The sequence below is a fragment of the Papaver somniferum genome, chromosome 1 (genome assembly GCF_003573695.1).
Source record: "Papaver somniferum cultivar HN1 chromosome 1, ASM357369v1, whole genome shotgun sequence".
Classification (NCBI taxonomy): Eukaryota; Viridiplantae; Streptophyta; class Magnoliopsida; order Ranunculales; family Papaveraceae; genus Papaver; species Papaver somniferum.
In genome coordinates, this window is record NC_039358.1 from 94,767,577 (window position 1) to 94,839,665 (window position 72,089).

The window sequence follows — 72,089 nt, forward strand, 5'->3', positions numbered from 1 at the left end:
CAGAAGTCAGCTTCAACATCATACCTATATTTAAGTTTTTGAGTTAAATCATTAATTATATTGGTATTATTCTGATTGACAACTGAAGAAAGGTCAGGATGATGCTCAATGTCCACAATCTGAGAAGTTATATTTTCGAAATGCAGATAATTCCAATTCCTAAGGGCATGCTTTGTGTTCTTTAGACAATAGGTTAACTGGAAAGCAGCAGAGCCATTAGTTTTGTTATTCCACTCATTTTTGATGAGGTCAGAGCAAGTAGAGTCTTTAAACCAAGATCTATTGACTCAAAAAGGTTTCTTAGTATTGTTTCCTATTTTGCTAGTAAGCAGCATTATAGGACAGTGATCACTACCAAGAGCAGTTAAGTGATATAAAATCGCATTAGGGTAACTGTTACTCCAATCTAAAGAAACCATTGCTCTATCAAGCCTTTCTAAAATCAAATCCTGACCATTTCTTCTATTTGTTCAAGTGAAAGGGTTCCCTATATAGTTCATGCTAGATAAATTGTTGCTACTCAAAAGATAGTTATTAGCATCTAAAACTGATTGGCTAGGATTGTTACCACCTTCCTTTTCATCACTATGCAGAATGAAGTTTATGTCTCCTATCACAATCCATGGTCTATTATGAGCTAATATAATGTCTCTCATGTGATTCCATTGCATAGATCTATCAGCATCATTTAAAGCCCCATAAAGACAAGTTAACAGAGAACTATCATTCTGGCTATATAGTTTTACTAGATAATTTATCATGTTCAACTGTTTATCTATGATTTGAAGATCTATATTATCCTTCCATAGGAGAACTAAACCACCTGAGTGACCAATAGGGTTCAAGAAAGTAACATTTGGAAATTTGTATCTTGCTAACAAGAATTGCACTCTTTTCTGTTGGTTTTTGGTTTCTGACAAAACAATAATATCTGGATTTTGTGACTTGATCAACATGTGGAGGTGATTCCTGGTATCTTTGTTTCCAAAACCACACACATTCCATGACATGATTTTCATTTTTGGAAAGAAATTTAAAGGATTATTGTACCTAAAAGCAAAACTATCTTTAAAGCAATCCCTATATAAATAACTAAAGAGATTTAAAGAAAAATGTAAACTTGACAGTTGAGTTTTGATATGTACCTTAATCTCCCCTTTTGTGTTGTGAGATTGTTTCTCCCCTAGTGTGATTCTGTCTGTAGCTTGAGTGTTCATTTGTTTCCCTTCATGAGAGTGACTTTGAGCAACTTTAATTGTGGTAGAGCTTTCAGTATTCTCTTGAGTCTCAGTAAGTCTTTTCCCCCCTTTAGATGCTTCAGTACCTTCTTCTTCTTGAGCTTTACTTGGTATAATAAGATAACCATCTTTTGGAGGGATAAATGGAGTGTTCTTCATTTCTTTCTTCTTCTACATTGTAGGAATAGCAGGAGTACCTTTACTTTCAATGGACTTTTGCCTTCCAAGAACATTTGACACACCAAAGGGATAAGGCTTATTGTGAGCTTTTTCCAGAAATGTTGTTGCTGCTTCACACACTTTTCCTTTAGAGTGCTTAATGATAAAACAACTAGGGAAAATGTTGTGAGGCTGTTTTTCATAAAAGAATTTGATCCACCTTGTATATCCAACATTAGTTTTTGCGAAAACACCCCTCCTTAATGGATTGCTAATATCAATTGATACACAAACTTTGACACCTTCTTTGTCAATTGGAATTGCATCTTTTGGATCAATTGCTATTAATTCTCCCATCAGCTTTCCTATTTTTGTTACTGAGATCACATTTATATGCTCTGGCAGAAGTTTTTTTAGTTGTATCCAAAAACACTGATGATTCTAATCAAGCTCTTGGTAGATTACTAAAGAGTTGTAATCATGCAATATAACTAGATTTTTGTTGATACTCCAGGGTCTAGTTGAGAAAAACATCTTCTTCACCTCTTCCACTTTGAATTTGAAAAACATGATGTTCTTGTCTATTTCTACCACTTTGACCTCTCCTTCAGGGATAAAGTACCATGTGAATCTGATATGATGTTCCACAGCTTTTAAACCCATTGATCCTTCCTCAAGTATGATCTTTCCAATAAGACAATGTTCCCATTATCCCACCACCTCTTGTATTTCTTCTTCAGAAAGTGGAATCGGTAGTTCAGAGTCATCATCTAAATCCAGTGATGCTTGTTTAAACTTTTCAGCCAAATCAATAACTTGATCTTCATTTTTGTCTGCCATGAGATTTTTCTTTTTTGATATGTGTTTTGAGAAATCTGCAACCAGTTCTTCTTTTCTAATATAATTGAGATGCCTATAGAATTGAAGATTTTGTTTACCAAACGTGGAAGATTTCATCCGATAATCTTGCAATTCGTATATTTGGTTGTTATGGCAAGATAATCCTTTGACAGATAAATATGGTATGAGCATAAATCCATAGAGTAACAGAAGGAATTTGTCACCAAACTTATAACTGCAATTTTGAAATTTGAAACGCCTAAATTTCCTCTCTTTTGTGATTTGACTTTTCCTTTGATTGATTGTGAATCGGAATCACATGTGTTGGTAGTTCTCATGGGTTGAAACGATGAACACTCTTTGGATTCAAAAAGCACTTCAGCTAACAGAGCAAACACTTTAATATATAAATAAGGCAAACACCATTGAGGAGTAAACAATCTGTAAACACATTAGAGGAGAAAGAGATTTAGTTAGCAAAACATTTTATTGAAAATTTATGAATTTGAAAATTAAGGGTTTCTGGAAAACAAGAACTTTTTTGAATTTTATACAAACATAAATAGATTTGGATGAAAGAAACTAAATCAGGATAAAAAAAGGATTAAAAAACCAATCAAAATTATGGACTGTGAGATTTGAATTGAGATAGAGGAAGAGAGATAGGAATTATTTTTTACTGAGTCGCATCGCCGATTCGCCAATCCTAATTTGTTCCGTCTCAGAGGGTGGAGGTTTTTCCATCACACCTTGACTTCATCACAGAATGACATTTTTCTTAATCTAAGTCTCCACTTTAATTGGAGAAATCTTCTGATCACTTATCCCACCGTTATGGCATATGAAACTCTGATATCTAAATTAAATCAATAAATAGACATTTATCTTGGAAAATTACCTCGTTTGAATGTAGGTATCTCCCTATCAACCAGGCACATTAATTGCCCAGCCATTACGGTATTGCTTTGGAACATTTATTGCCATTCGCTCCATTGTCCTATGTAAGATATTGCCAGAACTATTTGATTTTGCATGACAATTCATTTCTTTGGTTTTTCTCTTTGATAAAAAAAATGCTCCAATTTATTAAACCAGTTTATATCTCACTCGAATGCAGGTTGCTCCCGTAACTTGTTAGATACATTGATTGCCTATATGCTCCCGTACTGGCCTAGAATTTGTCAACTCAACGTTCTTGTGTCTGCGAATAATGAATCTATGAAAATCTCTGGTGTACAGGTTGACTGTCATTAAAAAAATTTCATACATTTTATTTCTTTCGCTCCAGTGGTAGGTTCGGAAACCTACAATAAAATACTGCAAGTGCACAGTGTCTCACTAGTATAACAATGGCAAGTACAGGTCGTTCCCACGAGGAGTGTGAAAATACTACTTCTAACTAATACCAAGACCAAATAATCCAATATATAATGTTTAATGTGTTTTCAGAAATTTGAAACAAAATGAAACAATAAATAATTTTAACAAAAAATAGAATGATAGAAGGTTGTTAGGATTTTCGGTTTCCACCAATTAATTATGCAAACTCTACTAATCTTTAAAAATCTATTCCATACATTTTCAAATATTGTTTCTCCGCTCTAGTTTTCTTCGCTTCATGAGTAGTGATTCTAAAGCATTACCTATCTATCCTTGCATACCACGTCTAGGGATTTAACCAAAGCATAAAATATCAATTCAAAAGCATAAATAATCAAGAAAATCACATGAACAATAAAATACCAAGCTATATGAAGAAAAGCTACTAGTCATTTAAATCATTATTGAGCATATAAATGTAGATTTTACACAATTAAATTGGTTTCTACCCAAACCCTAACATAACTCTAGCTAGACATGGCTTTCTCAAAAACCATAAACATATTAAAATCAAACATTAGCTAAAGAAAAACGAAGAATCGAAAACAAAACTCCAAAATCCTTCTCCTGTTTCTCTTCCATCTCTGTGGCCGGGCTCCCCCTAGTATATATTTTGAAACAACACATAAATATAGCTCACAAATGAATTCACGTTTTTCTTCTTCGTCGCCACATCACCTCCCAATAAAAGTATGCCACATGTCATGAAAATATAAATTCACCCAATGATGTTGTGTCACATGTCATAATATGACGAGACATTGTAAAGTATCACCGAATCTCCACTTTCCATAGTATATGAATTTCATTTAGAAAGCATGATATTTTCTTGCATGTGTTGGGTCCCACCTTAACTGTATTTTCAAAATAACGTCAGTTGGCTTCAAATAATCCTTCAGATTCTTTGTATAAATATAACAAGAGAACTTATGTAAGGACAAGATATATTAATCTTTCCTTTTTCTTCATTTGCACGTGGTCATGGAGGTGATATTCTTCCATTCTTATGCTAACAATAATAAAGTCACCCTTGACCAATCTTAGGTGGCATTAGTGTGCTGACATCGACTCGCTTCACCATTAAGTCTCACATTTTGATGTTTATTCGCTGGATGATCGAATTCACTTGTACTTTCTGCAAAAGCACTAAAATAGTGTCATTAGTCAAAATATTGAGTCCTAGCTAATATAAATATGGGTATAAAATGTAGCACTTTCGTGCTTATCAACACCCCCACACTTATATTTTGCTAGTCCTCGAGCAAAACAAAGAATTGACCCGCTACAACTGGTCATATGAATATAGAGACCCGCTACACAGCTGGTCATATCATTTTTTTCTTGTTTTTTTAGACCCGCTACACAGCTGGTCAAATAATAAGATAAAGAGAGAGGACCCGCTACACAGCTGGTCATAGAAAATACCATACAAAAGACCCGCTACACAGCTGGTCATGACCCTAAAAACCATAACGATAATATATTTTTTTTAAGACCCGCTACACAGCTGATCTTTTTTTTTAGACCCGCTAACATGGTCATAATTTTTTTTAAATCCTAACCAAAGTGCCACTCCCCCACACTTAAATATTACATTGTCCTCAATGTAATTGAGTCATCCAACGTAGAAATCAAGGTGGGAAATTATAAATTGCAAAAAAAAAAAACAAAAAAAAAAAGATAGAGAAAAGGGAACATATCTGATGGGTTGACTCCCACGAAGCGAAATGTATTGTTTCTCTGCTTTCAATAGCACATAATCTCAAACAAAATGAGGTTGATACCCCAAAGTAAGCTGCCAATCATATATATAGAGTCTGAAAAGTTGGGGATCAACCCAACCAATCCAGCCAGCTGAAAATATGCACCTGCAAAAACTATAATCATCCAAAGATATATGTGAATCCATTCCCCATAAATAAAAATCCTTAGTAACCAATCAATGCATTTTCAGGATATGTAAATCATTCACACAAAGAGGTATAAATTTTTCAATAGCTTGTAGTTGAGGTGCACGCCCTAAATCAGGTTCTAAATCAGTGGAAATAAATTTTATGGCTGATATTGGTTCCAGTTGAGAAAAATAGGGCACACTAACATATGTTGGCTCAAATGGAGCAATAATATCATGACTCATAGACCCGTTATCGTCTAAAACGGTTTCATTATCAATATCATCAAGACGAAAAATTCTGAACTTAATGGCTTAAAGGTCATGGTCGAAACTTTCTCCACTGATGGAACTAGTCGAGACTCGAACAAAACTAGAGGTTCTAGTTTGGATTTCCATTTATTAGTGTCTAACAGCGGTGTGGAGTCTAACAAGGCATTGACTTCACAAATAAAACTATCGTCATCAAAATTATACCCAAAATGAGCTAAGCAAACCTCTAATGGATCTCCCAAGTGGCTCTTGCAAATATCTTGCGAGTGCATACTTTCTTTTCGCCCGCACTTCAGACTAAATTACCTAAAAAAATATCAAACAAACTATGTAAAAAGAACTAAAAGAACAATCAAAATAAATTATTTACAAAAATTAAAAATAAGCTATATACAATGATATCAACTAGCGAGTATTTTGCTACCACTCCCCGGAAACGGCGCCAAAAACTTGGTAGGTTCGGAAACCTACAATAAAATACTGCAAGTGCACAGTGTCTCACTAGTAGAACAATGGCAAGTACAGGTCGTTCCCACAAGGAGTCTGAAAATACTACTTCTAACTAATACGAAGACCAAATAATCCAATAGATAATGTTTAGTGAGTTTTCAGAAATTTGAAACAAAATGAAATAATAAATAATTTTAATGAAAAATAGAATGATAGAAGGTTGTTAGGATTTTCGGTTTCCACCAATTAATTATGCAAACTCTACTAATATTTAAAAATCTATTCCATGCATTTTCAAATATTGTTTCTCCGCTCTAGTTTTCTTCGCTTCATGAGTAGTGATTCTAAAGCATTACCTATCTATCCTTGCATACCACGTCTAGGGATTTAACCGAAGCACGAAATATCAATTCAAAAGCATAAATAATCAAGTAAATCACACGAACAATAAAATATCAAGCTATATGAATGAAAAGCTACTAGTCATTTAAATCATTATTGAGCATATAAATGTAGATTTTACACAATTAAATTGGTTTCTACCCAAACCCTAACATAACTCTAGCTAGACATGGCTTTCTCAAAAACCTTAAACATATTAAAATCAAACTTTAGCTAAAGAAAAACGAAGAATTGAAAACAAAACTCCAAAATCCTTCTCATGTTTCTCTTCCAGCTCTGTGGCCGGGCTCCCCCTAGTATATTTTGAAACAACACATAAATATAACTCACAAACGAATTCACGTTTTTCTTCTTCGTCGCCACATCACCTCCCAATAAAAGTATGCCACATGTCATGAAAATATAAATTCACCCAATGTTGTTGTGCCGCGTGCCATAATATGACGAGACATTGTAAAGTATCATTGAATCTCCACTTTCCATAGTATATGAATTTCATTTAGAAATCATGATATTTTCTTGCATGTGCTGGGCCCCACCTTAACTGTATTTGCAAAATGACGTCAGTTGGCTTCAAATATTCCTTCAGATTCTTTATATAAATATAGCAAGAGAACTTATGTAAGGACAAGATATATTAATCTTTCCTTTTTCTTCATTTGCACGTGGTCATGGAGGTGATATTCTTTCATTCTTATGCTAACAATAATAAAGTCACCCGTGACCAATCTTAGGTGGCATTAGTGTGCTGACATCGACTCGCTTCACCATTAAGTCTCACATTTTGATGTTTATTCGCTGGATGATCGAATTCACTTGTATTTTCTGCAAAAGCACTAAAATAGTGTCATTAGTCAAAATATTGAGTCCTAGCTAATATAAATATGGGTATAAAATGTAGCACTTTCGTGCTTATCAACACCCCCACACTTATATTTTGCTAGTCCTCGAGCAAAACAAAGAATTGGCCCGCTACACAGCTGGTCATATGAATATAGAGACCCGCTACACAGCTGGTCATATCATTTTTTTCTTGTTTTTTTAGACCCGCTACACAGCTGGTCAAATAATAAGATAAAGAGAGAGAGACCCGCTACACAGCTGGTCATAGAAAATACCATACAAAAGACCCACTACACAGCTGGTCATGACCCTAAAAACCATAACGATAATAATATTTTTTTAAGACCCGCTACACAGCTGATTTTTTTTTTTTAGACTCGCTACACATCTGGTCATAAGTTTTTTTTAAATCCTAACCAAAGTACCACTCCCCCACACTTAAATATTACATGTCCTCAATGTAATTGAGTCATCCAACGTAGAAATCAAGGTGGGAAATTATAAATTGCAAAAAAAAAAAAAAAAAAAAAAAGATAGAGAAAAGAGAACAAATCTGATGGGTTGACTCCCACGAAGCGAAATGTATTGTTTCTCTGCTTTCAATAGCACATAATCTCAAACAAAATGAGGTTGATACCCCAAAGTAAGCTGCCAACCATATATATAGAGTCTGAAAAGTTGGGGATCAACCCAACCAATCCGGCCAACTGAAAATATGCACCTGCAAAAACTATAATCATCCAAAGATATATGTGAATCCATTCCCCATAAATAACAATCCTTAGTAATCAATCAATGCATTGTCAGGATATGTAAATCATTCACACAAAGAGGTATAAATTTTTCAATAGCTTGTAGTTGAGGTGCACGCCCTAAATCAGGTTCTAAATCAGCGGAAATAAATTTTATGGCTGATATTGGTTCCAGTTGAGCAAAATAGGGCACACTAACATATGTTGGCTCAAATGGAGCAATAATATCATGACTCATAGACCCGTTATCGTCTAAAACGGTTTCATTATCATTATCATCAAGACAAAAAAATTCTGAACTTAATGGCTTAAAGGTCATGGTCGAAACTTTCTCGACTGATGGAACTAGTCGAGACTCGAACAAAACTAGAGGTTCTAGTTAGGATTTCCATTTATTAGTGTCTAACAACGGTGTGGAGTCTAACAAGGCATTGACTTCACAAATAACACTATCGTCATCAAAATCATACCCAAAATGAGCTAAGCAAACCTCTAATGGATCTCCCAAGTGGATTTTGCAAATATCTTGCGAGTGCTTACTTTCTTTTCGCCCGTACTTCAGACTAAAGTACCTGAAAAAAAATCAAACAAACTGCATAAAAAGAACTAAAAGAACAATAAAAATAAATTATTTACAAAAATTAAAAATAAGATATATACAATGATATCAACTAGCGAGTATTTTGCTACCACTCCCCGGCAGCGGCGCCAAAAACTTGGTAGGTTCGGAAACCTACAATAAAATACTGCAAGTGCACAGTGTCTCACTAGTAGAACAATGGCAAGTACAGGTCGTTCCCACGAGGAGTGTGAAAATACTACTTCTAACTAATACCAAGACCAAATAATCCAATAGATAATGTTTAATGAGTTTTTCAGAAATTTGAAACAAAATGAAACAATAAGTAATTTTAACGAAAAACAGAATGATAGAAGGTTGTTAGGATTTTCGGTTTCCACCAATTAATTATGCAAACTCTACTAATATTTAAAAATCTATTCCATGCATTTTCAAATATTGTTTCTCCGCTCTAGTTTTCTTCGCTTCATGAGTAGTGATTCTAAAGCATTACCTATCTATCCTTGCATACCACGTCTAGGGATTTAACCGAAGCACGAAATATCAATTCAAAAGCATAAATAATCAAGTAAATCACACGAACAATAAAATATCAAGCTATATGAATGAAAAGCTACTAGTCATTTTAAATCATTATTGAGCATATAAATGTAGAGTTTACACAATTAAATTGGTTTCTACCCAAACCCTAACATAACTCTAGCTAGACATGGCTTTCTCAAAAACCCTAAACATATTAAAATCAAACTTTAGCTAAAGAAAAACGAAGAATCGAAAACCAAACTCCAAAATCCTTCTCTTGTTTCTCTTCCAGCTCTGTGGCCGAGCGCCCCCTAGTATATTTTGAAACAACACATAAATATAGCTCACAAATGAATTCACGTTTTTCTTCTTCGTCGCCACATCACCTCCCAATATAAGTATGCCACATGTCATGAAAATATAAATTCAACCAATGATGTTGTGCCGCGTGTCATAATATGACGAGACATTATAAAGTATCATCGAATCTCCACTTTCCATAGTATATGAATTTCATTTAGAAAGCATGATATTTTCTTGCATGTGCTGGGTCCCACCTTAACTGTATTTGCAAAATGACGTCAGTTGGCTTCAAATATTCCTTCAGATTCTTTATATAAATATAGCAAGAGAACTTATGTAGGGACAAGATATATTAATCTTTCCTTTTTCTTCATTTGCACGTGGTCATGGAGGTGATATTCTTCCATTCTTATGCTAACAATAATAAAGTCACTCTTGACCAATCTTAGGTGGCATTAGTGTGCTGACATCGACTCGCTTCACCATTAAGTCTCACATTTTGATGTTTATTCGCTGGATGATCGAATTCACTTGTACTTTCTGCAAAAGCACTAAAATAGTGTCATTAGTCAAAATATTGAGTCCTAGCTAATATAAATATGGGTATAAAATGTAGCGCTTTCGTGCTTATCATCCAGCTTCTTTACCAAATGCTTTTCGTTTTTACCCTTTTGTTTCATCTTTTATTGAAACATTTCACTCTTGTTCTTGAAGTACTTTTATCAAAAAACTTCGCTTTTGTTTTTTCTCTTTCTAGAAAAACATTACAACTACTTTCTTGATAAGCAAAACACTTCGTTTTTGTGTTTCTCTATATTAGAAAAACATTCCATGTATTTCCTCCATATGTGTTCTTTAATATTTTTTCTTTGTTCCTTTCGCTCAATTTTAGCTTCAGCTTAATTATGTTGTAACACCTTGTTTTCGCCTCTCTCTTTATTAGAAAGACATCGCAACAATTTCCTTTATAATCAAATATTTCGTCTGCCTTTCTCTTTATTAGAAATACATTGCACGTATTTCTTTAATAAATACATGCAAAAAGTGTTCTCATTTGTGATTGTAAATTCGATTTATAATACTATTGAGGACTTACCTCCCCTGGTGTTTGTTTCTTCCATCTTAGTCGTCGCCAATACTTCCAATGATATTGAAAAGGATGCGTCTTATTGTTTGACTTCCTTAACCATCTTGGTTTTAATTGCATGCTAGGCGTCACTTTAGCTGCCTCCAATATTTGTAGAGATATTCCCAAATAGAAAAGATGCCCCCATGTGAAGCAGGAACTAGATATGTTATATCTGATCCTAACTTGCTATATGGATCTGGGCTTATGGTATTGTTTATGGGTGAAAACTATTCCTGCCGAATTTGGTAATTTTGGGTGAGTGGATGAGGAATGAATCTAAACCCTAAACAAATGCACTGCAAGGGAGTGCTTTGTGATTCGAGAAATCAATCTGTACAATTCTGGCCTAAACCAAGAAATGGCCGTTCCAGACTTGCTTCGGTCACAAAGTGAAGGAGATGGGGTTGGCTATGTACGACTTGTATCAGAAAGCTGAACTGGCTTGCAGAATGTAAGCTATCAGTTCCGGTTTTTGAATACGGTTGTATCAACACTTGGTTTCTGTTATCTTGTCTTGTCGAAATAGGGAGGAGAACCTATTTATACAAGTCATTGAGCCTTACTCAGGTATCTCGTGGGAAGTGGAGTGATGGAGTAGTGGAGTTGCGGGTGTTAGTGTTACACGATCAGTCTTGCCCACTTCTCCCATCATCACTAACCGTCCATGACTTCCTGACACGTTCTTGTGATGGCGCGTTGTGTGTTGCACGTTGTAAACCGCCAAACCAATACCCCAGTATGTATCCCCCAGTTTGTGACATGATTGATGTCTTGAGTGTGTGGATCGTGGGACCCACAGAAGGTAGCATGTAATGCTAGGTTAAATAACTAAGTTATTTGGAATTTGATACTTGTAAAATATCACGTGAATTCTATGCATGGTTGAGTGGTTGAGATCAATTAGCAACAGAAATCCGGTGCTGCAAAAGCCGCGCGTCATGCAAACTTTGGGCACGTTTCGAGACGACCAAGCTTGGTCGGTCTTCGCCGATTTGTCTGGTATACCGACGGCGGGCTGGTGTACACGTCCATACCTTAATACCCCATAGAAACGTGATCTAAGCCACTCAATTTGTCCGGCAAAGTTGAGTGGTCGAGATTAGTTTTCAATTGGGAGGTGTGATCATGCCTAGTTTGGGCGTGCGAATCGAGGCAACCAGGCATGATATGCCTTGGACGATCGGGTGTGGAGATAGATGGGCCCACGGTGATCATGTTGATGCGCACCGGACCTGCCTAGTCTATTCCTGGACCCTTCATTCGTGCAGGATAAAATGGACGCTCGTGATGTTCAAACCCTAATTAGGGTTTCAGCGGCCGTGCGTCATGCCTTGTTTGGGCGCACGAACTGGAACGATCAACTATAGTTGGTCCTGATCGATCGGTCATGTGTGTAGGCGGGCCCACGGTGATTATGTTGACATGATCTGGGCCCTTTGAATCTACATCTACACCCTCCATCTATGCCTGCGAAGATGGATGGTTGAGACTGATTTGCGACACATGTAATGTGCTGCAAACCCTAATTTAGGGTTTCTCGTCCACGCTGCTTTGGTTGGACGAATTGGCAAGCCATGCAACCCTTTTGGGGAGGCCGAACATGCGGGGCCTGCATTGGGTCGGTGGTGAATACTCCAATACCTTCCTGGGGGTTATGGATCCGATCTAAGCCATCCAATCATGCTGGTGAAGTTGGATGGTCGTGATTGTTTCTGAGACTGATATGGACAGTCCAGATGCTCAATCGGGATAGTATAACACACCGAGAGATGTATGCTTAATCGGGATAGTATAACACACCGAGAGCGGCAGACTGTACGGCTATTTCGTATATGCTTCATTATTACCTCTTGGAGATTCGTGTTGCTCTGCAGAGAGCAACATTCAGTTGTCATGCCGCACCAATAATGAGAGTTCAGCGGGAAATACAAGGATAATCGTGTATTGATTGAGAATGTTATAAATTCACAGGGTATATGGGATTGTTGCTACATGCTCCAACCTGGATGAATTAGTAAAGTGAATAAGTATTCATCACTTATCAGTGGCTCTATCCTTTGCAGGATGTCAGCGCATAATTTTGGCTTTTACAATTTTAGACCTGAACTAAAATCCACCATCAACATTAAGTCCTCTGCCTAGCGCATAATGGTTGCATTATTGTGGGGTAGGCATGAGATGGTGACAGTTAAAGACAAAACTTATGAGACAAAGTTAGATGTTACCAGGAGAGACGGGTCGTCTTGTCCTTGAAGCATGTCACGTTCAAGAGGCGTCCAGGCGAGCGTTCCCCTAGCATGATGTCGGTCTTGCCTGCTTCTATCGACCTTGCTATGCCTTCTTCGGTCGAGGGGCTATTGTGCCTGCTTGATCGAACGTAGGCTTGATGTGTCTAACCGACGGACTGCTGCGCCTGCTTCGTTCGTGGGAGTACACCAGGTGTGACGACGACCTTGGTGGGACCAGTTTCCTCCTTCATATATTTGAGCCAAGAAGGGAATAGAACTTGTATGCTCCTCTTCCCATAGACAACCGTGCATGTAACCCTGAACGGATGTGGACCCTACCATGTATATGCTTCGACCAAACGTTACCCTGTTGCACCTGTTTGATAGGCATGTGGGCCCGCCTACTTCGCTCAACTGTGGGACTCATCATGCGTCTGCTTGATCGAACGTGGGCTTGTTGTGCCTGCTTCGGTTAAACGTGGGTCCATTGTGTACCTGCTTTGGTCGAACGTGGGACCCTATGTAAGCATTCTTGCTTCGAACATGGGCAGATGTGCATGCTTCAATTAAACACGGGTCCACCGTGTACATGCTTCAAACGTCGGCCCTGTGCTTCGACTGAAAACCGGCCCTGCTGTGTGCGCCTATTTCATTCGAATACCAGCCTTATGACCTTGATAAACTCTGGCTTCCTGGACTCGACCAACACCGGCCTTGTTTGCTGACGTGGCCCAATACCAACCTTACTTGCTGACGTGGCCCAATTCCAGCCTTGTGACCTTGATCGTCCTTGACCAATACCGGCTTGACGTGACCCCAGCCTACTTGCGTGACGTGATATCATTCTTGCTTGTGTGATGGGATATTAGCCTTGCGATCTCGACCAATACCAGCTTCGCGGACATGGGCAACACTGGTCTCGTTTGCTGACGTGGCTCAATACCATCCTTGCTTGCTTTGCCCGAACGTGGGACCCGCAGCGTGCCTGCTTTGCTTGGGGCCGGCTGTTTCCTCACCCAACACCAGACTTGATCTTTGACCAACACCGGCCTTGCCTTGACGAACACCGGCCTTGCTGACGGACATCGCTGCCTAGACCGACACCGGCCTTGCTGTCTTGTTTCGTTCGAACACCGGACTTGTCCCGTATACCAGCTTTGTTACTTCTACCAACATCGGCCTTGCTTCTGTGACCAACACCGGTCTTGCTGACTAACACCGGTCTTCCATTTGCTCGAACGTGGCACCCAGGCGTGCTTGCTTTTCCCAAACGTCAACCTTGTATGTTCGAACGTGGTGTGGGTCCCGCTGAGAGCGTTGAAGAAGCTTCTGGAGCGAGCAGGTCCTGGAGAGCATTGAAGCAGCTTCTAGTGGAGGGAGCGTTGAAGCGACTTCTGCTGGAGAGAGTGTTGAAGCGGCTTCTGCTGGAGAGAGTGTTGAAGCAAGATTCTTGTGGAAGAGCGGTGAAGCAGCTTCCTCTTCAGTTTGATTTACACTTGCGAATTACATGCTTTTTGATTGACCGTGTTGAAGAAGTCCCTGACTGACGGTCAAGGAACTTCATGCTGAGCCTCAGTACCTAAGCGTGATTTACATGGTTCTATCTTGTATGGTCGGTGGGTTTACTATAATAAAGATATCTCCATCTCTCCTCCGTGACTCTACTACTTCTCTGTGGGAAAATAATATATGCAGAAGTTCGGATTATCTATGTCCGTAGTGGTTGTTGCTACAGTGAAGCTTGAACAATGGTTCTCAACCGCAGCTGCGATCAGAAGAGACTGGGAGAAAGATGGCGCGAACTTGGCGGTCTTCATATAGTGGTAGAGATCGTCTCGTTATTAGAGGGAGAAGCTAATGATGGAACCGATGGCTTCTTGATGTTGCCTCATGGAATGAAGAAGAGGGGGACAGTCCCCTGCCCACGAGTATCCATCGAGCCTTCGACTTGATAGATGTTACCACGCTGGGTTCATGAGACCGTATTTACGCCTGCATTGCGCTTCACAGACGTCCAGGAATATCACCGGCCTTTGACAATACTTCTGCACTCTTGAGTATATATTCGTCTTTGGACATCTTGGAACGATAGCGTTCTTGCATCTCTCTAAATTCACCATCTTTGAGATGGGCAGTGCTTTATGTCATACTGCTTTGCCATTATCATCTTCGGATAGTGTCTTTGAGGAGTAGGAAAGTCCCTTCATGCGAATGAATTAACTAATGATGAAGCTATTGACATGGAGAATCTGTATGTACCTCTTAAGTCCCAGGTGCAATCTCCTTTGGTAACGCAACTACTTCTATGGGAGACGAAATTCTGAAAGCGTCTCTCATTGATGTTGCTGCCGTCGATCCAGACATGGAATATCTTGGACGTTGTTTCATCATTGGTGGCGGTCGTGCATGTGCTATTTGAGTTGGAGTTGGCGATCTTGGACGCGCATGATGTTGTATCTCGGTGGTTTTCCTCTTACTGCTTCAGCGGAACTTCTTACAAATGCTGAAGATTGTATTTCCCGTTGGTGAAATATATGTTTCCACGAACATTGTGAGGCTCTTCATTACTGGCAGGCTTGTTGTTTCCAGCAGAGCAGGTGCTGTCGTAATTGCACCATGCTCATACATCCTTATCTGGTTGTAGCCGCTACATCCATCCATGGAGGAGAACATGCCGTGTTCGCTGGTAGCATCTATCAAAATGTCGATGTTAGGTAGAGGAAACCGTCATTAGGGAAGCATTCGTTCAAGTCTCTGGAATCCATGTAACACCTGATCTCGCGCCTGAATTGCCTCAGAGATTTTTTGACCGTCTTGGATCGGAGATTGTATGAATGCTTCCACAAGGTCGAGCTGATTGAGATGGGCCTAGGAGATTCCTCATCGTCGAGCTCATCAGTTGTGGAGTTGGTACCATCTTGCAGCTGTCGTGGAGCATCCAGCACCTCTTCTTGTGGATCGTTGTTGTTGTAGCATTCCGTTGGGCGGATAAATTGGGTAATAGTCTCCTCTGTTGATTGCTAAAAGAGGCGTCGGTATACAGTTTTTCCTTTCTGGTCACGGCTTGCCACGAAACATGGGTTGTGGTTTCACCGGATGAAGAGGAATGCCTTTTCAGCAAAGGTGCGTCGTGGGGAATTGCCCTCAATGATGCAAGTCGGTCCTCCTCCTGGATTGACGCCCACGTTGAGAGTGGGATGCAATGGACTTTGTCCGATCCTTCCCGCGGAGCTTCCCTCAGTTCGAACAGTTCTACTCTGCATATTGGTGCGTAAGGAGACAATGTTGCAGGAATACGAACGACTTCTTTATCCAGCATAGTCTTCAGGCATTGGTGATATGTTGAAGGTACGATCCTGTATGTGTTGGTCTGGTTTCCTTCAAAGTATGTCATTGTGGTAGGATGTCATACGATCTTGCCTGAGTGAACCTTGGCCATCCTGAGGGTCTTGAGAGTAATCACATTCGAAGACGCTCCCATGTCGTTGAGGGCCCTCTTGAACTCTGAATCCTTGATGCGTGTAGTAACGTGTAGGGCCCGGTTGTGACCTTTTTCTGGTTGATTGCATCAAAACGTCTTTGCCCGTTGATTCTTCGAGAGGTGTAAAAGTTCGCATAAACTTTCCACTAGAGAAACCGCTTCCTGATCCACCGGCCTCCGGCTCATAGTGAGACTATTGACTTGAGGAGGATCGTTGTGAGGATTAGTCCCCAGTGTAGGAATCTCCATGACAGGACCGTTCATATCTGATGTCGCTTATTTGATCAGGTCCTCCTCTTTCTCCTCCAGCTCCTCGTTCTAATAAAGGGGTGAAATTTGTTGCTCTAGTGACCGCCGGAGGCGTTATACTTGAAGAGATGTCGGGATTCGCGGCTGTTCTGGCTCTGGTGATGGGAGGCGTTACACTTACTAGAACATCTCCTGCTCCGCTGGCGTTGGTGGTAGAAGTGACGGCTCCAAGAGATGTATTGACCACAGTAGCTCCATTGACACGTACATCAATACCGATAGTGTTATCCACACTAGCTCCATCAGAATTGATTGTTGATCCGGACCTGAGTTCTACCATCTTGAAATGGATTGATGATTGAATTGGTCCTAAGATCTACCCTTTTCGAAATTGATAAAGTTCAATCGGATTTTGAAGAAATTGACTTTACGACCAAGAGATTAACCTCCCACTGTGGTCGCCAATTGTTTATGGGTGAAAACTATTCCTGCCGAATTTGGTAATTTGGGGTGTGTGGATGAGGAATGAATCTAAACCCTAAACAAATGCACTGCACGGGAGTGCTTTGTGATTCGAGAAATCAATCTGTACAATTCTGGCCTAAACCAAGAAATGGTCGTTCCAGACTTGCTTCGGTCACAAAGTGAAGGAGATGGGGTTGATCTTAGGGAGGGAAGTGAAGAAGGTGTTGAGATTGTGAAGGTGTTGGCTATGTACGACTTGTATCAGAAAGCTGAACTGTCTTGTAGAATGTAAGCTATCAATTCCGGTGTTTGAATACGGTTGTATCAACACTTGGTTTCAGTTGTCTTGTCTTGTCGAAATAGGGAGGAGAAACTATGTATACAAGTCATTGAGCCTTAATCAGGTATCTCGTGGGAAGTGGAGAAAGTGGAGTGATGGAGTAGTGGAGTTGCGGGTGTTAGTGTTACACGATCATTCTTTACCACTTCTCCCATCATCACTAACCGTCCATGACTTCCTGACACGTTCTTGTGATGGCACGTTGTGTGCTGCACGCTGTAAACATCCAGAACAATACCCCAATATGTATCCCCCAGTTTGTGACATGATTGATGTCTCAAGTGTGTGGATCGTGGGACCCACAGAAGGTAGCATGTAATGCTAGGTTAAATAACTAAGTTATTTGGAATTTGATACTTGTAAAATATCACGTGAATTCTATGCATGTAATGCATGTAATGCATCGAATATATTCAGCATGTATGAAGCATCGCTGTTTTAAGGCTTAATGGAGTAAGTCACGATTAAGCGTCTTAAAATAGATGCGTGTCTAGCCATCTTCAAGTGATCGTTTGTGGATGTACAAGTAAGTCTTGACTTCACCGATCACTTGGTGTGGTAGAGTGACGGATGGTTATCACCACAACACCTCATTGACCAGTTAACTCCTGACCAGGGTTGTATAACCAAGCAGGTAAAGTTGAACGGACGAGAAGATATTTGAGACACTCATCTGCGACCGTTAGTGGAATTAGGGTTTATGAAGAGGTGCGCAAGCATCACTCTTCATCTTGGTCGAAAACAAGCTTGGGACGCAATTTTGGCCGGGCCTATCATGCATGCGTGTAGACGGCATTCCGGTGTAGGCGCCCATACCTCATTGTCTCGTGAAAGTGTGATCTAAGCCACTCAATTTGTCCGGCGAAGTTGAGTGGTTGAGATCAATTTGCGACAGAAATCCGGTGCTGCAAAAGGCGCGCGTCATGCCAACTTTGGGCGCGCGTTTCGAGACGACCAAGCTTGGTCGGTCTTGGATGATTAGTCTGGTATACATATGGCGGGATGGTGTACACGTCCATACCTTAATACCCCATAGAAACGTGATCTAAGCCACTCAATTTGTCCGGCAAAGTTGAGTGGTCGAGATTAGTTTGCAATTGGGAGGTGTGACCACGCCTAGTTTGGGCGTGCGAATCGAGACGACCAGGCATGATATGCCTTGTCCGATCGGGTGTGGAGATAGGTGGGCCCACGGTGATCGTGTTGATACTCAATGGACCTGCTTAATCGACTCCTAGACCCTTCGTTCGATCAGGTAAAAATGGACGCTCGTGATCGAAAACCCTAATTAGGGTTTTTCCATCCGTGCGTCATGCCTTGTTTGGGCGCACGAATTGGGAAGACCATTCATGTTTGGTCCTGACCGATCGGTCATGTATGTAGGCGGGCCCACAGTATTTTTGTTGACATGCTCTGGGCCCTTTGAATCTACATCTACACCCTCTATCTGTGCCTGCGAAGATGGATGATTGAGACTTATTGCGACACATGTAATGTGCTTCAAACCTTAATTTAGGGTTTCTCGTCCACGCTTCTTTGGATGGACGAATTGGCAAGCCATGCAACCCTTTTGGGGAGATGTATGCTCAATCGGGATAGTATAACACACTGAGCGCGGCAGCCTATACGGGTATTTCGTATATGCTTCATTATTAACGCTTGGAGATTCGTGTTGCTCTACTGAGAGCAACACTCAGTCGTCATGCCGCACCAATAATGAGAGTTCAGCGGGAAATACAAGGCTAATCGTGTATTGATTGAGAATGTTATAAATTCACATGGTATATGGGATTGTTGCCACATGCTCCAACCTGGATGAATTAGTAAAGTGAAGAAGTATTCATCACTTATCAGTGGCTCTATCCTTTGCAGGATATCAGCGCATAATTTTGGCTTTTACAATTTTAGACCTGAACTAAAATCCACCATCAACATTAAGTCCTCTGCCTAGCGCATAATGGTTGCATTATTGTGGGGTATGCATGAGATGGTGACAGTTAAAGAAAAAACTTATGAGACAAAGTTAGATGTTACCAGGAGAGACGGGTCGTCTTGTCCTTGGAGCATGTAATGTTCAAGAGGTGTCCAGGCGAGCTTTCCCCTAGCATGATGTCGGTCTTGCCTGCTTCGATCGACCTTGCTATGCCTGCTTCGGTCGAGGGGCTATTGCGCCTGCTTGATCGAACGTGGGATTGATGTTCCTAATCGACGGACTGCTACGCCTGCTTTGTTCGTGGGAGTACACCAGGTGTGACGACGACCTTGGTGGGACCAGTTTCCTCCTTCAGATATTTGAGCCAAGAAGGGAATAGAACTTGTATGCTCTTCTTCCCATAGACAACCGTGCATGTAACCCTGAACGGATGTGGACCCCACCATGTATATGCTTCGACCAAACGTTACCTTGTTGCACCTGTTTGATAGGCATGTGGGCCCGCCTACTTCGCTCAACCGTGGGACTCTTCATGCGTCTGCTTGATCGAACGTGGGCTTGTTGTGCCTGCTTCGGTTAAACGTGGGTCCATTGTGCGCCTGCTTTGGTCGAACGTGGGACCCGATGTAAGCATTCTTGCTTCGAACATGGGCAGATGTGCATGCTTCAATTAAACACGGGTCCACCGTGTACATGCTTCAAACGTCGACCCTGTGCTTCGACTGAAAACCGGCCCTGCTGTGTGCGCCTATTTCATTTGAATACCAGCCTTATGACCTTGATCAACTCCGGCTTCGTGGACTCGACCAACACCGGCCTTGTTTGCTGACGTGGCCCAATACCAGCCTTACTTGCTGACGTGGCCCAATACCAGCCTTGTGACCTTGATCGGCCTTGACCAATACCGTCCTGACGTGACCCCAGCCTACTTGCGTGACGTGATATCAGTCTTGCTTGCGTGACGGGATATTAGCCTTGCGATCTTGACCAATACCAGCTTCGCGGACTTGGGCAACACCGGCCTCATTTGTTGACGTGGCTCAATACCAGCCTTTCTTGTTTTGCCCGAAAGGGGACCCGCCGCGTGCCTTCTTTGCTTGGGGCCGGCTGTTGCCTCACCCAACACCAGAATTGCTCCTTGACCAACACCAGCCTTTTCTTGACGAACAACGGCCTTGCTGACGGATATCGCTGCCTCGACCGACACCGGCCTTGCTGTCTTGTTTCGTTCGAACACCGGACTTGTCCCGTATACCAGCTTTGTTACTTCTACCAACAACGGCCTTGCTGTTGTGACCAACACCGGTCATGCTGACTAACACCGGCCTTCCATTTGCTCGAACGTGGCACCCAGGCGTGCTTTCTTTGCCCAAACGTGAACCTTGTATATTCGAACGTGGTGCGGGTCCCGCTGAGAGCGTTGAAGCAGCTTCTGGAGCGAGAAGGTCCTGGAGAGCGTTGAAGCAGCTTCTGGTGGAGAGAGCATTGAAGCGGCTTCTGCTGGAGAGAGTGTTGAAGCGGCTTCTGCTGGAGAGAGTGTTGAAGAAAGCTTCTTGTGGAAGAGCGGTGAAGCAGCTTCCTCTTCAGTTTGATTTACACTTGCGAATTACATGCTTCTTGATTGACCGTGTTGAAGAAGTCCCTGACTGACGGTCAAGGAACTTCATCTTGAGCCTCAGTCCCCAAGCGTGATTTACATGGTTCTATCTTGTATGGTCGGTGGGTTTACCATAATAAAGATATCGCCATCTCTCCTCCGTGAATCTAATACTTCTTCGTGGGAAAATAATATATGCAGAAGTTCAGATTACCTCTGTCTGTAGTGGTTATTTCTACGGTGAAGCTTGGACAACGGTTCTCAACCGCAACTGCGATCAGAAGAGACTGGGAGGAAGATGGCGCGAACTTGGAGGTCTTCATATAGTGGTAGAGCTCGTCTCGTTATTAGATGGAGAAGATAATGATGGAACCGATGGCTTCTTGATGTTTCCTGATGGAATGAAGAAGAGGGGGACAGTCCCCTGCCCACGAGTATCCATTGATCCTTCGACTTGATAGATGTTGCCACACTGGGTTCATGAGACCGTATTTACGCCTGCATTGCGCTTCACAGACGTCCAGGAATATCACCGGCCTTTGACAATACTTCTGCACTCTTGAGTATATATTCGTCTTTGGAAATCTTGGAACGATAGCATTCTTGCATCTCTCTAAATTCACCATCTTTGAGATGGGCAGTGCTAAGTGTCATACTCCTTTGCCATTATCATCTTCGGATAGTGTCTTTGAGGAGTAGGGAAGTCCCTTCATGAGAATGACTTAACTAATGATGAAGCTCTTGACATGGAGAATCTGTATGTACCTCTTAAGACCCAGGTGCAATCTCCTTTGGTAACGTAGCTACTAATTCTACGAGAGACGAAATTCTGAAAGCGTCTCTCATTGATGTTGGTGCCGTCGATCCAGACATGGAATATCTTGGACGTTGTTTCATCATTGTGGCGGTCATGCATGTGCTATTGGAGTTGGAGTTGGCGATCTTGGACGCGCAGGATGTTGTATCTCGGTGGTTTTCCTCTTACTGCTTCAGCGGAACTTCTTACAAAGGCTGAAGATTGTATTGCCCGTTGGTGAAATATATGTTTCCACGAACATTGTGAGGCTCTTCATTACTGGCAGGCTTGCTGTTTTTAGCAGAGCAGGTGCTGTCGTTATTGCACCATGCTCATACATCCTTATCTGGTTGTAGCCGCTACATCCATCCATGGAGGAGAACATGCCGTGTTCGCTGGTAGCATCTACCAACATGTCGATGTTAGGTAGAGGAAATCGTCTTTGGGGCAGCATTCGTTCAAGTCTTTGGAATCCATGTAACACCTGATCTCGCGCCTGAATTGCCTCGGAGATTGTTTGACCGGCTTGGATCGGAGATTGTATGAATGTTTACACAAGGTCGAGCTGATGGAGATAAGCCTAGAAGATTCCTTATCGTCGAGCTCATCAATTGTGGAGTTGGTACCATCTTGCAGCTGTCGTGGAGCATCCAGCACCTCTTCCTGTGGATCGTTGTTGTTGTAGCATTCCGTTGGGCGGAGAGACTGGGTAATAGTCTCCCCTGTTGATTTCTAACAGAGGCTTCGGTATACAGTTTTCCCTTTCTGGTCACGGCTTTCCACGAAACATGGGTTGTGGCTTCACCGGATGAAGAGGAATGCCTTGTCAGCAGAGTTACGTCGTGGGGATTGGCCCTCAATGATGCAAGTCGGTCTTCCTCCTGGATTGATGCCCACGTGGAGTGTGGGATGCAATAGACTTTGTTTGATCCTTCCCGCGGAGCTTCCCTTAGTTCGAACAGTTCTACTCCACATATTTGTGCGTAAGGAGACAATGATGCAGGAATACGAACGACTTCTTTATCCAGCATAGTCTTCAGGTATTGGTGATACGTTGAAGGGACGATCCCGTATGTGCTGGTCTGGTTTCCTTCAAAGTATGTCATTGTGGTAGGATGCCATAAGATTTTGCATGAGTGAACCTTGGCCATCCTGAGGGTCTTGAGAGTAATCACATTCGAAGACGCTCCCGTGTCGATGAGGGCCCTCTTGAACTCTGAATCCTTGATGCGTACAGTAACGTGTAGGGACCGGTTGTGACCTTCTTCTGGTTGATTGCATCAAAACGTCTCTTCCCGTTGATTCTTCGAGAGGTGTAAAAGTTCGTATAAACTTTCCACTAGAGAAACCGCTTCCTTATCCACCGGCCTCCGGCTCATAGTAAGACTATTAACTTGAGGAGGATCTTTGTGAGGATCAGTCCCCAGTGTAGGAATCTCCATGACAGGACCGTTCATATCTGATGTTGCTTCTTTGATCAGGTCCATGTAGGTCCGCGCCGCTGAAGTACCTTGTCCGGGTGCGTTTAATGCGTTCCTTGTTGGATTCAATGGATGTCGCGGCTCTTGTGGCAATCAATTAGTTAATGTATTAAGAAAGTGAGTACCTGTTTCTGAGTTGGATCCATATCCGCTTGAGTCTTAGCAAGGACTTCCTGCCTATCCATGCGTTGGTATTGGGAGATGGTCCTCCTCTTTCTCCTCCATCTCCTCGTTCTGATGAAGGGGTGGAAGTTGTTGCTCTGGTGACCGCCGAAGGCGTTACACTTGAAGAGATGTCGGGATTCACGGCTGCTCTGGCTCTGGTGATGGGAGGCGTTACACTTACTGGAACATCTCCTGCTCCGCTGGCGTTGGTGGTAGAAGTGACGGCTCCAAGAGATGTATTGACCAAAGTAGCTCCACTGACACGTACATCAATACCGAGAGTGTTATCCACACTAGCTCCATCAGAATTGATTGCTGATCCAGACCTGAGTTCTACCATCTTGAAATGGATTGATGATTGAATTGTTCCTAAAATCTACCCTTTTCGAAATTGATAAAGTTGAATCGGATTTTGAAGAAATTGACTTTACGACCGAGAGATTAACCTCCCACTGTGGTCGCCAATTGTTTATGGGTGAAAACTATTCCTGCCGAATTTGGTAATTTGGGGTGTGTGGATGAGGAATGAATCTAAATCCTAAACAAATGCACTGCACAGGAGTGCTTTGTGATTCGAGAAATCAATCTGTACAATTCTGGCCTAAACCAAGAAATGGTCGTTCCAGACTTGCTTCGGTCACAAAGTGAAGAAGATGGGGTTGATCTTAGGGAGGGAAGCGAAGAAGGTGTTGAGATTGTGAAGGTGTTGGCTATATACGACTTGTATCAGAAAGCTGAACTAGCTTGCAGAATGTAAGCTATCAGTTCTGGTGTTTGAATACGGTTGTATCAACACTTGGTTTATGTTGTCGTGTCTTGTCGAAATAGGGAGGAGAACCTATTTATACAAGTCATTGAGCCTTACTCAGGTATCTCGTGGGAAGTGGAGAAAGTGGAGTGATGGAGTAGTGGAGTTGCGGGTGTTAGTGTTACACGATCATTCTTGCCCACTTCTCCCATCATCACTAACCGTCCATGAATTCCTGACACGTTCTTGTGATGGCGCGTTGTGTGTTGCACGCTGTAAACCTCCAAACCAATACCCCAGTATGTATCCCCCAGTTTGTGACATGATTGATGTCTTGAGTATGTGGATCGTGGGACCCACAGAAGGTAGCATGTAATGCTAGGTTAAATAACTAAGTTATTTGGAATTTGATACTTGTAAAATCTCACGTGAATTATATGCATGGTTGAGTGGTTGAGATCAATTAGCGACAGAAATCTGGTGCTGCAAAAGCCGCGCGTCATGCCAACTTCGGGCACGCGTTTCGAGACGACCAAGCTTGGTCGGTCCTCGCCGATTAGTCCGGTATACAGATGGCGGGCTGGTGTACACGTCCATACCTTAATACCCCATAGAAACGTGATCTGAGCCACGCAATTTGTCCGGCAAAGTTGAGTGGTCGAGATTAGTTTTCAATTGGGAGGTGTGACCACGCCTAGTTTGGGCGTGCGAATCGAGACGACCAGGCATGATATGCCTTGGCTGATCGAGTGTGGAGATTGGTGGGCCCATAATGATCATGTTAATACTCACCGGACCTGCTTAATCGACTCCTAGACCCTTCGTTCGATCAGGTGAAAATGGACGCTCGTGATCGAAAACCCTAATTATGGTTTTGCCAGCCATGCGTCATGCCTTGTTTGGGCGCACGAATTGGGACGACCATCCATGTTTGGTCCTGACCGATCGGTCATGTATGTAGGCGGGCCCACAGTGTTTCTGTTGACATGCTATGGGCCCTTTGAATCTACATCTACACCCTCCATCTATGCCTGCGAAGATGGATGGTTGAGACTGATTGCGACACATGTAATGTGTTGCAAACCCTAATTTAGGGTTTCTCGTCCACGCTGCTTTGGATGGACGAATTGGCAAGCCATGCTACCCTTTTGGGGAGGTCGACCATGCGGGGCCCTCATTGGGTCGGTGGTGAATACTCCAATACCTGCCTGGGGGTTATGGATCCGACCTAAGCCATCCAATCATGCTGGTGAAGTTGGATGGTCGCGATTGTTTCTGAGACTGATATGGACAGTCCAGATGCTCAATCGGGCTAGTATAACACACCGAGAGATGTATGCTCAATCGGGCTAGTATAACACACCGAGAGCGTCATCCTGTACGAGTATTTTGTATATGCTTCATTATTAACGCTTGGAGATTCGTGTTTCTCTGTTGAGAGCAACACTCAGTCGTCATGCCGCACCAATAATGAGAGTTCAGCGGGAAATACAAGGCTAATCGCGTATTGATTGAGAATGCTATAAATTCACAGGGTATATGGGATTGTTGCTACATCCTCGAACCTGGATGAATTAGTAAAGTGAAGAAGTATTCATCATTTATCAGTGGCTCTATCCTTTGCAGGATGTCAACGCATAATTTTGGCTTTTACAATTTTAGCCCTAAACTAAAATCCACCATCAACAGGTATCTTTTCCGTTGTCATCTTATTCCTGGGTTTATCGTGATTTTTCCTTTTAGAATCGCCCTCAAAATGTTGTCTTAGTGTGGCATGTCCCTCGGTTCCGGACCCTTTCGTTGTACATGAAAGCTTTGCTTTCTTTGCTTATCTTCAACTGATCATGTTGCTGCTGAACCCCGAGCAACAAATCAAACGAACTTTGAATTCGATCACGTTGCTGACAATGAACCTTGAACTCGATCATGTTGTTGTCCCAAGTGCATACAAAAGTTTCTCGAATATAGAAATTTTTGCTACCATGCTGTAGGGAATCGAAAACTCAATTCAGACTTAAAACGAAAAAGTTATCGACGAAACAAGTTTTGCAGGAAGTGCGCGTATTGTCGCAGACGTGGCACACTATGCTGACGTGGATAACTGACTGGATCCGAATGCTGGCATGGTAGCCTTTGACTGGACCAAAGCTGCTGACGTGACGGGACCGTGGTGACGTGGCGTCACGAAACACGCACTGCAACTGTCTGCCGACATGCCGGTTGCTGACTGTATACTGTTTGCTGATGTGGCACTTGGTTAGACCGGTTTGGACTTGACTGGGATGGACCGTGACCGAACCAGATCGGCTGGACCAGATTGAACTGGAGCGGTTGAACTAGTGAGTTAACCGGTTATCTGCCTTGGTTTTCTGTTACGGTTTCTGCAACAGATACTTCTGTCCCTTCTGGCGACGATATGCATCACTATTTCTGCTGCTGTTTGCAATAGTTTATGTAATCTTCGTAACAGTTTCTTCAAATGTTGTAACGGTTCCTTCAGCTCATTCCCAACAGTTTCTTCAATCTTCGTAATGTTGCTTCAACTCCTTCGCAACAGTTTCTCCAACCTTTGTCACAGTTTCTTCAACTGTTGTAACGGTGTCTTCAACTCTTTCACAACAGTGTCTTCAACCTTTGTAACGGTTTCTTCAACTGTCGTAACGGTTTTCTGAAACCCTAATTTTTTCAACTTTTTCGCAACTATTCTGGAGTTGTCTGCAACTATTTTGGATCGCAACGTTCTGAATCACAACTTTCTAAAAACTTTTTGCAACTTTTCTGAAAACTTTCTGAAACTTTTCTGGATCGTAACGTTCTGGATCACAACTTTCTGAAAACTTTGTGCAACTTTTCTGGAAACGTTGTGAACCTCTTTTTCCTTCTTTCCCAAACGTCTTGAAACCCTAATTTTCAAGAACACTTGGAAAGAAAAACTTATCTCAAAGGGGGGCACAATATTCTGCTCGGGTCCCCTAAGTCGACGCCAATGTTTGTACCCAAAATTACTTTTAGGCACAAAACACGATTGATTTGATATTGATGATGTAAAATTAGGGTTAGAAAACGAATTGAAGAAAAATAAAGGATACAAAGAATTTAACGTGGTTCGGAAAGTTGTGCCTACATCCACGAATGGAATCCAGTAGGGAGAGATTTTATTGATATGATGATTACAATAACTCGTGAAAGGTTAGCAAACCTAGAATTCCCTGTCCTCTGAGTTGGATTTTGGCCTCTATTTATAGGCAAAAACCTTAATCTAGTTCCATAATAACCCTAGATTTGTAGTTATCCAAAATAACCACCTGGATTTGTACTTATCCTTGAAGATCCATATTTATCTTCCCCAGATTTCAGTCTATCTTGAAAGATTCTTGTATATCTTCACATGATTTGAGTTTATCTTGGAAGATCCTTGTATATCTTCACAATATTTGTATCTATCTTGGAAGATTCTTATCTATCTCCCAAGATTTGTGTCTATCTCAAAATGACTTCCAAAATAAGTCTTTTGGGCTTCTATACTAAGCTAGACTAGACGGGCTTCTACGATAAGCCATGAGTTTCTTTGATAAACCGAATTGGGCTTCCATAATAAGCCATGTGGGTTTCCACAATAAACCAAATTGGGCTTCCATAATAATCCATGTGGGTTTCCACAATAAACCAAATTGGGCTTTCATTATAAGCCATGAGTTGGTTTCTTTAATAAACCACCGGGCTTCCTTAATAAGTCCGGTAGGGCTTCCTTAATAAGCAAGAGTTGGTTTCCTTAATAAACCACCGGGATTCCTTAATAAGTCCGGTTGGGCTTCCTCAGTAAGCCAGAGTAGGTTTCCTTAATAAACCATCGGGCATCCTTAATAAGTCCGGTTGGGCTTCCTCAATAAGACAGAGTTGGTTTCCTTAATAAACCACCGGACTTCCTTAATAAGTCCGGTTGGGCTTCCTTAATAAGCCAGAGTTGGTTTCCTTAATAAACCATCGGGCTTCCTTAATAAGCCAGCTGGGCTTCTATAATAAGCCATATGAGTTTCTTTAATAAACCAAAGGGTTTCTATGATAAACTAAAACGGGTTTCTCCAATAAACCGTATTTCAATATTATGTAATAGCTTGTGTGGTATGCACGTGAACCATTGTAATGGGGTACAAACGCCATGCTTCTAGCCAAGTTGGCATTTCTACATGGCTTACATTCCAAAGCCAATAGAATATAAATGCCGCTCACATAAGATCTTAATTATGGAGTGCATACGTAATGTTAGGGCTTCAATAAAATATGTAAGTTTTATTCATTGGATGTCGGTGTTTAAAATTGTGTAACTTTTTTATGAATTTCTCAAGCACACTGATGGAATTTGGTGATCACCAGATGTATGCGGTTGGTGGTATAACTGAATGCGGAGCGTGAACTAGTGGAGATGCAAACTGCAGTGGTGTAGGTAGATGTGAATGGTAGTCGCAGTGGTTACGACAAGCTCTAGGAGGTCGTGACTGGTTTGGAGAGGAGTAGAGAAAATTTATGTTTATGAGCAGAAGTGAAAGAAAAATGGGTTGAATTGAGTTGAGTTAAGGAGTGTACATTACCGAGGTTTAATAATAACTTTAACAAACTGACGTTATGACTTAGCGGAGTCAACCCACGTCAATGTTAATTCCAAATACCAACCCCTAAGTTGGATAAAAGTTAGACCAAATACTAAAATTGGACAAAATGTAAGTATCAAACGCCAATTAACCCTTTTTATTCTATTAAAGTTAAGTCTCAGACTAGGTTTAAAAGTTAGTAGTTGGGTATTAGACATCACTAGGTAAGCCTCGGAGATTGAACACTTAATATCAAATGAAGACATCTGGAGAACTTCATCAACAAAGATGTATGTGAAGACTGAAGCATTCTATTTACTCACATAAGTTACCATTTTATCCATACGAGACTATGTCCTATGACTTATAGATTTTTGTATTGGAAATAAGAAATTTCGAGTCATGATTGTCTTGTTAAATATCTCGAAATATGATTCAAGCAATGGATTTTTATAGGTCCTTAGCAATCTTAGCTCGAAACAATTTATTAATTCTTCAAGAACTATTTTTGTGTCATATGGATCATTTGTTCAAGCAATGATATTTTATATCTATGGCATTTGGGAATGTTTCAAAACATTAAAAGAGACTTTTGAAAACTTACTGAAATTTGGAGCTAGGGTAGGTACACGTACCTAGTACGCAAATCATGCATATCTGAGGTTCCAGAATATAGGTAGGTACGTATACCTAGTATGTGTACCTTGAGGTTATAGATTCGTGAATAGGGATGCTATACACACCCAGTACGCGTACCATGGGGATCTGAGTTCGTGAATAGTTTAGCGGTATGCATACCTAGTACGCGTTGTCGGTCCTGAATTCACGAACTAGTCGTAGGTGTGTGTAACGTTTTGCATACCTAACCAGTACGAATCAAGCAGATGCTTATAGACTATTTTTACAAATATGTTTAACATTGCTAAGGCATTATAGATCACTAAATTACTTTGTGTATGTGCATTGTGATTTGAGTCTTAAGTGTTTAAATGAACATCATATTGCTTATAACTTCGAAAGAAATATTTTCTAATAACTATTATTATACACGGTTCCGGTACTCAGACCATAACGTATATTCTTTTATGTAATTTCAATAAACACACTTACATGAACTCCTAAGAAAATTTTCATCTATACATAGAAAGTGTTTGCTTGAATCTCAAGTTATCTTAGCTTGAATTCTAAGCAACTCTCAGTCTTGAAATTCTATAAATATAAAGACTCATTCAACCGAGAAATCCAATCCCTGACACTTCTATGTCTTTGTTGTTTGCTAGAGTCGTCCTCTATGAACCCAGGTGTTGATGGTGGGTTTTAGCTTAGGGTTGAAATCGTAAAACCTTGCATCTGATGTGACGTCACTCTATAAGGAAACGGTGCCGTGAGTGCTAACCTCTCCATCGGCATATTTATTGATCCGTTCAATATACTTACATGAAATTTATCCAGACTGGCGAATGTAGCAACCATCACAGATGTTCTGTAAATTTCGGCACCTCGCCTATATGCACTTAATATAAGTTCCTTTGAATGCCTTCTATGCTATGTTCTCCGTCTGAAACCTTAATGTTGATATGGCATGACGATTTGTGTTCACTCGCAGCAGAGTAGCACGAATTTCCAAATATCAAGGATAAGGTCTTTGCATAAGGTATTCAATCAGAAAAAACATGCTGCTCTCTGGAAATGAACTAAAAACAACTCTTTGTCAACATATAGAATTCAGTCAATTGCCCTGACTAACTTGCAGAAGTTAGGGGTTTTGCGCCTCGCGCAGTATATCAGAGCATGCTTGTCGAAATTAAACCTAGGAAAATTAGGTAATTAATCCGCCATGGATTGGCAGGTGCAAAACCTTGCTAAGAATCAGAAAACAGGGAGCCACAGCAGCAAAGGGAGGTGTGGCCATGCCTTAGGACAACTGGCGCCACTGGCCATTGGCCACGCCCCTTCCTAAACCGACCTTATTTCTCTCGACCAATTGTGTCGCCTCAAATTAGCCACGCACATAAGTTGTGGCTTGTCCCATACTTGTCGGCGCCTCTTGTCATCGACCAATCAGGTTCCTCCAAAGCCGCCACACTCACACCAGAAGTGTAGCCACGCCCATGCTTGGTCGGCCCTCTTTTAATCGACCAATCAGGTCGCTCAAAATCCTCCATACTCTCACCAGAAGTGTAGCCGCGCCTTATGTTTAGCCGACTCCTTTTCTTGGCCAATCAAGTCGCTCTAAACTTGCCACTATACATTAAAGGCCAAACGCACCCTGCTGCGCCACCATACTAACTGGCAAGCCAAACGCGCCTTACCACAACAACACATTGATCAACATGCCAACATGCCACTCTGCCGCGTAGCATGCCACTTTATCCTTGGCCACGCCGCCAAGCCCGAACTCTTACCAAGGCGCCAAATCCTAGCCTTGGCCACGACGCCAAGCCCTAATTCTTACCACGACGCCAAATCCTAGCCTTGGCCACGCCGCCAAGCCCTAATTCTTACCACGGCGCCAAATCCTAGCCTTGGATACGCTGCCATGCCCTAATTCTTACCACGACGCCAAATCCTAGCCCTGGCCACGCCACCAAGACCTAATTCTTACCACGGCCCCAAATCCTAGCCTTGGCCACGCCTCCAAGCCATAATCCTTACCACAGCGCGAAATCCTATCCTTGGCCACGCCGCCAAGCCCTAATTTTTACCACGACGTAAATCCTAGCCTTGGCCACGCCGCCAAGCCCTAATTCTTACCACGTCGCCTAATCCTACTAGCCTTGGCCACGCCGCCAAGCCCTAATTCTTACCACGGCGCCGAATCCTAGCGTTGGCCACGCCGCCAAGCCCTAATTTTGGCCACGTCGCCAAATCTTAGCTTTGGCCATGCTACAACGCCACTGGCATGCCGCCATGCCACGACTACTAGTATGCCGCCATACCACGACTACTAGCATGCCGCCATACCACGACTACTAGCATGCCACCATGTCACGGCTACGTCACTGGCATGTCGCCATGCCACGACTACCAGCATGCCGCTATGCCGCGGCTACGCCATTGGCATGCCACTATGCCATGGCTACGTCACTGGCATGCCACTATGGCATGGCTCTACCAGGTGCTACTATGCCAATGGCGTCACTTCGTTATGCAACAATATGCGGCCATAATCATTGGACATTCTTCCTCATGAGATGCAATCTCATTCATCCAAGTTCGCCACTGAACTGACGGACTTGCGGAAAGCCACAGGAAACCCGCTACGCCACGGCTACGCCAGGCGCCACTATGCTAATGGCGCCACTTTGCTACACAACAAAGATGTGGCCATAATCAATGGCCACCCTTCCTCATGAGATGTAATCTCAGCCATTCAAGTTCGCCACCAAACTGACGGATTTGTGGCAATTTTTAGGCGGCCGACCAACGCAAGCCTAATAGCATCACATGCTATTTTCCTATGGCAAAGTCTCTTGACTTTGACTTGCCACACATAGCAGCCTGCTACACGTTTTCCACGAAAACACTCGAGACATCAAACATGTCACAAACTGGGGGATACTCATCAGGGTATTGGTCTGGCGGTTTACAACTTGCGGCGTGCAATGCGCCCGTTACAAGAAAGTGTCATGAAGTGGGACAATTAGCGGTGGTGAAAAATAACGGTGTAAACAAATTCAAATCCTTCATCATGGAAGCATAATGTCTGACGGTTACACGAATTCACTTCCTTCATCATGGAAGCATAATGCCTGACGGTTACAAGTTACTATTTTCTTCCACCACTCAATCGTTTCCACTTCCTACGAGACCAGGGTACGTTTCAATATGACTTGTATAAATAGGCTTCACCTATTTTCACCAAAAAACAAGTTTTGGTCGGCAACAACACAATATTTAGAAATCACCTGGTAGCTTTCCATTTTGCTAGCCAGTTCTACTTTCAGATACGAGTCATAAGCAACCACACCTTCAGAATCAACTATTCTGGTCTCAACACTCTCTTCGCTTCCCTCCCTAATACCAATCCTTCTCCTTCATTTTGTGACCGAAGCAAGCCTGGAACGACCATTTCTTGGTTTAGGCCAGGATTGTACAGATTGATCTCTCGAATCAAAAGTATTCCCTGCAGTGCATTGTTTAGGGTTTAGATTCGTTTCTCATTCACACCCAAAATTACCAGAATCAGCAGAAATGGTTAGATTAATCTCTCGGTTGCAATATCAATTTCCAATTTCATTTTTCAATCCCGATCTCAAGATGGTAGAACTCAGGTCCGGATCAGAAACAAACCTTGAAAATATTAGCGCTGAAATCATACCCGGTATTAACGTTCCTTCCAGTGGCATTAATACACCACCTATCAACACCAGCGGCACGAAAAATGTTACTTCAGGCGTTACACCTCCGATCACCAGAGCCATAGCCGCTGCCGCCACCCTCAACGTTTCTTCAAGTGTGACACTCCCCGTCGTCACCAGAGTTGTTGTCACTCCACCATCAGGACGAGAGTCCGGAGGAGCCAGAGGAATCCAACCTCTTATTACCATTGCTGATTTGATGGAAATACAAGAAGTTTTTGCTAAGGCTCAGACGGACATGGCCACAACTCAAAAGGAGGGAAACAATGAACATCTGAATGATTAGTCAAGGGATTCAGAATTCGGGCGTTAGATTGTCATAAACCAAATGTTACCGAACATCAATTGGTGGAGTTGTCATTAATGCTTTCTGGGGACTCTGTTCACAAAACCATGTAATCTATGATGGAGCATGTGTGTGAGATTTTTATTTCTCCAAGGTGCAGCGCCGAGATATATTTTCAAGCTCTCAGACGTGTTGCGTTGGTGCTTCGAACATTGCTCCAGGAGCCGCTTAAATTTCTCGCTCCAGAAGTTGCTCCGCTTCAACGTTCTCCCCACAAGCCGCTCCGCTTCAACTTTTCGCTCCAGAAGCTGCTCCGCTTCAACGTTCCCCCCAGAAGCCGCTCTGCTTCCGCGTTTCACCCTAGAAGCCGCTTCAACGTTTCGCTCCAAGAGCCGCTTCAACGTTATCCCCAGAAGCCGCCCCGCTTCAACGTTTCGCTCCAGGAGCTGCTTCAACGTCTCACCTCCAGAAGCCGCTCCGCTTCAACGTTTCGCTTTAACGTTATCTCTAGAAATCACTCCGCTTCAACATTTCGCTCCAGGAGCTACTTCAACGTCTCACTTCCAGAAGCCGCTCCGCTTCAGCGTTTCGCTTCAATGTTATCTCCAGAAACCACTCCGATTCAACGTTTCACTCCAAGAGCCGCTTCAACGTTCTCTCCAGAAGTCGCTACTCCTCCCTGTCAAGGTTCGTGATCACAACCAGCCAAGGTTCGTAGTTGTGGCCACCTTTTGATCCATCTCTCCAAAGCCCGTGGTCGTGGACAGTTTACTCGCTTAAGCATCCAGCCAATCTCTTTGCTTTCATGGACGCCCATGTAATTTCTGCCAATCCATTTTGTTTCCACGAAAATGTAGTCTCTTCTGATCACATCTACTTCCAAGAGATGTAGTTGCTCGTTTGTTGATACTAGACAGAGGCTTACCATAACAACAACCGCTACAAAGGTACTCCATACTTCTCCATATTTTATTTTCACAGGAAGAAGTAATAGATTCGACAGTACGGATGCAAGATGATATCTTTATCATGGTCAACTCACCGACCATACAAGATAGAAATGTGTAAACCAAACTTGGGGACTGAGGCTCTACACGAAATCCCTTCATTGTCAAAGCTCAGAAGACACGATCAACCCAAAAGTCATAGCCACGACAAAGTCATCTACTCTTCAAAGGTGTGGCGTAAGGATATCATCACCTCTCCGCTCAGAAGGCGTGTGCAACACTTTACGAGGTCCCACGATCACAAGCCTACCCAGAGGAAACAATTTCAGTAACCAAAGAGAAGTGCGACTGGGGACTGCTCGTTGCGGTCCATCCCCGACAATAATCAAGCATTTATGAGATAACTCCAGAGACGCGGCTGCAACATTTTGTTTTGAAGAGACAGAGGGAGCCACGATTAATGACATAAATCTCTCACTTCTACCTCTTCGTTATCCAGGATTTTTCGTTCATAAGATGATTCCAAGAATCCCATCATCACATCCAGAAGAGTAAAATAAGCTTGTATCAAGTCTCATAAGCGTGGATTCAAGGCTATGCAATTAAAGTAGGCTACAGTTGGCGACTGAAGCCTCCTTCAGGTTTAGAAGTTTGAACGCAATCACCACCTTACCAGTGAATGCAGTAGAAGCACATCTTCCACGAGAAAATAGGCTCAGGATAATTACACCTGGGGACTACCAACATGGGATGCTTTCAACCAGGTTATTTCTGATTTCAACATCATCACTGTCGAAGTTTTACGAGCCACATAAATTCCTCAACATGAAGCCGTACACGTGCATCAAAGACTCCAAAAGCACGCCATAGGGATACATTCACATATCCGTCCATGTCATTGGATCTAACATAAGTATAACTGGGACTGCTCACCACATCCCATTCCATACAACAGTTCAAGATTCAGATATGGTTCAAAGAATGTCACTTGGAACGAAGGCCTTGAAAAATTGATGACAGCATATCGGGAATGGAACTCTCTCATCACATCTACTTCACCCATTGGCTCTACAAGATTTTGGCCATGCAAGCATCCACAACATATCATCATCGCAGTTGGAAAGTCCAGGCACCAGATAACCTAAAGTCAAGAATGTACCAACAACGCAACCACAATCTCCAAGATTAACCCTGACATGATCATTGCCGAGCATATATTTCATCCATCCATCCCAAGAGTGCAATGGAGTTTGGTAAATTTTGAAATCTACTGGAGAGGTCAGATACTTATTCTTCTATATTCAGAACCTTATTACACGTTCTGAAGAAGATCGATGATATTGTTGAGTGGCTACATGCGCAAAATGGAAAAGAGCACCTACCTTCAGTTCTCCTGGCTCACCTTGTTGCTGATTAGAACTACCGGAGATTGCTTTGTTGCTGTTAATGCTCCCTCTACCACCGCTAAAAAATGACGAAGAGGAGTCGGACGCTGTAGATAAAAGCACGAAGTCGGACGAGCAACAAATCCAGAAGAGGGTCGATACCCCTTTTCATACGAACAGAGTTTCTAGAGTTTGAACAGAAGCAAGATTCCTCCTTGCTCCAGGAACGAGAATAGATGACTGGGCGTATCACACTCATGATTCATAGCCGAACAAGTCGTGTGCCAATATCTCCGCTCCATGGCCGAACCAGCAGCGCGCCAGCACGAGGAACACCAACCGCTCAACCTCCAGCACTCTGTGGTCAAGCAACTCTCCATGGCTCCAGCACTCCGTGGTCAAGCCAACTCTCCACGACTCCAGCACTCCGTGATCAAGCCAACTCTCCACGGCTCCGGCACTCCGTGATCAAGCCAACCCTCCATGGATACAGCACTCTGTGGTCAAGCAACTCTCCATGGATCCAGCACTCCGTGGTCAAGCCAACTCTCCATGGATCCAACACTCTACGGTTAAGTTAGCGTCAACGCTCCAGCATTTCGTGATCCAACCAGTAAGCCTTCTAAGTGCCATTTCCACAGTTCCACGGACTGAAGCCATCAGCGCCATCATCAGCATTTGGTAGCCAAAGTTCCAGCGTCATATTCTCACCATTCCACGGACTGAAGCCAGTTTCACCATTCCACGGACTGAAACCAGTTTCCACCATTCCGCGGACTGAAGCCAGTCTCCACCATTCCACGGACTGAAGCCAGTTTCCACCATTCCGCGGACTGAAGCCAGTTTCTACCATTCCTCGGACAGAAGCCAAGCGTCATCCGCCACTCGAAGCTAGCCGCGCCATCCGCCACTCCAAGATAGCCACGCCCATCCGCCACTCCAAGCAAGCCGCGCCATCCACCATCCAAAGGTAGTCGCGCCATCCACAATTCCAAGGTATCCACGCCATCTACCTTTCCTAGCCAACCAGCGCCCGTTCCGTGTGCCAAGTTGCAATGTCACCTCTGCTGATCAATAGCAAAAGTTGCAGCGCTAATGCCAATACCCCATGCCCAAGCCGAATTTATGTAAAACCACCAATAGAGGGATCACAGATTCCTCATGCCTTCCGCTAAAGGTTAGTTGAATTTCCTCGGCAATCTTTAGCAACCATTCCAGATGTTCTGTAAATTTCGGCGCCTCGCCTATATTCACTTAATATAAGTTACTTTGAATTCCTTCTATGCTATGTTCTCCGGCTGAACCCTTAATGTTGATATGGCATGACGATTTGTGTTCACTCGCAGCAGAGTAGCACGAATTTCCAAATATCAAGGATAAGGTCTTTGCATAAGGTATTCAATCAGAAAAAGCATGCTGCTCTCTGGCAATGAACTTAAAAGAACTCTGTGTTAACACATAGAATTCAATCAATTGCCCAGATTAACTTGCAGAAGTTAGGGGTTTTGCGCCTCGCGCAGTATATCAGACCTTGCTTGTCGAAATTAAACCTAGGCAAACTAGGTAATTAATCCGCCATGGATTGGCAGGTGCAAAACCTTGCTCAGAATCAGAAAACAGGGAGCCGCAGCAGCAAAGGGAGGCGTGGCCATGCCATAGGCCAACTGGCACCACTTTCCATTGGCCACGCCCCTTCCTAAACCGGCCCTATTTCTCTCGACTAATCGTGTCGCCTCAAATTATCCACACGCACATAAGTTGTGGCTGGGCCCATACTTGCATTCCTCACTTGCCATCGACCAATCAGGTTGCTCTAAAGCCGCCACACTCACACCAGAGTGTATCCACGCCCATGCTTGGCCGACCCTATTTTAATCGACCAATCAGGTCGCTCAAAAGCCGTCACACTCTCACCAGAAGTGTAGCCACACCTTATGTTTGGACGACCCATTTTCTTGGCCATTCAAGTCGCTCTACACTTGCCACCATACATTAAAGGAAAAACGCACCCTGCTGCGCCACCATGCTAACTGGAAAGGCAAACACGCCTTACCACAACAACATATTGATCGACATGCCAACATGCCACTCTGTCGCGTAGCATGACACTTTAGCCTTGGCCACGACGCCAAGCCCTAATTCTTACCACGGCGCCAAATCCTAGCCTTGGTCACGCCGCCAAGCCCGAATTCTTACCACGACGCCAAATCCTAGCCTTGGCCACGCCGCCAAGCCCTAATTCTTACCACGACGCCAAATCCTAGCCTTGGCCATGCTGCCAATCCCTAATTCTTACCACGACGCCGAATCCTAGCCTTGGCCACGCCGCCAAGCCCTAATTTTGGCCACGGAGCCAAATCTTAGCTTTGGTCATGCCACAGGCGTGGCCATGCCACAACGCCACTGGCATGCCGCCATGCCACGACTACTACTAGCATGCCGCCATGTCACGGCTACGCCATTGGCATGCTGCCATGCCACAGCTACTAGCATGCCACTATGCCACGACTACTAGCATGTTGCTATGCCTCGGATACGCCATTGGCATGCCACTATGCCATGGCTACGTCACTGGCATGCCATACAACAAGATGCGGCCATAATCAATGTCCACTCTTCCTCATGAGATGTAATCTCAGCCATCCAAGTTCGCCACTGAACTGACGGACTTGCGGAAATACCCAGGCAACCCGCTATGCCACGGCTACGCCAGGCGCCACTATGCTAATGGTGCCACTTTGCTACATAACAAAGATGTGGACATAATCAACGACAACCCTTCCTCATGAGATATAATCTCAGCCATTCAAGTTCGCCACCAAACTGACGGATTTGTGGCAAATTTTAGGCGGCCGACCAAGGCAAGCCTAATAGCATTACATGCTATTTTCCTATGGAAAAGTCTCTTGACTTTGACTTGCCACACATAGCAACCTGCTACACGTTTTCCACGAAAACACTCGAGACATCAAACATGTCACAAACTGGGGGATACTCATCAGGGTATTGGTCTGGCGGTTTACAGCGTGCGACGTGCAATGCGCCCGTTACAAGAAAGTGTCATGAAGTGGGACAATTAGCGGTGGTGAAAAGTAACGGTGTAAACAAATTCATTTCCTTCATCATGGAAGCATAATGTCTGAAGGTTATTGATAGGTGTTGTAAAACACCTAATTTTATATTTATAGGTTATGCTTTCTTTGCTATTTTTCTTGAAAATTATGTATCTTATGTGTGAGTTTGAGTTTATTAGGTGCAATGGAGTCATTTGGAGCAAAAGAAGGAGAAACGTCCATTTGGAGCGAAAAGCGCAAAAAGGTCAATACACTGGCGATATTTGGAGCAGACTAGGTCATGCAAAAGGAGTTATGCAGAAAATTATATTGTCAGTCTCCTAGAACTGACAGTTGAATTGAGAATTAAGCTGTCGGTTTTCTGAAACCGACAAGCCATGTTCGAAGCGGTTAGCCCTTGTCCAGGAATGCAGGGTCCCAATATCACTTTGTATCATTACAAGCCCTAAATTCAAGAGAAGTTTTCTTCTCTTCCCATTATTCCCCCGAAATTGACAGAAGCCATGGCGGCAGTGAAACTCGGTAAAAGGAGATGAAATTGATACAGTGATTGAAGTCTGGATCGAACAAAGAGAGAAAAACTCGATGCTGATGCCATTGATTTTTACTTCTGCTTAATAGGGAAACTCATATTTGATGAGGGTTTGATTGAATTGCAAATGGAGATCGAAGAATTAGACCTGAGAAGAGGGGTTGTGTTTGAATCAGTGAAGAAAAGAGAGTTAGGTTCGATTGTGTGAGTTCAAAAATGGGTTTTAGATGGATTATGAATTGAGGATGAAATTGAAGTTGGTGGTATAAATTAAGGGTTTGCTTCTGATCTAGGAACTAGGGATTCTGTATGATTTTGAGATAAAATGGATGAAGAAGAGAAGATCCCTCTGAAATAAAAGCTAGGGTTTGAGGAAGCTTCAGCGAATTGAGGGTTTGAAGCTGGAATTTGGGTTTGGATTGAAATGGAAGTGGTGAACAAGACTGAGATAGATTCTTTGCTGGTGATTGAGATGTTGTTGCTGCAGGAAGGAAATGTGCAGCTACAGAATGAAACTAGATGTATGCTTAGGATTGATTGAATGTGATTGCACATTACAAGCAGGGAGGAGCTACAGAATGGATGCCACTGAAGATTTCGCAGCTGAATGTTGGATGTAGCTCAGGTTGCAGGATATTGATTCATGGGTTTGAGCTGGGTGTTGGTCAAGGAACTGAGCTATGAGTCTGGTGTATGGGTTTGGTTTGAGCTCAAATAGGAGGTGCTAGTAATGCAAGGAGCTACAGATGGTGGAATTGACAGGGTTGAATGCTTTGTGTTTGAATCAAGATTGCGGAGAAGAATTGCAGTCAAGTGCTGAGTTGGGAGGCATGAACTGAGATGGGTTTCTGGTGGAATTATAGGAGATTGAGTTGGTGTTTGAACTTAGGTGAAGAAAAAGTCGTAGTTGCTGCTGCAGTGCAAGACTCAGGAAATGATTCTGATGGGTATTTAGACGTTGTGAAGGAAGAATTGTTGCTGTCGTTCAAATTGCAGAAACGAAGCTGCGGTCGTAGGGATTCTGATGCGATGCTGCGGGTAACCTGAATTCGAGAAATGAGCTGCAGCTGAGAATGGCAGGTGCTGTGGTGATGGTTGTTGATGCAAAGAAAGCTAATGCAAGAGCAGAATGCGCTACAAGGAGTTGATATGAAACTGCGTCTGAAGTTTAGTGGTGATTGCGGCTTGATACTGTAGAGTGGCTAGAAGGAATGAGCATGGGAATGTCTGTGTACAGACTGGTAGTTTTTCTGTTATACAAGAAGAGTGCAGCTGATACTCAAGAAGATGGTTGTGCAGATTACAAAGTCTTTGTGTTGGAATTTGGTCTGAGATGAAGTGGGGTGTTCTGGTGTCTTGGTTGATGCTGCTGATGTTATTATGTTGTCATATCCTGGCCTTGTGTGGCTGGATTGCAATGGATTTCTACAATGGAGTTCCTGTTGAACTGAAATGGTGGGTGATTGCACGTGGCCTAACTGAAATGAAACTGAGCTGAAAAGAAGCATTGCAGGCATTTGAGCACTGCAGTAAGGAGTTGCTGGAGCTGTTAACTAAGCAGTACATTGTGTGCTTAAAAGTTCAGATTTCAGATGAATGGTGTTGTGTGGTTGGATGGTTTGATGTTGGCTGAGAGAAGAATACGAAGACTTGTTGCAATTGATGGTTAACTGAGTTGAGATGGTCGAGAAGCACAATGGAAAGTGAGATGCAGATGGAAATGATGATTGCAGCTGAACTGAAAAAGCAATGGGTATTATTGTGTTGTTTGTTTTGGAGTTGTGAAGATACAGAATTGTAGTTGTCTATGTTTACAGCCAACAATGACATGGTTATGATGGTGAGCTGCAGTTTGTGGTAGAATGGGTCTTAGCTGAAAGTGTTGGCGAGTATAAGATGCAAAGAATGGAGATGCAATTGGTTTGCAGTGGTGCAACTACAGATGCAGGAAAAAGAAGTTATAGGTACCATTTAGCTGATGCAATGAAGAGAAGAAAGTGAAGGTGCAGTTCTGGATGGCTGAGTTGCAGTGAAGCACAATCATTGTGCAACAGCAAGCTCAGGTTGTGCAACAGTTTGGCCAGGTCTAGTCAGTTGCTGAGTTAGACTCTGACTCAAACAACTCAGACCTGACTCGTCTGATTGGTACTAACTGACTGACTCGGTTTGACTCACTGAGTCTGACCGAGTTGACTCGTTGACCGGTGACCGGGCGGACTTTGCCGGTCACCTGAGTTGTTTTCCGGCGACTTTTCCGACCAATTTCCGACGACGATTTTGGACATATTTTTTACATCGGTTTTTCTCACATATGGGCTTGGTGGACATCTTGTTATTGGACTTTGGGCTTTTAAAGACTTGACCTAATTTTGGAAGGGAGAAAAGCTACAAAAATAAAAGTTTTCTACAACTTTTGAAATCACGTATTATTCTTGGAGCTTTGGAGATAGCTACAACTAGGGTTTGCTTTCATTTTATTTTTCATCTTCTTCAATTATTTTGTGATTATGATTATGATGAACTCCATTATTATGAGTAATTAAACTCAATTATTGGTTATGGGATAAAAGTTGATTTCCAACATGTTATTTGATTCAATGAATTAGTTTTGCCTCAATACTTTATTGTTTATGATTCATGGTTGATACTGTTTTATGATTTGAATGCTAGTTTGGTTGAGTCCGGAATAAATTAGATTAGTCTTCATCTCTATTGCTAGATTATGGTTTTCAATACGAAATAGTTGTTTATCCCTGATTCTAGGTAGCATAGTATCATTATTACTTGTAGTGATACATCTTTTTAATTGCATATGAATCATAACCTTTGTTAAAACGAATTAGTGCTTATACATATTTTGTTTGCATTGATTAGTCTTATTTCATAGAACTTATTGCTCTTAGGGAGTTAAACTTAATTGTGCTTTTACACTTTAGGTTGCTTTCTAGGTAGATTTCACATTAGCATCTTTTAATGTTATTTGTGATAAAATCGGGAAATAAACGGGATACTCTTGCGATCAAGATATCCTAGGACTTCTAATAGATGAGAGATTAAAATTCCAATTCTAGACATTGATGAAAATACATGTTTGTGAATGATACTATCCCATGACCAATATCTTCTCCTTATTGATTATTCAATTATTTTATTGCTTTTAATTTACTTTCATTGCTTTGTTTATTTAGATAAAACAAAACCCCCCCCCCTTTGGTTACTAAGAAACTGAAAATTGATAACAACAAAAGCCTCTCTGTGGGAACGAACTCTTTCTTATCACGTACTATATTTATATCTAGTTGAGTGAGAAAGTGAATTATATTTGCACGGCTGACAACCGGTCAGTTACACGAATTCACTTCCTTCATCATGGAAGCATAACGCCTGACGGTTACATGTTACTCTTTTCTTCCACCACTCAATCGTTTCCACTTCCTACGAGACCAGGGTACGTTTCAATGTGACTTGTATAAATAGGCTTCACCTATTTTCACCAAACGACAAGTTTTGGTCGGCAACAACACAGTATCTAGAAATCACCTGGTAGCTTTCCATTCTGCTAGCCAGTTCTACTTTCAGATACGAGTCATAAGCAACCACACCTTCAGAATCAACTATTCTGGTCTCAACACTCTCTTCACTTCCCTCCCTAAGACCAACCCTTCTCCTCACTTTGTGACCGAAGCAAGCCTGGAACGGACATTTCTTGGTTTAGGCCAGGATTGTACAGATTGATCTCTCGAATCAAAAGTACTCCCGTGCAGTGCATTGTTTAGGGTTTAGATTTGTTTCTCATTCACATACCCAAAATTACCAAAATCAGCAGAAACGGTTTTCACCCACAAACACCAGGTTTTCTCTGAGAAACATAATTAAGTTTACGACTTAAAGACTTCACTTAGGGATTCGTGAATCCAGGTCTGACTATATTTCCCTTGATATTTTGTGTACCCTGATCTTTTTTATTCTGTTACTGAGGTTTTAGTAATCTCTTTCAAGAACGAAATAGGTAGAAATCGCAAAGTACTTTCCATCTCATACTTTGTAATTCCTCAATGATAAATATCTAAGGTAGACATCATTGTAGTATTATTTTTGAGTAGTTAGTATATTAATCTTGTTCAAAGATAGACCGCCTTGTTTTTCTGATCCATCAAAAATGACTTCTAGATCACCAATTACCATCCAAGGTACTTGGTATTGATGAACTCTAGCTCCAATTTCCTCTAGGAAGTTCTAAGCTAAAGGTATGGTTAGATAGGTAAGGACTACCCTAAAAATAGTGAGTAGCCATTTTTTAGGAGGAAAATTAGTTTTAAGTAAAATGTGTTGATGGCTTGATTAGCTCTGATTTCCTCTAGCCGTTTATCCTTACTGACATTTGTAGTTGCATATATTAGCACTCTCCCTTGAGAAGTTGTCCAGGGACTTTGGCAAAGATTGTATGTCATGCCCAATGGGTATCCATTATGGTTAAGGGCAGCCTGGGTGCTGTTAGTAGTATTAGTAGTGTGCCCATCCTAGCTATATATGGACTAGTTGTATGCCTTGGGGCTTTATCGAATAATCAATGAATTGACCTTCTTCCCTAACTTTCATCGGTGTAGTCTTCTTCTATGTCTAATTCTACTTCTAACCCTCTAATTTCACCTTCAATTCTCTTCTAATCCCCTATAATCAGAGATTTGAGTTGCTTCTGAGCATCTGTTGTAGTGTAGATCACTACAATTAGTATCAGAGCGGTCGATTCTGCGACTGCTAGGTTACCATGAATGAATTATCAGAAAATCAAACAGAAATTGAAGAATTAGCCACTATGGTTGATATCTTAGAGCAAGATAAGTATGAAGCCAGGAGAGCATTATACAACGAGTTATTTGATTTGAGAATGAAGTCTATAAGTCTAAAATGGGATAGGAATTCACCAGATCGAGATTTAAATCTTTTGAAGACGAATATTCTCATATACATGCCCGAGAAAAAGTTAGAATTGCTACAAGATGAAGCGGTTGGGAATTCGGACGCTACGGAGGTGGGGGATGAGATTGTCATGGAAGAAGTGATAATTGATTCAAGTTCATGTAGTAATTTCACTCAACAATCTTCCAATCCACCAGTACCAGATGCGTCATATGAAGTTTTAGATTCTACAACAACAAATCTCTCTAACTGGTCCGGTGAATCGAAGATGGCCGAGGAAGAAATTGTTGCCAAATTGAATTCAATCTCACTTGATTCAGGTGATTCCAGCTCAGTAAGAGAATTGTTTCAAAATTCTTCAACTCTTAGAACAACAGATGAAGGTAAATTTTGATCTACATCAATAATTGTTTCATCTAGTATCGATGAATCTGGTAGTGTTAATGAGTTTCAGAAATACAAGGCGACTATAATGTTTCTAGACTACCAGAAGGGTAAACCATTCAATTCTAGTAATGAACCTTGTATTGATGATGTGGGTTTTCAAGTTGAAAGGGTTATAAATGGTGAGGTCAAGGATTTTAACTCGTTGAATGAGTTCAGTGGAAATGCTTCTATTCTAGCAATGGAGGAAGGTAATTACAGATCTAAACTCAAGTCTGGTTCCTCTAATGTTGTTATTCTTTTCGAGAAGGCTGATTATGTGAGCAAATTTAGTAAACTGTTTTCACTCCCATTTATAGAGATGTTTATGAAAACTTCAATGTTCATAAGGTATTATTCGGTGTCGACAACAAGTTGTGTAGTGGAAAACGTTTTTGATGTAGCTTCGAATTGGCTCGAACCTTATTTGATAGAGGAAAGTGGTTTGAATTGATCAGGTTGTATTCTCATTATAATAGCAACAATTTTTATTTCAATTTTAGTGTACTTAAATTGGGTTTGCTTCTTCTGAATAGCTTCATTTTAAAGCATAGTTTCACTGCAAATTTTATTTCTGAGATAAATTCTGAACTGGGTTACTATCTGGATTTGTTAATTGAGTATTCAAGTGTCTTTGAGTTGGTAAAAAGGGAATACCAGCGTGTTGTCAACAAGCTCTTTGAGGAGAAGCCACAACAGCATAATGTTCTCTGCACTATTTCGAGATCTTATGTAACAATGAACTGTGAGTCTGGCAATGCAGGTGGACTAATTCTTCAGATTCTTGTCAACAGTAGATGGAGTTTCAAGGAAAATATGGGCTTTCTAAAGTTACAATTGAGATATTGTTTACTCACGGCCCCTGCTTGTGTACGAAGAAGTTTGATCATTACTGGGAGCGTATTTGATCTAGAATGATGGCCAAGAGCGACTATAAGTAGTTCTGAATTATGCTTGAGTACTCTTACTCTGGATGTGTTTATTCTTATGGTGTTAACTTGGATGAATGAGTATAACGGGAATTTGGTTCAGGATCTAATTCTAGCACATGTGTACTGTTTCGAATTGTTATGGGGGAATCTAAATGTGTTTGTGTTTGTAAAAAATAGTGCTAGTCAGGTTGTTTGCTTCCCTGAAGAAAATTTACAGCCAGGTAATGGCACAGTGACTACAACTGAAGTGTTTGAGAACACTCAAGAGCTTATCGATCATATGTTTGGTAATCGTAAAAAGTGTTTCAGCTGTAGCAAAGAGTATCTTAACTTGCAGCTGGTATATGGTTTACTTGAAGGGCCTGAGGGTTTAACACGCAGTTTGAGTGGTGGTAGGTACCTCTGTTCTAACCAGGGATATTGCCGGAAGAGTATTTGATAGAGGCAGGTTGATGGAGTTGATCATGAGGAGTACTAAATTCTTCATAGATACTCTTGATCTTTGTATTATTGTTCTTAAGGGGTCAAAAATGATAGTTGGGTACAGTGAGTATGTGTTTTTGTTGTTACAAAATGGTGGCAGCTTAGAGGCTTGGGAGTTGTTTGTTAAAACCTTACAGCAACTTAATGTTCTATGTACTAATTTGATACTTCATATGACAAGGGAAGATAGATCTGGCAAGGCTCAAGAACTTTTTTATCAGTTCTCATCTCAGTTGGGTTTCACTGTATTCTCTCTCGGATTATAGAGTATGGGAAATGACAATGACTACGTATTGATTATCACTGAGTCACAACCTGGAGCACCTTGCTGTATTGGTTTTGGTATCTATGAATGGTGTTTAGGATGGAGGAAATCCCTTGTAAGAGTGGTGGGAATCATAGAGATGCTGGTTATGTTCAAGAGTGGTGAGAGCATATTAGGAGAACTGTTGGAAGAAAAAAGTAAGAAATTGGTGAGCGTTTGTACTCAGCAAAAAGAGGCAGCCCTGAAGCTTTATCTCATAGTGATTCAGATATGCATTTCCATAGAAGTCAATAGCGTTGGTGGCGGTACTGTACATGAGAAATTGAACGGCAGTTGGATTACTTCAGGGTTGGCAACGTATTACTCTTTTTGCTTGTACGACAACATACAATGCAAACCTGATGAGAGTTACACATCAAGAGTAGGGAAGGAAGAAGCTGAATGTAATGGGCAGGTCCTCATATTAGATACTCAATTGGAGGTAATTATGATCGATTCAGGTTCACTTAGTGTTAGTGATGAGAGTGGGAAAATATCAGCTTTTCCGAGGAATGTCTTTCTCAGGTTTTCACATACTCTTTACGTGGAAAAATATAGAAAGCTGGAGTTGGAACCAAGTGCTGTCACTGTTAATCTTTCTTTTGGAACTGTTCTAGAGGCTGAAGCTGTAACCACAGTCATTGGGGGAATGTATATGATGGGAGCTGTGGAAATGAGAATGGTAAGACGTCAGCAGGGTACTTTATTACAATTAGCCAGCATACACCCCCTGTTACCATTCATTCATTCAGCTTCAGTTCACACAATTAATGGTAATAGTTCAATTTACTGCACTCTTGCTGTATTAGTACTTGTCCTTGCAATTTGGCTATGAGATTTAGCTGGATGTAACAACAACGGTGTCTTGCAACTGTTGGATCACAATCTGGTGACGAAGGTCTACAAGCAGCTGAACACCAACAAGGAAGAAGTTAGCTTCCCAAGAAAAGAATGGCAAGCGTTAGAGGTGAACGCAGGTCTACTACTACGATTTCAGATACACGTCAGCTACCGACAAGAAAACATGAAGGTCCGGATTCATGCCTCCGCTAAGAGTGGGAAAGAGTGTCTTACGCTCAAAGGTGCTGATGAAGTAATTCATAACGCTAATCATGAAGTTGAGAAGTGTGACGATTGCTACTGTGCTCAAGAGGTTATCGCTATTGTTTCTTATATTAGGCGAGTTCATTTCTTATCTTCCTCAAGGATGATTTGAAGGAGTGGGTATTTGGTTAAGGGCAGCCAGGGTGCTGTTAGTAGTATTAGTAGTGTGTCCGTCCTAGCTATATATGGACTGGTTGTATGCCTTAGGGCTTTATCGAATAATCAATGAATTGACCTTCTTCTCTAACTTTCATCTGTGTCTCTTCTAAGTCTTCTTCTATGTCTAATTCTACTTCTAACCCTCTAATTTCACCTTCAATTCTCTTCTAATCCCCTATAATCCGAGATTCGGGTTGCTTCTGAGCATCAGTGGTAGTGATCTGTAGGTATTTTGATAGGCAAGCATGCCAGTCTCAATCACTAAGTGATGATCTAATTTATATCGAAGTGGAAAACGACAGATCATAATATGAAACTTCGCATAAATAAAAGCATGTGCACAATAATGACAGTTCGACAGTTTCAGTAACACATTATTATTACTTGCCAGAGAATTTGTGTATTAGTAAGTTTTACAAGTATGAAATCTCAGAGTACATTATCCTTTTTGGCTCGTTGCATCAAACACCACAAGGTTGAAGCTCCAATGACACTGCCTTCCGACAAAAAATAAGTTCTGAACTTTACAAGAGGAACCCAAGTTATAAACATAATATATACATACTGTTAAGGCTTTTTATGCTTCTTATTGTTCCACCAAGCCTCTCAAATTCTGAAAACAAAAAATCCCTACTGGTTTTTCTTGGCAATTCGCGTTTTCAGTGTTATTATTAGACACCAAATTATGGTAGCTACAAGTGCAATGAGCCGACCTCCGGTGAGTCCAATCAGAATAATAATGACAAGTAAAGGTATCATCAGTAGGGAATTCCAAGTTGTTGTGATCCTTGTGCTTACATCAATTGGTTTCAATTCTGCTTCCAATTCAATCTGCGAAAAATACCCAGAAGTGACTTCATCTGCTAATCCACCATCTTCTTCTACTTCTTGTTCATCACCGTCATCATCTTCCAATTCATCTGCATTTTCCTGGTAATCCAATCTATTTTTTAATATTTCGTCATCTTCAATCACTGAAGTTGATATAAATTCCCTCCTGCAGTCCAAATAGCTCTCCTTAATGATTTTCTTCTTCTTCTTTTTCTTTGATCCTCTAAGCATTGGTACAAAACATTTCTTTAACATCTTTGAATTGAATTTAACACTAGTCTTTTTCTTCAAACCTTTGGCATTTGAATCTTCAATTAGCTCTAAATCATCCTTCATTACCAATTTTTTCTTTTGATCTGATTCTGAAAAACCCCATCTACACCCACAACGAAGGGAATCAAAGTCAAGTTCAATCTTAATTTCTTCCTTTATATTAGCTTCATTTTCAGCAATTATCAGCGCTCCCCTTTCACTCTTAGCACTATTCACATTCTCAGTGCAATTTTGATCCCCATTTTCCACTTCAATTAAACCCAAATTCTCATCAACTATAATCTCTTTTTGCTCAATTAAACTACTATCAATATCGCTATCATTCTTCTTGTTCTTCAAAAAATCAGTTTCATCGTCTAATTCTGGTTGCACAGAATTTAAAACACTCTCGACAACAGAATTTAAATTATCCTTTACATCTTGACATGGTTTCAAGATAGAAATCAAACTCTTACCACATATTTCAACTAACATTAGAACGAAAGCTGTAATTGTAACCAGCAACGCAATCTTCTTTGTTCCAAACCCTAGACTTAAGATCAATAATAACTTGAACATAAACAAAAAAGTCTTTTTCCTTGGTTGAGTGGTAGTAGAAATGATCTCGTCAATGTTTTCATCATCATTACAGGAAGAAGAAGAAGAAATATGGTTCCTAATTAGGGTCTTAATACTAGAAGGAGACGCAGGAGCCATTAACATAGTTGAATTCAATGAAGGAGGAGGAGGAGGAGGAGGAGAAGGAGAAGGAATAACAGAATCAGAAGAATTAACATACAATTTTTTGTTTTTCTTTGAAGGTTTTTTTAACCGATCTCGACTTTTGATCATTAAATCTACTAAAGAAGTTGGGAAACCTGTTTCAACAACAAGAGATGATCCACCATGTTTGGATGATGATGATTTAAGATCTGAAATGAATTGTGAAACTTGACCGATCTTTGATTTCTTCCACGGAAGAGGCATGATTAATTTCTTAATTGATTAATTATTATATTCGTTTGTGGTTGATCAATTAATTATCAATCACTACCCCTTCCTTTTCTTCTCTATAAGATCTGATCGAGCTCAGAAAAGAACTTTCATGGAAATATTGGATATAAAAACCGCACGTTTTTAAAAGAGTATATATGGAAATATAATGTGAATTTGACGAGAAAATACAGTTAGTGTACAAATTAAATGTTTTTTTTTTCATCGGTCCACAATTGGTACACTAATTTTAGTTCACCCCTAGCTTTTCTGTTAAGATTAGGTTCTGTCAGCAGAGATGCAAATTCCTACCTAGCACGATTGAATTCCTGCGCAGATAGCTTAGCTAAATATGCAAGAGCTATAGTATTCTAGAGGAGATTGCAGAGGATATGAACACTGTGTTATTTCTCTCTCGCTAATAAAACAAAACAAAACAAAACAAAACAAAAAAGATTCTGTACGAAAATAACAACAAACCACTTCCATTAATCTTCCTAAGTCTTCGGTTTTCCATGGAGCTCTAACCGTCTCTCTTAAAATCATCACATCTCAAATTAAATATTTTTCAATTTCATCTCAATTCAAAATTCTCTCTCTTTGATTTTCAATTGGGTTTCTATCACAGAAAAGAGAAAAATGAGAGAAATCCTACATATCCAAGGTGGTCAATGTGGAAATCAAATAGGAGCAAAATTCTGGGAAGTAATATGTGATGAACATGGAATTGATCCAATTGGAAAGTACAAAGGTGATTCAGATCTTCAACTCGAAAGAATAAATGTATATTTTAATGAAGCAAGTGGTGGACGTTATGTACCTCGTGCTGTATTAATGGATTTAGAACCAGGAACTATGGATTCACTTCGATCTAGTCCTTTTGGTCAGATTTTTAGACCTGATAATTTTGTATTTGGTCAATCCGGTGCTGGTAATAATTGGGCTAAAGGTCATCATACTGAAGGTGCTGAACTTATTGATTCTGTTCTTGATGTTGTTAGAAAAGAAGCGGAGAACTGTGATTGCTTACAAGGTAATTCATTTTATTTCTTTTGGTGGTTTTGTTTTCTCCAAGTTATTTACTCCTACCAATTTAGGATACTAATATCTTATTGTAAGACCTTATGCCTCTAATTTGTTCCATATCTATTCTAAAATTTAACTAGCATTAATATTAAATACTAGTAATATTTAGCTTTATTTTTGCCTTTTAAATCTGAAATTATTGTTATTTTTTGATAATTTCTTTGAAGAATTCAAAGAACGGCGGTGCTCGTCTTACGGTAATACTATTTAATATGAATCAATCTACCTAAATTATTTTGAGAGCACCCTAAAAAAAATGATTTAACCAACGCACTGTAGATATTGTTTTTTTTTTTTTTTTTTTGAAGCATGCATATATAAAAAAAGAATAAACCTGCATAGAATCGCTTAACGCACTGTAGATGATTGCCTAGCAGATTTGAAGTTTTTCTTAGATATTTCAGTCTTTATAATGAAATTAGGTTCAGCTAATTAGAGCTTATAAGGAACCAGTAAATTTCATTTTCATTTGTCTCTGAAATTCGAAGTGTTTACAAGAACGAAACCAGTAATCAAAGTTTAAGAAAATCTGACATTCATTTTTGACTGCCAATATAGGGTATAACATTCCTTCATTAGGATATAAAAACAACTTGACCAGTCAGTATGCATGCATGTCTTTTGCAATTTATTAAAAGTGCAGTTCATTAACAACTTTATAGTTGAATTTTTTACTCTTTACAGTTGGTATGTTAAACAGTGGACTCTTTAATTTGTTCTCCTTCTTATGTTAAATCATATAGGATATACTATACATAATCATTTGAACTTTGGAGAATTTGTATTTCCTGTAATTTGAGGTGAATGTTACTTATTATACCAGTAGATAGGAGAACGTTTTTGTAAAGTTGGTGCTTGTATTAACATAGTTGAATAAATAAGTATTCCTATTTGGTTTATATTATGCTGTGGTCCAGTTATCTTTTTGCCTAAATGATGCCAGTCGTTTGCTCATTACTATAATATTAATCCATTCATTTTGCTTTTAAATAGGATTCCAAGTATGCCATTCTCTCGGTGGCGGAACTGGATCTGGTATGGGTACACTTCTCATCTCCAAAATCAGGGAGGAATACCCAGATCGCATGATGCTAACATTCTCAGTCTTCCCCTCTCCAAAGGTGTCTGACACTGTTGTAGAGCCTTACAATGCAACTCTCTCTGTTCATCAGCTTGTTGAGAATGCTGACGAATGCATGGTTCTTGACAATGAGGCCCTGTATGACATATGCTTCCGCACACTCAAGCTTGCTACTCCTACCTGTAAGTCAAAACATATAGTACCTTATATTAAACTGTTTGCCAAAAAAACAAAAAAAAATCCTGTAGTTTCTGTTAATTTTGGTATGTTCCAATTCAATCTGATTAGGTTGTTTTATTAGTCCTATAATATTTAAGGAAGATTTTACTGTGTGATCCTTGTACTTGTTTTTGATAAAATTGTGATATGATATGTTGCTGTTCAGATATGTTGAGTTTCCAATCTTATTTATTCTTCCCCTTTTCTGGTTTTATCTCAGTTGGTGACCTGAATCATCTCATCTCGGCCACCATGAGTGGTGTTACATGCTGCCTCCGGTTCCCTGGACAACTAAACTCCGACTTAAGAAAGCTAGCGGTGAATCTGATTCCATTTCCCCGTCTCCATTTCTTCATGGTTGGATTTGCTCCATTAACATCTAGAGGCTCCCAGCAGTACCAAGCTCTATCTGTTCCTGAGCTCACTCAACAGATATGGGACTCAAAGAACATGATGTGCGCTGCTGACCCTCGACATGGTCGTTATCTAACTGCTTCAGCCATGTTCCGTGGTAAGATGAGCACTAAAGAGGTTGATGAACAAATGATTAATGTCCAGAACAAAAACTCCTCATATTTCGTTGAATGGATACCCAACAACGTGAAATCCAGTGTATGTGATATTCCACCAATAGGTCTGAAGATGTCATCAACATTTGTTGGTAACTCCACGTCGATCCAGGAGATGTTCCGGAGAGTTAGTGAGCAATTCACAGCCATGTTTAGGAGGAAGGCTTTCTTGCATTGGTACACTGGTGAGGGAATGGATGAGATGGAGTTCACAGAAGCAGAAAGTAACATGAACGATTTGGTTGCAGAATATCAGCAATACCAAGATGCAACTGCTGACGATGAAGAAGAATACGAAGATGAAGAAGAAGAAGAGGTTGCTTCCTGAAACTTCAGATCTTGACAATCTTTTCTTTGGTTGTTTTTTAGGTAGTGTGGTTAACTATACTTTTTCATATTTGAAAATATAAATGTCGAGGTTGGATGATGTCTAATTAGTATGTATTGATCAAGTTTGTTTCCCTTATTATAAGGGACAATGGTGTTTCTCTATATGGGCGTCCATCTATAGTTCGGACACAAAAAAGACAGTCCAGACTGAGTCACATGTTTAAGTTTTTCGATCTACATTTTTAGCATATAAAGAAGGGTCATAATACATTCAATTTACATGCATTTTAACAAACTTTTGCTCCCTTTTCCCCTTTGGCCTTATTTACCTTTTACTGTTTACTGTCTAAAATCTGAAAAGAAAAAAAAAAATCATACTAGGATGGATTCACCATCAACCAGCTTTTGAGAATGGATTCACCTTTCTCTTCTTTTCTTTTCTACACTAGGGCTTTGTTTAATCCCTGATTTTCTCTTTTGTTTCTTTTGTTTTTAGTCTCTGTTCTTTCTTCAGTTTTTTTGCACTTATTCATCTTAGAGAGTTTTTTTATTAATGACCTGTTAATTCTATGGGGCCTCAGAAGTTCATCAAATCATGAGCTGCATTCAGTTTTGGACTTTTGATGTATGGATTCAACCGGTTCAAACATTCTCAACAACGTATTCAGCAGTATTGCACCCCAAGTTCATCTGTGGGGACTTCAACAATATGTTCCAGTATTGGTTTCTTTATCATCTATATAATTTAACAGGGGTTAGTCCACGAGTGAGTTGGAGGGAGTTTAATATATTTTGAATCTTGGGGATTTTGAGGAAGTGTAAGAGAGTATAGGGAGTTTGAGAGAATTTGGTGTATTGAGTGTAGGGAGTTTGAGAGACTCTCCCAAAATCTCTACTTTTTTGAGAGATTTGGAGTGAGGCAAAAATACACTATAAACTTCCTAGAACTCCCCAAATAAAACAAACTCCCTATCATTCTAAATTTTACTACTAACAGGGAGTTTAAGAGTTTCTTTCAAACTCCCCCACGACTAACGGGGTTTTTTAGGGAGTTTGGGAGACTCTTCTAAACTCTCCCACGACTAACGGGGATTTTGAGAGACTCCCTCGAACTCCCTCACGACTAACGGGAAAAAACACAACTACACCCAACTCCCCCAACTTCCTTGAGGACTAACACCCTGTAAATGTCATTATCAATCCATTTGATCATCATCACCAGCAACCGATCCGAATCGGTTTGAAGGAAAATTTGAATTTTTGTTTTTCAAACTTTCTCCCTAATTCAGCGCGAAAATTTAGCTCTACAACTGTACAACCTAAACTTCCTCTGCTAACCGTTATCACATTGAATGTTAAGAATATTTTCTATAATGGGTGGAATATATCCTTTCCTTATTCAAAGTTTGAATATTATCCCCATGCAACTAATTTTAGTTATTCTTGCTGGCATAAATATCTCTACCATATTCATCTGAATCATAATTCTTACCCTCAACATCATTTCCTAATCTTTACCATAATTATTTCAATGGCCTCGTCTTCAAGCTCTCAAGTTTCAGCCATCACAAATAAAATGCATACTACAAACATTAGAGACATTTGTACCAGACAAATGCGAAGGGTTGTAGGTACCAAGGCTGCTATTGTGAAAGCTACTGATGAATGGAGTACTACTCTCATAGGAAAACTCCATTGTAAAGGTCTTGTTGAAACTGATATTTTAAGGAAAGAAACAAAACTTCTTTGGTCGATTCATAGAACAAAAGAAGTAAGAGGTCTCGACAAAAACATTTATCTTTTCAAATTCCATAATGTAGATTCCATGAATGCTGTCAAGTCAAGAGGTCCATGGAATGTCAAGAAGTGCCATCTGAATCTCCAAAAATATGATCCAGCTATCCCTTTGAAATACTATGACTTCTCTCATCAAGAATGGACAGTTCTGTTCAAGAATATTCTGATCGAACATCATTCACAAGACACAGTCAATGAAGCTATAGAAGAATTGGGAACTAAGATATCAGTTGATCCAGAAGATTGTAAACCAAGTTATGGAGGTACCATTACAACAAGAATCAACATCGATCTCAGGAAACCGTTTCTCAGAGGGGGATGGTGGAACACAACTGCTGGTGGCTCAACATGGATACGTTTTCACTGGGAAAGACAACCTCACAGTCTTTGCCCAAAATGTCACATTATTGAGCATAACGATGAAGAATGCTTGAATGTTGCTGATGACCTTATGATCAGAAGGTTCACTCAAGAACATTACATCTCTTATCTGCATGAACTGGCAACAACTTATGGCGTTGAAATCATAGAAAATTTGGAGCAACTAGTTCAAAATATCTGTGAAGCTAGTAGAATATTAAACAATGAAGTCAATGAAGAAGAAGTTGTGGAAAATTCTAGGAGCAACAAGAGGAATAGAACTGAAGTTGAGAATGCTGATCTAACTGAATTGAATGACATGGAAACCAATATTGAAACTGCAAACCCTACTGCTATTAATGATGCAATGGAACATGATTTGGTTGAAGAAGGAGATCCAGACCCAAAAGAGTCTTCTCATGAGATGAATGAGGCCCCCGCTACCCTGGTAAAAAACTCTCTAACTTGGCATTACTATTATATTTCTCTTACAAACTTCCTATATATCATTACCTCTTCAGTTATTGACGTGGTGGCTAAGCATTTATTTCACTTTTCTTTGTATAGATTTTATTACGTTGAAAACCCTAATAATATCCTGAGTATCAAGTTATCTGCTTTTCTAACTATGAAAATCATTAGTTGGAATTGCCAAGGTTTTCTAGGAAAAGAAACCAGAGACCACCTAGCTCATCTTAATACAATCTATTCTCCTGATATAATTTTTCTAGCTGAAACAAAGATTAATGATGACAGAATTGTTGGTCTCACTAGATTTTTAGCTTTACCAAATTACATATATGCTCCTTCAATTGGTCAGGAAGGTGGGATTATCTTACTTTAGAAAGATGGTTTTGATCTAGAAATTATTAATACTTCCAGTGACATGATACATGTTATAGTAAATAATGATCATGCCAAAGGTGAATGGTTTCTCTCTTGTGTATATGGTACGCCTTATAGAGAGGAATAAACTAATTATTGGCAGTACATAAATAGTTTAAGCAAAAATGTTACTATCCTTTTGGTTCTTATTGGAGACTTAAATATTGTCATGGATAATTCAGAAAGGAACACTAATACAAACATAACTTGCCCTGAGGTTTTACAACTTATAAGAGATTCTGATTTGCATGACATGGGTTTTTCTGGTAATCCCTACACTTGGTCTAGTAACAGTCATGGTACTGGGAAGATAAAATCTAGATTAGATAGAGCTTTAAACAATAGTGAATTATCTATAGCTTTTCCTGATGCAACTGTAGTTAACTTGCCTCAATTAGGGTCAGAACATACACCCATTATGATATCCATTTATAATTCTCATATTACCACCAATAGAAACTGGAAATTTTTTGAGCATTGGCTTCAGGACAATAATTTTTTTAATTAAATTGCAAATGCTTGGAAATCTAACCTTTCACGGTCAGCTGCTTTTATTCTTAATGATAAGATGTCCAACACTAGACATATTCTTTCATTATGGAGCAAACGAACCTATGGTAATATCAAAGATAGAATTAATCATCTTCAACAAGAGTTATCTCAGTTACAAGCAACGGATAATCAAGGCAGCAATACTTCTGAAGTCTTAAGGATTGAAAAAGAAATTGATGCACTCAATGAAGTTCAAACTGCTTCTAATATACAAAAATCTAGAGATCATTTCTATAATGATATGGACAGAAATTCAAAATACTTTCATATTAGAGCAAACCAAAGAAGAGAAAGAAATATGATTGATTCTCTCTTATCCCCAGAAGGTACTTGGTGTCAAGATAAAAACTCAATAGAAGAACTCCTTGTTTCTCATTTTAAGAAGATCAGTTCTACTTCCAATCCCGCTGACAGCACCAGTTTTCTTCAACATATTGCTAAGATCATCTCTGACCAAGACAATGAAGTTTTAACCTCAATTCTTTCAGATGAAGAAATTCACAATGCTTTAATGAGTATGGATCCTTGGACATCACCAGGTCCGGATGGCTTTCCACCTGGATTTTACCAAACTCAGTGGCAAGTGGTTAAAGAAGATGTTTGTAAAATGGTTAGGGATTTCTTTCATTTTGGTTTTCTACTTAAAAGGATCAACAACACAAGAGTTACTTTAATTCCAAAATCTACAACAGTTCACAAACCTGAAGACTACAGGCCTATTGCTTTATGCAATACTGTTTACAAACTGATTTCAAAAATTATTGCTCTAAGGATGAAACAACACATGGTCAATATCATATATCCCATGCAATCAGCCTATGTGCCTGTCAGACTGATCTCTGAAGATATTTGTCTTGTGCAAGAATTAGTTAAGGCCATGAAGAATAAGGGTGGAAGAACAGGTCATCTAGCCCTAAAAATGGATATGTCAAAGGCTTTTTTTAGATTGGAATACGATTTTCTCATTGAAGTCCTAAAAATTTTGGTTTTAGTGACAAGTTATGTCACTTAATACACCAATGCATCAGCACAACTGAAATTGAGATAACGATAAATGGATCTCCTTCAAAATATTTCAAACCAACAAGGAGTATAAGGCAAGGAGATCCTCTCTCTCCCTACCTCTTCATCTTAGTTATGGAAGCATTTTCTAGACAGCTAAACTACTTTGAGTTGAAAAATCAATTAACAGGGATGAAGATATCAAGGTCATCTCCTAAGATCAATCATCTCTTATTTGCAGATGATTGTCTTCTGTGATGCAAAGAAAATCAGGTTCAAGTCAACAAACTTCTTCAAGTAATTGAGCAATTCAGTGTTTGTTCAGGTCAACTCATCAATTTCCACAAGTCAGCTGTTTACTTCTCCAAAAATACTTCTCCAAATGTTTGTCAGATAATCAGTGGTACTCTTCAAGTGAGACAACTTGATATAAAGGAAGAAAAATATTTAGGCCTACCTTTTTTTGTAGGAAGAAATAAAAGAACACCTTTTTCTACTCTCAAAGACAAGATGACTACTAGACTTGCAAGATGGAGAAGTACAAACATATCTGAAGCAGCTAGATCAGTAATGATTAAAAATGTAATTAATGTTATCCCAGTGCAACAAAATTTTTGGAGGAATAAGAAGACAAACAAAGGAAAACATTTTATTTCCTGGAGTGGAGTTAACAGACCAAAACAAGAAGGAGGACTTGGTTTTAGAGATCTAGAGTTGTTCAATAGAGCTCTTCTGGCTAAGTATACCTGGAGACTATGCACTGACAACACTTCAATCTGTGCAAAATCTTTACAGGCAAAATATTATTCTGATGGAGAAATTTTTAACTACCAATCCAGTCCAAATGCTACATGGTCCTGGAGAAGTATCAGCAGTGAGCTTAAGTTCATTAGGAAATATAGATGTTGGGGTCTGGGGAATGGTCAAAAAATTTTAATATGGAAGCACAGATGGATTGTGCAGTTAGATGGTTCACCTAAACCAAAAGAAGGAGTTTCAGATCGGCATAATTATGTGTTTTTGCATCAGCTTTTTTCACAACAAACTGGAGGGTGGGATTATAATCTAATACTCAGACTCTTTGGCTCTTCCACAACAAATTACATTCTCAATTTATCTATTCATACTCAGCATGAGGATAGATTGATCTGGACGCTTGAGAAGAACTATTTTTTCTCAGTCAAGTCAGCCAATCGGAAAATGTTTGAAGAGAAAAATTCTCACAATTTAGTTGGTCAGCATATGAATGTTATTTTCAAGAAGCTCTGGAGATTACCTCTCATTCCAAGAATCATTAAATTTTCCTGGAAATGTTTGAAGAACATCCTTCCAACAAGAGACAAACTTTCTCATGTTATTCAATCTGGAGACTACAGTTGTCCGTTATGTTCTCAACATCTGGAAACATCCACACATTGTATCCTTGAATGTGATATCGCCAAAAGGATATGGTTTGTATCTCTGGGAATACATGTACCTGCTGGTTATTCTTTAGAGTCATGGTTCTAAAATATGCTGGACAATCTTCTTAAAAATCAGAGACAAGAAGATGAAGTCTGTCAACAGCTAACTGTAGCCTGGTGCATATGGAATGAGAGATGTGATAAGGTCTTCAAGGGCAGTAACACAACACTAGATCAGATTATTTATCACACCAGGAAAGAGCTAGTTGAACATGAAAGACATTACAACATCACTAGACCCATTACTAATGTGCAGTTCCACTTAGATATGCATTGGTCTCCCCCACAAGGGGATGTTATAAAATTAACTTTGATGGTTCTCATTTATATGGTAATAATTCTGGAGGCATAGGTCTAATAATTCGTGATTTTGCAGGTGAGCATAAGGGATCGAAATGCATCTATTTAGCAGATTCTTTTGGTCCAGATCAAGCTGAATGTAGGGGGTTGTGGGAAGCATGTCAATGGTCTATGGAGCTAAACATGGAAAGAGTGGAGTTTGAGATGGATTCAAAAATTGTGGTGGATGCTGTGAACAAAGAAGTCTTCAACATAGACTGGTGATTACATAATACAATATTAGAAATTAAGTCTTTATTTAGATTGTTCAAATTTTGGAAATGTTGCTATGTTCCAAAAATGAAAAATAAAGTTGCAGATATTCTATCTAAATCTGCAAGAGTTAATAGATTGAGTGGAGTCTGGTTATTAGTTCCTCCTAGCAACATTGTTGAACAATTGCAAGAGGATTCAAACTATGTAAACAATTCTTCATAATCAATTCATCTTTAAGTTTCAAAAAAAAAAAAAAAACATTCAATTTACATTTTTAGCATATAAAGAAGGTTCCAGATTGAGCCACATATTTAAGTTTTTTAATCTCCTCTCCATCGGTTCGAGTGAGTTATTCTTCCCATTCAATGTGAAACCGTTTCTTCCATTCTAAGTTGAACGCCCTTTTAACTTGATCTCTTTCGTAATCAAAATCCATTGTTAAACGTTCTTCCATTGCACAACTCTAATGTTAACGTATGATTCACTGTTATTTTGGTTGATTGAGATGATTTTTTTTGTCCGCACTCGGTGATGCGGAAAATTCATATGAGGGTTTAAGACTCTTTGGAATTACCTTAAGTTTTTCTCACTCTTAGGGTTCTTCTTTCTTTGTGATTCTGATTTATTCGTTTTGGATATAATGATGAGAATTTCAGCATCATCCGAATCATGCAAGTATTAAAAAAAACCTACTTGCTAATTAACCATTACATATTTACATCTATATATTCGAATCATGCAAGTATTAGAAAAACCCTAACTGTTAATTAACCATTACATATTTACATCTATATATACTTTTGTACATTTAAGGAATGACTGCACCATAATCGACATGAGTTATACATACTTCTATAAGAAACACAAGATCTTAAAAAAAGTTGTGGTATGAGATGAAAGTGCAGGACAATGTCTGTCAATGCGTAATATTGCATTATTATAGATAATTTTGTAAAATTTCTCGAATGTTATTTTAAGACCTAATCTATTTGTAGTGATTTTTTCAAGGGATTATATTCTTGAGTTTGAATATTGGCAAATGCTACCCCGCACGACATCGTGGGGCGCTTCTATAAGCTAGCGAGTTAAGCTCCCTTGGATGGCTATCCATAAATATTCTTGTCCGTTGGATATAGGTGTCCAACTGTCAGTAGATTTAATTATAAATAACCCCTTTGATTTAATTTAATAAAATCACAACATCCTTTACATGCTTTAGTATATGATTATAAGGATTCACCAGCCTAAAATACTAAACTGATAGTGATTCTTCCATTCTGTCGCATCTCTGACTTTGTTTTTGTCTCGCTATTGACATACAGGAAAATCAGATCTCACCAAACAAAAACTCTTATGATTTTTTTACATTAATCCTGCCTAATTTGGGCCTAGGCCAATTATCTGGGTCCTGCTACTAAAAAACAAAAAGGGTCATCAGAAAATAATTTCTCAAAACGCCTTAACCAACTATTCTCTTATTACATATTTTTCCCCTGATGATTAGTGTTAATTAATCCTATTAGGCGTTAATTATGTTTTAGATGTGAGATCAACTAATGTAAATCGATTTTCAAAATATCAAGCAATTGAAATTTTTTGATTTTTTTCCCGAAAACACTAACCAGAATCGGTTTACGTTCATGCAGTAGTAAACCGATTCTGGATTGGTGTTTTCGAAATTAACAGAGGAGTTTGACGTTCCATATAAACCGATTTTTACCTTTTTATAAGAATTCTTTTTTCGTTCATTTCATATCTACTCCTTTTCGTACGAATCACGGATGCATTTAGCATGTGCATCAAGCCTTTGAACCCCTAGGTAACCCTAGTGGACGAGTTATAGTCTCGTGAGGGTTTACATAGAGATCTACCCACAAAACCTACACAAAACTTCTAAAACCATCAATCTTAGTTGGAGAAATCCGAATCTGATTCACCCACCATAAAGTACGAGACGTACTCCTAAATTTTGGATACCATGAAGTGATAGCTTTCATCAAATGTGAATGCTTCCCACTTTTCCTCCAAGTAGCGCGCTTTCACGGCTTCATGCTACAAAAACATTACACAAGCTTACTTTGTTAGTTACAAATTTATAAAAGTAGATTATGTAGAATAAACCATAAAAATACTTACAAATTGTTGAAGGGACATGCTAAAGTGGCTAACATTCAAAATCCGTTGTTGGATAGCTATAAAGGCAACTATCGCATCTAGGATGAATCGGTGCCTATCATGGATTTGTTGAAGACTTTTTCTATTCGAGTTCCTATAATCTTTCCTAAATTTGTTATAAATCTTCGCCCAATAGCTCTCGGACGAGGAGTGATCGTGAACCTGACTTTCGGCGTACCATGCTTTGGTGATTGCTAAATCTTCCGCGGAGTCAAACCATGTCATTTCTTGTATGTGGAGGTATGAAATGAGTAGTTGTGGAATATATGGAGTTAGGGGAAATAAAATGAGGAATTTTGGGGCAAATTGGGTCCAAGGATGAGGTCTCTATGTATAGAAAAAAACCAACAACTATTTTTTTTTGTTGAAAAAACTGAAATAATTTGGAACAATCGGTCTTCTCGAATGTCCACAAGCACCGATTGCGTTTTCATGTCAAATAGAATCGGTCTTTATGTTTGTCAACATAAACCGATTGCGCGCATGCAAAAAATTAGAATTTTTTTCGACAATAATCGGTTTATATAGATGCACATGTAATCCGATTCTCACTATAAAAAGATACAAAAAAGCATCATTTCTAAGGCATGTAGAATCGGATTAGACTTACCCCCACATAAACCGATTCCATTATGGGACCTCTATAATCGGTTTATATCAGCAGTCGTATAGCCCGATTGTGTGCATGTGTTTGCAAAACAGAGTATGATAAACTTGTTTTTTCTTACACCCATTACACAAATAGTTATAATTGAAACTGTAAGTGCATTAAGTTCATAAACCTGTTAAACCATAATTATCCAAAAAACACAACATCCAAACCACTAAAAGTCTTAAAATTGAACACTAATTATAATATGTAGAAGAGAGCATCCACATCATGGAGATGCAGCATCACCATCAGCACCAGGAGCAGCAACACCATCAGCTGTAGCAGCAGCAACAACATTTTCTGCTAAAGCTTTTTCCATTTCTATAAACTGCTCCTAAAGATCTATCTGATTTATAATTTCTTGTCTCCTCCTTTCTGCAAAGCTGCCTAGTACCCCAAGTTCCTCATATGAAAGATGGTCTGCAAGTGTCAAAGCCTTCTCTATCTTGATCTCTCGATAAATCCAACATTGTATTTGTTGACAATCGGTACATAAGACAACATACGTAATCTGATTCTAACACAAAAAACACACATGAAAATGAAACCCTAAGAGTCGGTAGATAAGACACATATATAAAAACCGATTGTGAAGTGGAATTTGAAGAGACAACTTCACAATCGGTATATTACCATCAAGTAAAACCCGATTGTGGGATCGTAGAGTTAAAAAAAATAGTACCCAGAATCGGTTTATGCTAATGCACTTATAAACCGATTCTGGTGATGTCTTTTCATATTCTGATTTCAAACCCAGAATCGGTCGATGCTAATCATCCTATAAACCGATTCCTATGCATCCTCCTCATGGACGAAGAACAAAACCCAGAATCAGTTGATACGATATATCAACATAAACCGATTCTGGGAAAATCAGAGATTTTGATTTTTCAAATTCGAAGTTTTAAACATGTAAATCATTGAATAAAATCGAATATTAGAACGGGTTGATGGAGATTTAGCTTTTCTTGGTTGGATCGGAGATCGTTAGAGAAGAAGATCAAAAAAAAATTGATTAGGGTTTATGGAATTTGGAAGGATTAGATGAGAATAAAAAGTTTTTTTTGGTTTAGTTTTTATGTTTTTGAATTTTTTACTGAAAAAGGTAAGGATTAGCATTTATATGGGTTAGTAGAAGGACAATTTTTGGGGCTAAATTAGTCCTTTTGTCAAGTTTAACACCTCATGGACATTTGTGAAAGGTGGGAGAATAAATTGATAGGCCCCAAATTATAGGCCTAGTCCCCAAACTATGCAGGTTATTAATCTCACTGATTTTCATTTTCATTTTCTTAATAGAATATTATAGTTATAGAACAAAACCCTAGTTCTAACAAGTAAAAATAGAGTTCATGAGATAAATCTAAGAAGTTTTTCTATTTCTATGAGGAGAAGAGATGTTACAAAGATTACTGGTGGTTTTACTATCAACATTAAGCTTCGGTTTTATGTGTTCAATTAAATAACTAAAAGTATTTACAAATGCCTAAACATAAAGTGTTCATCAATGGTAATCACATGATCATCCCTTGAATACTCTTAATTTTACTTCTTCTGTTTATCCGTTATACCAAAGAAAAAAAAAGAGAATCTAAGCTAGTACGACAATAAAAAGGCGAAGAAAAACCTGAGAAGAATTCATTTGGAATTCCAAATTCTCCGTTAAAGCATAAATGGAGTAATTCATAAATATAATTATGATTGAGGATATAGAAGAAAGTATATAGAATAAAAAGTCCATCCGACGACGTACACCCGCTAGCTTATAAAGCTAGTATACACGATAACGCGGGATAGCACGACCCTTGAGTAAAACTGATTCTTTGTAAATGGTGGATAATGATTGTAATTTGGTTACATTTTTTTTTACTATTCATTACCAAGATATCATGTTTTCTGTGATCTAAGACATGTCTATATATACATAACAAACGGATTAATAACCTTTAGTTATTGATTAGTTTCTAATGAATCAGGTGTTTGAAGCTTTTTTGGACGGTGTAGGCTTCCTATTTGGAAAAGCATAAGTAGGATCTTGAGCTAGTAAAATACTTATAAACTGAATCTGCGGAAAATTTCTGACAAGATAATTACAGAAAATATCTTTATAATTATTGAAGCGATAATGTCTTATTAGAAGATCACTTGCTTCATTGAAACCATTATGTAGAGTATGAATAAATCCTCTGTTAACAAAATCGTTAACAGAAAAATCATCCTTCACGGAGTTGAAAGGAATCCAAAAGATGAGTCTGGACAGATTCACATAGACATTTTTAGATGTGTATGCACATATGTTTGGGTAGGAATACCAAAATATAATTAAGATCCCAATCTCTTCAAAATAATAGCTATGAAGTATTATTAGAAAAGACTTTTCAAGGATGTATAAACTTTTCAATAAGAAAACAGGGGTAGTTGCGCCTAGCAAGTGGAGATTGAGCTCATAGGTAGAGGTTTAGCTCGCAAGTGAAGATTGAGCTCACAGGTATAGATCGAGCTCCTAAATGGAGGTCGAGCTTATTGGTGGATCTCGATCTCTCAGTTGTTGGTAGATGTTATATTTTTCCATCTACATGTTTTCCCTCAGTTTTTTATAAATTAGTGTCAGGCGTTGCTTATATGAAGCTTATTTGAGTTTATCCTTTTCAGGTCCTAGATATCCGTAGATGTTATATTTTGTCATCTACATATTTTCCCCTAGTTTTATATGAACTAGTGTTAGGTTTTGTTTTATATAGAATAGGTTACACAACGATGATGGAAACTAGCTCGAACAAATTAACCACTATGCTAGGAGCAAGTAAAAATCATCATGATACACGAGGATTGATCTATAAGGGAATAGATGCTCCAAGTACTAGGAAAGAGGTAAAATTTGTCAAAGCTGGTTATTCTTCTCAACCTAAGGTTTCCACTGATGGCAAAAGTGAAATACCTTCACCGATAGTTAATGTTCGAAAGAGCAAAGTATATCAACCTCTAAAGCCAGCGCACACGAATCTAGGTAAGAACGTTCCTTATGTTTGCTACTATTACGGAAACAAAGGTCACCTACAAATGGGATGTCGTTTTTCGTATAAGTAATGATAAACTGCACGATGTTCTTGTTTGGGAATCACAAGAAGTTATTAAACCTAGATCATATGGTAAGGCTAATCCCTTTGACATTACGGGTTGTCAACGTCCAATCTTTAGGCAAAGGAATCAGTGCTTTGATAAACCTAGATTTGCTTATAAACGTCATAGGAATCCTTTTCACAATTATAATGATTATCAAAAGGATAACTTTGCAAAGATGAAGACAAGATCCGATGCTCCCAATTGGAGAAAGACTAACTTGCAAAATAATAGTCAATCCAATTATCTTTCGAGAAATCTTGAAGAGAATAAGGGAAGAAGGTTCCGGTTGTTCCTAAACCCACTCAGAACTGGATACCAAAAAAAGTCAATGATGCGTACACTGTAAAATAGAATGATCTCCCAGAAAATTACAATGACTATGGAAAAGGAAAAATCCATGATTTTGGAAGTTAAGAATTTCTTGGGAAATATAGATATAAATCAGAAGGGCTCCAAAAGTGATCTTGCTAGAGCACTGCTCGGTCGAACTCGCAAGCGTTGCTATCTCAAGCTTGTTTGTCAATGTTAGTGATCAAAACTATAAGTCTTGATTTCTAGTCTATTTATAGATGTCTCAGACTAGGATATATTGTGTAGTTGAGCATAAGACTTCACGGCATTCATCATTGAAGACGAAGAACTACTAAGGACAGCTTTTGGAACTTCATTAACAAAAAAGTATATGGAGATTGAAACTCATCTATCACTTGGAAAGTCTATTTCTACTCTATCTCCTATATTGAGACATAAGTCGTGTTACAATATAGTTTTCTATTATACACATTTGAGATTTCGAGCTGAGTTTAACTCGCTTACATATTTCTCGGAATATGTGTTGGCAAGCTTTCGCTTCGACCAAGTTCATCTTATCTTCTTGACGAAAGTCAATAGATGATCATGTGAAAATTGGCGAGCAACATCTTACATGGTTTGTGTGATACAATCATTTGGTGTAGACTTGGAATGTTTCGTTATGATTATTTCAATATCTTGAAACATACTTAAGCCACAATATATTGCTTCTTTTGATGTTAATTTGGATATTTCGGATAACCATGATTCTGAATTTGGACTTGTGAAATTGTGTTGTGATGATGAGCATGCTACACAAATTGATTATGATTTAGAAAATACTGATGTGACTGATAATATTGGTACTTTTGATCTCATGCATGTGAGAAACTTAGATGTCACCTTCTTGCCTAAGTCACAGATTGAGATTATTCCACCCAACCTAGATTTGGTTTGTAACAATTTTTAAACCAACTTTTCTGAAGATTCCCAACCTAGGATTGGAACTGTGTGCCTCTCAAGTCCTCTTGGACTATTTTGCATCTAAATACAATACTTTTAAGGAGCCACAGTTGGAATATGCATGTTTGTCCATCCCAAACAAAGTCCATTTTCAGTTAGACCTTGTGAATCCTGCACCCCTAAAATTGTTAGATTTTGTGCTTAAAAGTAAACCTGTTGAAAAATTTAGGTTTAGGGGTGATTCATTCGGTTTTTCACTCTCGCTCCCATTTAAGTCCAATTTTAGTGTTTTGAAACTGTCTATGTTTCAACACTTTGTCTTTTGGGTTGATCCTCAACTCTTTATACTTTATGTATATAGTGAATTTTTTGTATATAATCTGGTAGGTAGTTTTTAGTGAAATTTTATGTTTTCTTTATATTTTGCTACTCCATGGTGATCGCGGCTGAAATATGTTGGATTCTAATCATGAACAATGGAGTTCGGTTCTTTCTTTCGTCAAATCGGGTAATCTCTTTCCTTTCTCTCAAAACTCAACATGTTCTTCTGATTTGTCCAAATTATGAATATGTTTATCATTAGAAACATTGAGGACAATGTTTAGTTTAGGTTTGGGGGTATAGAGTAGATACCACGATAACATGTTATAATTGAAAACAGAACTCCCTCTTTTTGAAAAAATTTAAAAAAATTCCAAAAAAATTAAAAAAATGAAAAATCATAAAAATCGAGCTCATTTACCTTGAAATGTTGACTCTTGTGCAAATATGTATTTTTATTAGGAGTCTTAGTCTAGATATTTAGGCACCCTGATTCTAGCACAATTCACATAGTGATAAGAAACTTGCACGCGCACGATCTACCAATACATGTATAGCCTCATCCTTGAGGTGTTCTATCGGAAGTTTTAGTTGCCAATCACTTTAGAATACTGAACGAAACTTTACTAGCTTGTTCTTTGGTTGGTTGGGATAGAAGGTGGAGGTTACATTAAGAAAAACAACCATCGAATTTAACTGGGTGCATCAAAAAGGGCTACCTCTTGCAAAGTGTCATGTAATTTTTTGTTTCTTTTTGTTATGTATCAAAAGTATTGCTTGTTAAAAAAAAAAATGATGTATATATTCAGAAAAAAAGATCAAAAAAATAAAAATAAAAATAAAATAAAAGAATGAAAAAAATGAAAAAAAATGAAAAAATTAATCAAGTATTTATCAATTCCATCCTCTCTTGTTCCAAAAATAAAAGAGAGTAGTCAATGTAAATAAGAGTCATGTAAAGAGTCATCTTTTGTTGTTTCATTGTAATAAGCAAGGAGGGTGTATGCCATTGATGTACAACGCGAGTAATTGTGAAACACCTCCAACTCATTCACAATTCTCGTAAAGTCCGGACAGCTAGCTAGATTTCGACCTTGGTTCTTAGCCTGAGAAACTATCTCTTGGTGATTAGTAGTCATAACATCCGATCTTTCTTTACACATGTGTAGATACACTTTACACTCTTATCACATGTCTTTATTTGTTATCAGTGCTAGGATTGTGCCTTTGATAGCTAGATTAACATCTCAATTTTGCTGTGAGCTTCTACTGTCTTGCACATGTCACATTTCATGGAATCTGAGCTTATATTTTGTCCTAGAACTTTGTAGGTACGTTCTAAGCAAACCTTCACGAGACTTCACTCGTCCACTAGGGACACTTAGTGGTTTAAAAGGCTTAGTGCATACGCTAAATGCATTCGAGAGACCAGCGACAGTGGTATAGGTAGGATTTCCTTAGTTTTGTTTTACTTGAGGACAAGTAAAATTCAGGTTTGGGGGTATTTGATGAGTCCTAAAAAGTGCATATTTCTATATATTTTTCTTGGCATTTAACTCATCTTTTGTGCATTAATTCTACATTTTATCCCATATTCTGTATTTTCTTTGTTTTCAAGAATAAATATTTTTATTAATTAATTTTGCATTTTTAGGTAATAAATAAAGTTAGATGAATTGCGGAGCGGAAAAGAGCAGAAAATAGTGAAAAGCCGGGAGGAATTACGCAAGGAAGCCGCGAAGAATGTTGTGCACAAGACCAAAAGGCTAGAAGTGGGCTTGAAGAGGAAGAATTGTTCTTAAACAAGATATGGGCTTGGCATACCCAAGGCCCAAAACCCTCACCCAAACCCATTTCCAATATCCATACATGTCTCCTTCGCCAGCCGTCAGATTGGACCACATCTGAATCCAATGGTCGCAGAATCGCCAGTACATCAAAGTCTGAAGCTCCTGTTTAACACTACAGCACCTAACTCCATCTTGATTCGTCAGTTTCGTTGTATTAGAAATCCGACGGTCGGTACCAGTCTCTTAACTTGTAGCCGTTAGATCAATCTATCATTTCCGCATCCCACGGCTCATCTTTGCGAAGCATCGAGACTTGATGAAACCGCTCAACACCCTAATACCCAATTCTATACCCATTATCCAAACATGCCTTAACCCTAAAACTATCGATCCAAACTTTCTTCTTCCATCTTCTTCACCCATTCCCTCCCATGCCGTCGCTGCCAATACCACCAACTCCGTCTGCAGCCTCTCAACCACCACCATCCTTCGTCATAACACACCAACCCTAAAACCCATCATCACTACCACTTTCACCAACTCTATAGACTTCTATTCCACCAATTTCACGCCTCACCAATCTCATGAACCCTAGATGTGAAATTGGTAGAATAGGTTGAAATAGAGTTGTAATTAGAGCATGGGTAGACGCAGGAGAAGGAATAAAGGCATGGGTCGAAGAAGATTGAGTGATTTCAGAGAGTTAGGTATGTCAATTTTGCTTTTTGTAAGATTTCGAAACCCTAACTGCCCTGATTTGGGGATTTTTGTGTAGGAACCCTAATTGATTAATTTGGGTATAAATAGAAGGTGTTTTGTGCTGTTGTGGGTATGCCTGGGCTAGCCAGAGAACCAATTGAGACTTGGGTTAGCCAAGCTCAAGGGTCCAGTTCAATTCCAATTTTTGTTTTCAATATCAGTTCATGTTTATGATGTTATGATGTTCTAAATAGTTCACTAGGGTTTAGATGAAGCCCTAGCTTTCTGCTATATTATTCACGTTATTTATATTGCTCTTGAATGCTTAAACTGTTGTATGATAGATTTGATCTTAGTGCTCAATACTTTGCTCTCACAGTGTATGTCAGGCATCCATTGTAGTTAGAATAAAAACTGTGTTGATTGTGCTGCAACTCATGCTTAAGAGACTATTGTTAATCCCTTGACTAGTTGTGCTTAATTAGACAGTTAGTGCTCCGGATTGATACTTTAGTTGTGATTGAATCATCCATTGGTGAAACACCTAAGGTAAGTGGTAGACTTGACACTTCTCCCTTATCTGTCACAAGGACAATAGTAGTATAATTAGCTGAATATATATAGTGTGAGTTAGTGGTGGATTTGACAATCCTAGTATCTCCATTCTCAGTGTTAACATCTTTGTTATTGCATCTTTATTTTACTGTTGTAATCTCTGCCAACATCTTTGTCGTATCGACACAAACCCCCCCTTTTGGTTACTCTCAATTTGAATCAGTAGTAGTTAAATTGTAGTTTCAACTTACACCCACCTTGTCCCTGAGGATCGACCTGTGCTTTCCCTGTGTTGCATATCGACACTGTGCACTTGCAGTTAGACATAGTCGTAGGCTTCTTTTAGAAGCCTACCATAAGTCTAGGCGAGTTGAAATTTCTGTTTGTGCCTTTTGTGACAGCAAACAACATGTAATCGAGCACTGCCCTAAAATGCATGTTTGTACCTTGTGTGGTAGCTTAGGCCATCTTATCGAGAACTGCTATGTTTTGCATGAATTTAGGAAGTATAGAGCGCATCAGGTTGTTGGCTTCTGTCAAATGCAAGATAATCATCCCTACTCACAGACTTGCAACTCAGAATGGAAAAATCCATGTTTCAATGATACTAATAAAGAATTAAATTTTGAAAATGGTGTATATGTTCCTGCTCATGCTACTGATATTGAATATGAACCTAATGTAGAGGCAAATGAGTGGACTAGAAACACTATGGTTTGGTATAGAGATTTGCATTGTTACGATGACGATGATGATAATGATTTATTATTGGAAGAGCATGTTTACTCTGAAAATATTCTTGCGGAATCCTCTGTTTCTGAGACATTAGATTCTGTTGCTGCTTCTTCTGATTCTCTTATTCGTAACACTGAATTTTTGGGTAATGTGGTTACTCATCTTGAGCCTGTGCAATTGTCCTGTGAAGAAAAACATAACACACAACTTGTGTGTGACTTAGGAAAGATTGAATTATCTGTTGACACTAATAATCTTATGCATGAAAATAACTGTAATGTGTTTGATTCCCTTCCTAGGTCGCAATATGATTCTTCTTGTGATACTGATTTGGGTACTTTGGATGCTAATGATACTGAGTTGGGGTTTATTAATTTGTCCAATAACTGTGAGCATGATTTACCTGTTTCTTACTTAAGGAGAGTATGTGATGGTACTAATGACCCTTTACATAACTTAGATGTACCTACCTCCCTGCCCATCTCACAAACTGAGACTATTCCACCCAACCTAGATTTGGTTTGTAACAAAATTGTAAAACCGACTTTTTTGAGAATACTTAATCTAGGAACGAAACTGTGTGCTTCTCAAATTCTTTTGGACCATTTTGCGGCTAAATATAATGTCTTTGAGGATCCACAGTTGGATTTTACTCATGTCTCTCCATTCGTCCCTGAACAAGTCCATTTTGAATTGGACCTTGTGCATTCTACACCCCTAAAATTGCTAGATTTTGTGTCCAAAAGCACATCTGTTGAAAATTTCAGGTTTGGGGGTAGGTCATTAATATCTGAGTCTTACTTACCTTGTCATGTTGTATATGCTTGAGGCTGTCGATATTTCTGCATGTCGTTTTCTGGGTTGATCCTCAACTCTTTAGGTTGTATATATGGTGAATTTTCTTTGTATATAATCCAGTAGTTATATGTTCAATTTCTCTATCTCGAGTCAGTCAAGTCTTATTTTTCTTATCTTGTATATATTGTGCTAATCCAATATGCTATCAGCTGAAAAATGTTGGATTCTAGCATTGAATAATGGAGTTCAAAACTTGCTTTCGCCGATA

The 72,089-nt window shown here is 39.7% G+C and overlaps 2 protein-coding genes across 2 annotated transcripts; one reads left to right on the top strand and one right to left on the bottom strand.

The window, feature by feature from the left end:
- Nucleotides 1-48,105: 48,105 nt before the first annotated feature.
- Nucleotides 48,106-50,115, bottom strand: LOC113294705. The gene has a single exon (XM_026543084.1). It carries the CDS (start codon nt 49,812-49,814, stop codon nt 48,375-48,377), a length of 1,440 nt encoding a protein of 479 aa, XP_026398869.1. The 5' UTR covers nt 49,815-50,115; the 3' UTR covers nt 48,106-48,374.
- An 80-nt stretch (nt 50,116-50,195) lies between these two features.
- LOC113294713 (tubulin beta-3 chain) lies at nt 50,196-53,400 on the top strand. The gene is made up of 3 exons (XM_026543091.1): nt 50,196-50,853; nt 51,900-52,169; nt 52,427-53,400. The coding sequence occupies exons 1-3, from the start codon at nt 50,460-50,462 to the stop codon at nt 53,101-53,103; spliced, it is 1,341 nt and encodes a 446-aa protein (XP_026398876.1). The 5' UTR covers nt 50,196-50,459; the 3' UTR covers nt 53,104-53,400.
- The last annotated feature ends 18,689 nt before the right edge of the window (nt 53,401-72,089 follow it).

Bases quoted from the DNA above. Each gene is read 5' to 3' on its own strand.
- LOC113294705 (XM_026543084.1), bottom strand. From the start codon at position 49,814: ATGCCTCTTCCGTGGAAGAAATCAAAGATCGGTCAAGTTTCACAATTC.
- LOC113294713 (XM_026543091.1), top strand. From the start codon at position 50,460: ATGAGAGAAATCCTACATATCCAAGGTGGTCAATGTGGAAATCAAATA. The intron at 50,854-51,899 runs GTAATTCATTTT...GCTTTTAAATAG, and splicing joins GAACTGTGATTGCTTACAAG to GATTCCAAGTATGCCATTCT. The intron at 52,170-52,426 runs GTAAGTCAAAAC...GTTTTATCTCAG, and splicing joins CAAGCTTGCTACTCCTACCT to TTGGTGACCTGAATCATCTC.